We start from the raw sequence: 72,089 nt of genomic DNA on the forward strand, positions 1-72,089 counted from the left end.
TGAAGGAGACTCTGTTAATATACCTTTTCAACAGTTAAAGAAACACCCAAATAGAAGTCAATGAATTTACTCAATATTATTCAGCAAGGAAGTATCTAAGATAAATTTGAAGACTCAATTCCTCATGGAATTAATCCCAGCATTCTATCCACTGCACAGCCTAGATCCCATTTAACAGCTACTTCATTTATAAGTACAAATTGATTCTCAAAATGTGTGTACCTACTCATAAGTCCACTAACAATAAATTAAGATAGTTTCCCATATTTCTACTGCAATTTATCATTCCACCTTTATGTTTTAATTACTAAAACTGAGAATTGCTTCAATTTTCATTTAACTAATGAGTGGTGATGTGGAGCATATTTTTAAAAATGGCTAAAGTTGTCACCTAAGAGTCTTGAATATTAATGATAACTATTATATTTGTGGAAGAAGAAATGTATTAACACTCAAATTATAATTCTGCTAAAGGATTTGATTCTATATTTAAAATGCATTGTTCTTAAATAAAATAATCTGATTCTTTTAAAACAAAATGCAGTACAAAATTCAGTCAGAACTTTGATATATTTTCATTATGAACTGCTAATTCAGCAGAAAACAAATAGACAATCAAATAGAGAAAAGAACTAGGGGGAAGTAGAACTAGAACTGAGCTGAGATAGTGCAAGATTATACACAGAGAATCATAACATTGAATGTGAATGGGATGAACTCTCCCTTAAAACATAAGCAAATAGCAGAGTGGATTAAAAACCAGAATCCTACAATATGCTGCTTACAAGAAACTCATTTGAAGTAGAGAGATACATATAGAGTAAAGGTAAAAGTTGGAGCAAAATATAATTGCTTCAGCTGAAGTAAAAAAAAAAAAAGTAGGGGTAGCAATCCTTATCTCAGACAAAGCAGCAGCAAAAATAGATAGAGTTAAAAGAGATAAGGAAGGAAACTGTAACCTCCTAAAAGGTACCACAGATGATAAAGTCATTTAAATATTGAATATATATGCACCCAGTGGGATAGCATCCAAATTCTTAGAGGAGAAGCTAAAAAAATTACAGCAAGACATAGACAGCAAAACTCTACTAGTGGGAGATCTCAAACTGCCACTATCAGATCTAGATAAATCGAATCATAAAACAAACAAGAAAGAAATTAGGGAGGTAAATAGATTGTTAGAAAAATTAGATATGGTAGATATATGGAGGAAACTGAATGGGGATAGAAAGGAATATACCTTTTTCTCTGCAGTACATAAATTATAGAAAAATTGACCATGTACTAGGACATATAAACCTAATGATCAAATGCAGAAAGGCACAAATAGTGAATACATCTTTCTCAGAACACAATGGAATACAAGTCATATGATACTGAGCCAAGGAGATATAGACCAAGAACAAATTGGAAACTGAATAACCACATTTTAAAAAATGAGTGGACCAAAAAACAAATTATAGAAAAAAATTAACCATTTTATCCTAGAAAATGATAATAATGAAACAACATACCAAAACCTATGGGATTCATTCAAAGCAACTCTCAGGTGATATATCATAGCTCTAAATGATTATATGAATAAATTGGAGAAAGAGGAAATCAATGCACTAAACATGCAACTAAAAGAATTAGAGAAATAACAAATCAAAAATCCCCAATTAAGTACCCAATTAGAAATTCTAAAAATTAAATGAGAAATTAATTAAATTGAAAGCAAAAAACCCATTGAATTAATAAATAAAAACAAAGTTGGTATTATGAAAAAAACCAATAAAATTGATAAACCTCTGGTCAATTTGATTAAAAAAGAAAGAAGAAAATCAAATTGCTAGTATCATAAATGAAAAAGATGAACTCACCACCAATGTGGAGGAAATTAAAGTTATAATTTGAAATTATTTTGCCCAACTCTTTGCCAATAAATATGATAATAAAAGTGAAATGGATGAATATTTACAAAAATATAAGTTGCCCAGGTTAAATGAAGAAGAGATTAAATACCTAAAAAACCCCATCTCAGAAAAAGAAATTCAACAAGCTATTACTGAACTCCCTAAAAAAATCTCCAGGGCCTGATGGATTCACAAGTGAATTCTACCAAACATTTAAGGAATAATTGGTTCCAATTCCTATATAAACTCTTTGGAAAAATAGGGAAAGATGGAACTCTGCCTAACTCTTTCTATGAAATCAATCTGGTTCTGTTACCTAAACAAGGAAGAGTTAAACAGAGAAAGAAAATTATAGACCTATCTCCCTGATGAATATAGATGCAAAAATCCTAAAGAAAATCTTAGCAAAATGATGACAACAAGTCATCACAAGGATAATACATTATGATCAAGTAGGATTTATTCCAGGAATGCAGGGTTGGTTCAATATTAGGAAAACTATTAGTATACTCAATTATATCAACAACAAAGCTATCAGAATTCATATGATCATGTCAATAGATGCTGAAAAAGCTTTTGACAAAATACAGCATCCATTCCAATAAAAAACACCAGAGAGTGTAGGAATAAATGGACTGTTCCTTAAAATAATTAGCAATATCTATCTGAAACCATCAACAAGCATTATACTAAATGGGGAGTGGCTAGAGGCATTCCAAATAAGATCAGGTGTGAAACAAGGGTGCCCATTATCACCACTACTATTCAATATTGTATTAGAAATGTTAGCATCAGCAATTAGAGAAGAAAAAGAAATTAAAGGAATTAGAATTGGGAAGGAAGAGACAAAACTCTCACTCTTTGCAGATGACATGATGATCAACCTAGAGAATACCAAGAAATCATTTAAAAAACTACTAGAACGAATTAGCAATTATAGCAAAGTTGCAGGTTATAAAATAAACCCTCATAAATCCTCAACTTTTCTATATATTTTTAGCAAGAAACAGCAGGAAGAGCTAGAAAGAGAAATCCCACTCAAAGTAACCTCAGACAATATGCAATATTTGGGAGCCTATTTGCCAAGACAGACTCAGAATCTTTTTGAAAACAATTATAAAACACTTCTCATACAAATTAAATTAGATTTAAATAACTGGGCAAATATCAACTGCTCATGGATAGGTAGAGCTAATATAATAAAAATGTCAATTCTACCAAAAGCAAACTATCTGTTTAGTGCCCTACCAAACAAAACTCTAAAAAATTACTTTAACAAGTTAGAAAAAATTGTAAGTAATGTCATATGGAGAAATAAAAAGTCAATAATTGTCAGGAGTTAAATGAAAAAATGTGCAAAAGAAGGTGGCTTAACGCTACCCGATCTAAAATTATATTATAAAGCATCAGTCTTGACAACTGTTTGGTATTGGCTAAGAAATAGAGTGGTGGAGCAGTGGAATAGACTAGGTGTAAAAGCAGGAGATGATTATAGTTATCTGCTGTTTGATAAACCCAAAGAGTGTGGCCATTTGGATAAAAACTCCCTCTTTGATAAAAATTGCTGGGAAAATTGGAAGTTAGTAGGGAAGAAACTTAGATTAGACCAACACCTCACACCCTTTACTAAGATGAGATCCAAATAGTTACAGGACATAGACATAAAAAAAATATTATAAGCAAATTAGAAGATCAAGGGCTAGTCTACCTGTCAGATCTATGGAAAGGGGAACAGTTTATGAGTAAGGAAGAGTTTGAGAACATCACCAAAAACAATTAAAAAGCTTTTGCACAGATAAAACCAATGTAACCAAGATCAAAAGAAATGTAGTAAATTGGGAAACAATCTTTACAACTAATGATTCTGACAAAGGACTCATTTCTAAAATATACAGAGAACTGAGTCATATTTTTAAAACAAAATCCATTCCCCCAATTAACAAATGGTCAAAATAAATGCAAAGGCAATTTACAGATGAGGAAATCATAGTAATCCATAACCATATGAAAAAATGCTCTAAATCATTAATTGTTAGAGAAATTTAAATTAAAGTTTTGCTGAGGTACCACCTCACACCTCTCAGATTGGCCAGTATGACCATGAAGGATAATGATCATTGTTGGAAGGGATGTGGTAAATCTGCGACACTATTACACTCTTGGTGGAGCTGTGAACTCATCCAACCCTTCTGGAGAACTATTTGGAACTATGCCCAAAAGGCAACAAAAAGTGCATACCCTTTGACCCAGCAATACTACTACTGGGTCTATATCCTGAAGAGATGATGAAAAAGTGTAAAAATATTACTTGTACAAAAATATTTATAGCAGCCCTATTTGTGGTTTCAAAGAATTGGAAATCCAGTAAATGTCCTTCAATTGGGGAAAGGCTTAGCAAACTGTGGTGTATGTATGTCATGAAACAGTATTGTTTTATTAGAAACCAGGAGGGACGGGATTTCAGGGAAACCTGGAGGTTTTTGCATGAACTGATGCTGAGTGAGATGAGCAGAACCAGAAAAGCACTGTACACCCTAACAGCAACATTTCATTGATGTTCAACCTTGAAGGACTTGCTCATTCCATCAGTGCAACAATTGGGAACAATTTTGGGCTGTCTGCAAAGGAGAGTCCCAACTGTATCCACATCAGGAGCTGTGGAGTTTGAACAAAGTGCAAGGTCTATTCCCTTTAATTTAGAAAAAAAAACAGATAGCTTATTGTCTGATCTTGTTACCTCTTAGACTTCTCTTCTCTTTAAGGATATGAGTTCTCTCTCATCACACCCAAATTGGAACAAGGTACAACATGCAAACAAAGTAAAGACTGACAGAGTGCTTTCTGTGGGGGTGACGGGGCAGGGAAGCAAGATTGGGGAAAATGTAAAACTTAAATAATATCTTTAATAAAAATAAATAAAAAACAATAAACATAATTGAGCAACCATTGATCCATTTAAATTGGAAGACAATATATTTTTCCCCAAACTAATTCCACTAATCTTTTTTATCAAGGACCTAGGGCAACCATCTCAGAAGGAAGTTTCCAGTTCATCACAATGTGGTACACATATTTTATGGGCAATCACAATCTTATTTTTTTATAAGGTTGCTCCCTCATTGAATGCCCAATTAGTTTTGACAGGGTTAAAGAAAAGATCAATAACTTCTTGAAAACTAAAAATAGATTTTAACTCAGGGTATTTCTCTAAGTTAAAAGAAGTAATTAGGTGGACAGAAAATGATAATATTTTGAATGCTTGGAATAAAGTTAAAAGATGATTTTAAAAGTAATTATCTCATACAAACATGCCCTAGTAGTTAAAGAATGAACAGAGCTGGGACTGCTAGGTTGCACAGGTGATAGAGCACTGGCCCTGGAGTCTGGATGACCTGATTTCAAATATGCTCTCGGACACTTAATAATTACCTAGCTGTGTGACCATGGGCAAGTCACTTAACCTCTTTGTCTTGTAAAAACCAAAACAAAATGAGCAGAACCTAAACTAGGGTGGGAAACCTTCTGTATTGCTCCATGGTGCCAACATTTAAAATTTGTATTCAGCAACAGTCTTATAAAAATTATATAAAATCAGAATCTATCAGACAATGTACTAGCAAGTGTTTGTCAAGTGAGTTTTGCTCTTCTCTTCCTATTTCATATTCCTTCCCAAATAGATTTTGAGAGTATAATTAATACTTTTCCTCCATATATGCTGAAAGGTACTTGTCTTAAGCATAGAAATTGTATGTTTGATAAATCTTGATAAAACAAAAAGGTAGCTTTTTAGTTCCTTTTATAGTTTGTTCCATTTCTATACCATTTAATAATGCTTTCCATAACCTAATAGATCCACCAACACACTGAATTATTTCATATTATAGTTTTTTGTGAGTTGCATCACTTTTTCTGCACTTGTTTTTGCTATTTCTGAACTCACATCTTTGTCCAACCCTCCTCTATAGATATACTTTTCATGGTTTCCATAGAAAAATGATGTATAAATAACTTAAATCCTTTCATTCACAATGATATGACCCATGAGAAAAGGAGAGATTTTCTCTAACAGTTGTGCCTGTATATCAGCACAACTATACAATTAATTTACCTATATAAAAAACATACCATTTTGATCTCCCATATGAAATCATGGCTATAGAATTTTCCCTGTGATAGCAGACTTATAAAAAGAGAAATATCCTAGAGGATATAATGCATTAACTGGTGTAAAGACCTCAAAATATGACTTAGATCATTGATACCTGGAGAAATTCAAGGGAAGTTATTCATTGTACTTAGAAAGATCATGATGTCTGTAGTTAGAGAATTTTGCTACAAATATGGTCCTATGCTTACTATTTTTTGATTTTTGTTTTAGTGTTTAACCTCCATGGCCCTCAATATTTTTACCTGCAAAATGAGGAGATTAGACTTGGAATCTGATTCTTACTATTTTGTAAACTTTTGGAATTAAATCAAATAAAATGTTGTTTGTAAATTATTTTGTGAACCCCCAAATAATATGTAAACACAAATGTATGCATGCATGTATGTATACAGATATACATGTGGCCATGTGCATATATACACATTTACATAGATATGCATCGATATACATTCACATATATATATGCCACCTTAATATAAACATATTGTATATTTCAGCTATTTCATCTATCATGAGTTCTTAATTAAGACATAAAGAAAAAAATCTGTAGTAATAACCTGTAACTGCATATGCTAGAAGCAAATCACACACAGATATTCTCAAACACTTATTTAACAGATGAGAAGTCAAGGACTTCTAGTACATCTTTTCACCTACAGAAAAATTAATCATTATAAATATCATCAAAAAAATGTGAAAAAGAAAAACAATGACTTTCTAGGTTTCAGGCTAAACTCTATTATGAAGGCTGTTAAATCATAATATAATACAGTCTTCTCAGCTAACAATAAAATATTTTTTCAATTATTGCTTTATGTTTAATACAGAATCTTTTCATACTTTCATTAGCAGAAAATGAACAATATAATAATAATAATAATAATAATAATATAACAATTTATATATCAGTTATTATTTGCCAGACATTATGCTAAAAGCTTTTTTTATTTATTATGACATTCATTCCTCACAATTCCCTAAAATGGATGGAATGACTTTGCTGTTTTCAGCAATACAAAGATCTAAGACATTTCTAAAGGATTTGTTATTAATTAATTAATTTATTTTTGCAAGGCAATGGGGCTAAGTGGCTTGCCCAAGGTCACACGCAAACATGAATATCTGAGGTCAGATTTGAATTCTGGTCCTCCTGACTCCACTGAGGAAGCTGCCCTCATTTTAAAATTTTATTTTATTGTTTGATTTATTAATTTCTGAAGGATACATGATGAAATGAGAAAAAAAAGTCCAGAGGAAAAAATACTTATAAAGATTGAACAAAGCTTTCTATTTTTTACTTTTCTTTTCATTCTTTGGTATTTATTTTCTTTCCAACATAAATAATATGGAAAGATGGCTACACATGTAAAATTCATATCCTATTTTCTGCTGTCCTAGGTCAGGCTTAGGGGGTTAGGGGAGGAATGAACAAAATAATTTAAAACTCAAAAAAAAAATAAAATTTAAAGTAAAATATTATTTTTAGATGTAATTATAAAATCATAAAGTATATAAAAATGATTAGATATAGAGATAGAGATAGAGAGATATATAGATAGATATAGACACAGACACAGACACAGACACAGACACAGATACAGACACAGATACAGATACAGATATGGATACAGATACAGATACAGATATAGATATAGATATAGATGTAGATGGCACTGACTTTTAGAGTACACAAATCCTGAGTGTGCATGAAATTGATTTAAAGCATTATTGCTTATGTTTTGTCAGCACTATTTAATAACAAATATGTTTCATGAGATATCTTCCCAAATATGGATAAATAGTTCATACTGTTTCTGACTATAGAACCCTTCGTTCCAGTGCACACAACAACACATTTAAGGATAATTGAAAATAATCATTTAATACAACTAAAATCAAGAGATTAATTAAAAATTTGAAGATGCTAATATCTTCAAAAATATTCACTAAAAAATAAAAAAGTACTGTAACACTTAAAAGACTAAAACTTTTTCCTCAAAATTAGGGATATGTTAAAAACAAAGGTGATATCTCAAAATTTTTAAAGAGGTAGATATATGTCAATAGACATTTCATAAATCTAGTTTATTTTTGGTTTGATGGTATAAATCCAACTAGAGTATCAACCAAATTGAAAAGATTTTAAGTACAATATTTGATATAATAATAATGAATGCTTTGTTCTACAATATTTGAATCATAAAATAAATATTAGTTTCATATCACCTTTGAAATATTCAAAATATAGACTCAAAATTGCATGAAAAGTTTTCACAATTAGAAATAAGAGAATTTAAGTAGTGAAGATTGATGCTTTCTGCATCATCTTCCTTGATGCTTGAATCATCCTGAAAAACTCCAGTTCTGAGTCTCTTTTATTTACTTAGAATTTAAATACATAATGAACTAAAGAACAAAATATTTTTAACATGGATAGAATCTTGTTAGAGATGATATAAAAGATTAATATAAGTATATCCTAATTATTTTCTAATGATATTAAAATCCCAGGATTTTACTGTTCCAAATATAAATTTCATTGAAAGATCACAAAGTTGCGTTTACTCCTCTGGATTTGAATCTTGAAGGACTATGGCTTCTTCCTTGCTAGCATCTGAAATCCTCATTCCTCATTCATCACCAAGATTTATTGTATTATTTGTCAGTAGATACATTGCTGATTTAGTTGATACTCAATTAGAATAAATTAGAGTTTATGTGTTACAGGAAGAATAAAACTAGAATGGCATTCCCCAAAAACAGGGCACATTTTTTCCTCTGCATCTTAGTCCCTGTGCAGACTGTGTTCAAACTTAAAACACATACAACAAAGCAATTACTTCCACCAAAATCACTCCTAATGTGGCATAGTTGCTGAATAAAACTTCTTCCTTGAGGCATTGCAAAAACATATTAGATGTCTGATCCATTTACTTTTCTTTTAGCCTGGATCAAGTAGACTGTTCTTTATGGCTTCATCACTCACTAACTAGGTTCAGCATCACCTGGTAAGGACTCCAGCTTCTGGACCTTCTGATTACTCTAATGTTTTTAGACCACAACACTCATTTACCTAAGGATAGTAAAAGATTAAAACACAACAGAGACATAAAAAGAGTAACCCTATGTGCTAATATTTTTATGTCTGCCAGGGTAGGGAGAATGGTTACAGATACTACATCTCTCTCCAATCCAGAAGCTTATAACAGTTTTAACATGATCACTATCAGTGAAGAGAGATGAATTTCTCCCTTTGGACTTTGTTTTCTTGCAGACTCAATTTTGACTGAAGCAAATTGAAATACTTTCCCATTAGAGGAGTTAAGAGGCAGGAAAAAGACACAGCTCAGTCACTTTTTGATTGAATGAACATGGGCAAGTTTCTTAATTTCACTCTGAGCCTTAGTTTCCTCAAGAATGAAGAGGAGTTGTAGTAGATGATTTTTAAGAGCTTTGTCAACTTTTTTTAGCCAACTTCATGCAGTTAGCAAATGTCAGAGACAAGATTTGAAATCAAGTCTTTCCAGAATCCAAGGTTAGTCTTTCTTTCAAAAATAAATTATAATTTGACTGAGTAGTGCACCATATTAAGAGAATACCTATGGCCTTTCTGGAGTATTTTTATTTTCTATCCACCATACTTGTCCTACCAAAACATTTGTTCTACTCTATAATTTTATGATATATTAGGAATAATTAAGTTGATGGACATGACACACTCTTCTACTGAATTTTCTTCTCTTTATGGTCAATCCTATTTACTGTTAGCCAATTTTGTAACATTCTTCCTATTTCTATTCATTGGCACTTAAAAACATTCACTCTATTCATTTTGGAGTTAATTCCCTGAACCAGTTTTGATAGCAGAGGGGGCCAAACTCCTTTGCAGATAAAAAATTCCTCTCTGACCACCACTTCATATATTGTTCCTCCCTTCCATCCCAAATTTTACTATTCTCTCATGCATAAGGAAGGTTTAAAAAGAAATATTTAAGTGATTGCTGTTAGTCTGAGGTCTCAAGCATTGTTTGTGATTTCAACACCCCATGAAATATTTTTCCCTAGAAGAATATTGACAGAAAAAAGAAATGCTCTTTTCATTTTTTCTATTTTTCCAATATGTAGTAGGCACAGGAATAATGCTTGAATTATATCCCTTAGGTAACTGCTTCTAAATGAGTTTAAATGCTAAGATTCTATAAGGGTGTTGGACTAGGCTGACCCATTGTGAATGTCAGAGGGCAAATAATCAAAGTAAAACAGCAAGATGTGTGATCCTTTACACCAAGTACTTGGTGTGAAGATAAAATCTCCTAGCCCTCCACAGTGCCTCCTGGGGAATGTTTTGAAACCTCCATTTGGAGCTGTCCAGACTAGTGTGGGCCTCACCCCAAATGATCCCTCAGATATACAGACCATGAAAGAACCTATCTCTCTTTTTCCTCTCTTATCTCAGAGACCTCATTGGTCTCCACAGAATCCCCCAGTAAGCTCCTTGTAGAAGAGGAGTTGCTAGGAGTCAAAACAGAATCACCAGCCCCTCAACTTTACCTTCTAGGAGATCTCCAGATTTCCCCATTTGGACCAGTTCAGATTAATGTGGGTCCATCCCTTGATGGTTCCACAGGAAAGACCCCCCACTCCACTGGAAGCCACCACTGCAACCAAAACCTTTTATGGTGACAAATATCCCACTGCTTAGCCGAAATTCACCTCCCAGACCCACAGTCCTATTGAAGCTGCTAGGTCAGCCCCTACTTGTTCTGTCTGGGTCTTCCCTAGTCCTTTTACAGGGTCCTGTTCAAGTACAGCCACCCATGGGGGGAGGGGTAAGTTCATTCCACCCATCCCTTGAAGAGGAAAAACATTGTTCCAGCTCCTATGCCTGGGACTCCATGCCCTCCAGACATGGATGCAAAGCTGCTGAAGCATCAGCAATGAATGATCAAGAACTGTGAGTCAACCTGTCATTCTGGGCCAAAGAAGAAAGAATATCTCCAAGGACTGGACACCTGGCTCCAAGTGGTACTCGAAAACAACCAGCAATTCTGCCTTGAGAATGCACCTCTCCAAAGAAGGCTGGAGGGGTTGTTGGCAGAGAACAGTGAATTAAAGTTTGGATATGGAAACGGGAAGATCATCTGTGTCATGGTCTTCCTCCTCTTCATTGCCTTCAACTTTGGACCTGTCAACATCAATGAATCATTTCCAGTCCCAGCCTTACCTCATGTGGGCAAGGAAGAGTCTTGGCTCCAGAGGCACCTCCTGGAATTCTCAGAGCAAGGAGTAGTTCCTGTGGAGGACACCCAGAGAACACCACTTGACCATAAGAAATCACAGTCCAACCACATTTCCAAAAACCACAACTTTTCCCAAAGGACCCAAAGAGCTGTTGCTGAGAGACTTAGACTAGTTCTTCATTTCCTCTGATTGTCATCACTTCAACCAAACTGAGTCTCTCTCTGGCTTGCAGATGAACTTAATGGCTGGGTCCAGTGACACCAGTGTGGAAGAAAAAAGAGTCCTCGGTCTGGGAAGGTTAGAGAAAAACAGAAGTCTCACCAATGGAAGAAACCACCTTGAGTCTGGTCAGTCCCTCCTCGGCCCTCTGGCCCTCCTGAAAAAAACTGTGAGTCAGTTGTAGCTGTATCACCATCCCAGATGTCTACAGCTAGAATTACCAGATGACATTGACTGCTGGGAAGGCATATTGTATGCTGTCTCCTTCTGAACGGATCACTTGTTGCTCCTAGCAATCAGCCACAAGACTTTGCGCCCAAAAATGTCTTTGGTGATGCCAGCCATGACTTCCAATGAGATCCTATCAGGATGGGGCAGTACAGGGATATGAGGTGATGGTGCAGATCAAATATGAGGTCATGGACACCAGATTCATCCACATCAAGAGCTCCACAGTGCTCACTTCGCTTCGAAAGCAGCCCCCTCCTCCTGCTGGCAATGTTTCAAGCAACCTCTTACCTTCTCCAGCACCCAGCTTTTCTAGGCAATCTCCTCATCATCCCTTCTACCTCAGTCACCCCTAACAACTTTGACTTGAACTTACTTTAAGCTGAGAATGTAGTGGAATGTGTCTTCTCTTTGTCTAATCCAGCATTTGGCATGAATAAGGCACGTATTTAGGGGAGGGACTATTCCCTCTACCTAGTTCCCTTTTTTGTACAGAAGATTCTGCTCTTCCCTGATCCCCCAGTCTCTGCTTCTTTTTTGGAGGGAGAGATATGGGTAAACTCCATTTTTTTGAGGGATCATGCACATATCCCTTATTCTGCTATTTCTTTAATATTAGAGGTTAAGGGGTAGTTGGGAAACTAGTCCCCAAGTGGGAAGAAATTTTTTACATTTTGTGGGGAGCTTTTTGGGGGGAAAAGGGGAGAGGGGATAAATGGGATGTGACTAAAGTTTGTGTGTTTTTTTAAATATTGAATAAATGAGTGAGAGGGAGTGGAGAAAAAAAGGTGTGTGATCCTGAATAATTCTCCTAACCCTGCTTTCCTTAGTTTCCTCAACTGTGAAAGGGGGTTATAATAGCTTTTTACATCCAGGGTTTTAGTGTGGGCAAAATGGGTGCTTAATAACTTTTCATTCCACTCCCATCACACCATTTCTTCACTTATAGTTCTCTGTATTTATTAAGAATATAAATTCTTTCTGAATTTATTGTATAATTAAGTAATGATATAAAGCTTATTAATTTTACTTTAGAAATTCCTAATAGATAATTAATAATCTAAGATAGTAAGTTATAAACTTGATAGATTGTTAGATTTGGAAGATGAGTTCAAATTCAGTCTCAATTATTTATTGTTGTGTGACACTGAGCAAATCTCTCTGCTTCTTTTTTTTTAAATGGAGATAATAATGGTACCACCCTAAGTATGGTTATAGATTGATGAAATATAATATGAAAGTGATTTGAAAGCTTTATAACACTATACAAATTTTAGCCAATATTAAAAATTGTCCTAGCATTGTTTTGTGTATATATACAGTAATAACTAAAAATTCTTATGCTTATGGTTTAGATAGCAGTTTGTACTTACAGTTTGTAAGATGAGTGTTTGATAGTATGTTTATTAAGGCCATTGATGGGACTTTGAGAAAGAGAACTACAACTCAAGATTCAAATAACAGATACTGTATTTCCCCAATTTTGAGGCCCAAGATTTAAAAAAAATATGTTACATAAAATTATTGAACTCAAGTTTTCTTCATCATAAAATTCATATAACTCCTCATCACTGTCCAAAACTCACATCCATTAGCTCATGCTCATCTGTGTTGGACACTGAACCCCTGTCTTAGCATAGTCTCTGCCTGCTGTCACGCCTGTGCCCTAGTCTGTGGCTGACTACAAGCTTTCCCTGGGAAAGTCTGGTGCATCAGCAGTTCTTATGGCCTTATGCTAACCTATCTTTATGGACACAGGAATTCCAATTGCTGTTTGTGCTTCAACCCATCTCTTAGTTACCTCTCCAAATCAGGTCATTTAGTTAATTTACCCCTCTTGGTGTTTTCAGTCAGGTTGGATTATTGCATTATTCTCTCAGTTGGAGGACCAAACTGACTTCAGTAGTATGATTTCTACTCACTTTTGCAAGCTGGATCACTTTGAACTTGAATTCAGCATTGTATGAAAATCTTTGCTGACCCATTTCTGGGCAGAATGTGGCAAAATGTAACAATATATGGGTAACAAATGTGAAACAATGAGTGTAAAGACAAGCATGAATAAATGTGAAATGCAATTTAAAAAATAATCGATAACCACAGTATAAGACACTCTCAGTTTATAAACACCAAATTTAAAAAAAATGGTGTGACTTACACATGGGGTAATACAGTGCATTTGCAAAATCCTAAACAGGATATTTGATCTAGGAACTGATTCATTTTTCTCCTTTATGAAAAAGGAGGGCACTAACATTTTACCAACCTTTTATACACAATTTCTGGGTGAAACACTGTAAATTGTTTATGAGATTATTGGACCTAAATAAATAAATAAATAAAAAGTATCTGGGGTGGCTAGGTGGCACAGTGGATAAAGCACTGACCCTGGAGTCAGGAGTTCCTAGGTTCAAATCCAGTCTCTAACACTTAATAATTACCTAGCTGTGTGGCCTTGGACAAGCCACTTAACCCCATTTGCCTTACAAAAACCTAAAAAAATAAAAAAAGAGATTATTGGAATTTTTGCTATTATGAATTCTCAGAAGCAATTCAATTTGGGCATCATCATTCAACTACAAGATAGAATGACAGAAGTAAATAGATTTATTATTTTTCTCTAAATGTGTCCATAATTCATAGAAATATAAAAAGTTGATTTTTTCCCCTTGAATAGTCATCTATATAACAAATTTAATTGAATGTTGGACTTGGAGTTAGGCAAAGCTAAATTCAAATGCAGCATCAGACATTTAAGAGTTAGGTGAAGTTCAGGAAAACAGAGAAGTCAATCATGTCTTTCAGTCACCTTAACTGTAAAATAAAGATAATAGCTTCTAAGTCCTATACCATAGAAGTAATAATATTAGTACTAGTACTGGTATTCATAGTCATAATAGTAGTTAGTGATAGTCAAAATATGTTAAATTAAAGTTACTGATGGGACTTTGAGAAACAGAACTACAACTCAACCTTCAAAGAACAACTGAACAAAAGGAATATATAAATATACATATATATGTGTGTATATATATATATATATATATATATATATATATATATATATATATACTTAGAAAGCCAGAGAGAGAGAGAGAGAGAGAGAGAGAGAGAGAGAGAGAGAGATCGTGTCTTGAACTTAAATACAAGTAGTAAATACATTCTCAATAGGATGCAACATGAGTTTCTGTGACAATGGGTTACCCATTTATTCTTTTCCAATCTGATCTTCACTAAAGTAAAAAGATATCCCACCATAATGAAATTATGTACTCTTACAACCAGTAAACCTTGGATTCCAGTTCTGCCCATGAATTCTGAGACTGACACACCACCCCAATATTTGTTGATTGTATAACACTCTGTAGTTCACTTAAAATTTCTCAGTCTTAATTTCATCCTAAGTATAATAGAGCTCCTCTGTTCAAGGAGTCCAGTGATATAAGAAATGTATTTTCAAATTGTTAAAAATGTCAGTAATGATTTCTGGATTTTTATTAAATTGACTTTATAATTTTTATCATTTAAATTATAAAGATTCCTAAAGCTTGAAGAAGGAAAATGTTTTCAAAGCATACTTCATTTCACAAATTTAGGACACCAAAATTGCCTTAGGCAGTTAAAGGATGTGTCTGAATAAAGAAACAGTATTCTCCAATTTGTCCAGCGTGTAAAAATGTACTGTCATCTGTTTCTGTTTTACTTTTCTTCGTTTTTGAAACTGACATTGATGATTAATTTTCAAATGACATTTTAACATTAATTATTAATAGACAAAAGGCAGTATAATATGATACAGATGCCAGTTTATTCTCCAAAAGGAATGATGTTGACATCAATCTAGTAGAGCAAATAGGTTTTGAATAATGCTAAGATTTTATAACCATTTTATCTCTTCTAATCTATAAGAAATAGGGAAGAAAGCAAAGTATTTAGATCACATTGCTAATTTATCCTAATGAATTACATTTCAGTTCATATCTGAACTGCAAGACCTTGAGTAAATTTCTTAACCATTTTCCTTCAGTTGCTTCATCTATAAAATAGGGTTGATAGCAAGTGCATCCAAAACTATTGTGAGCATCAAATGAGATACTGGTAGCTGAAAAAAAATTCCCATATTTGACACAATTGATGGTACTCTGCTTCCTATACTTTCCCACCTATCTGCCAAAATGAAAAAAAAAATCCTTATCTTTTCTTCACAGACAAACTTACTTCAGTTAATCTGATATGTTATATGATTATGGTATTCTTGTGTATAAACTGCAATGTTGCCTCTGCTACTTTTAATTTTAGAAATTAGACCCTTATAAGAACTCTTAACTGTGAAAATTGTTTCCTAGTTTTCAGTTTTCCTTCTAATCTTGCCAGCAATGGTTTTGGTAATGCAAACCCTTTTTAATTGAATGTAGTCAAAATCATCTATTTTACACTTTATAATGTACTCTATTTCTTGTTTGATCATGAATTTGTTACCTTTCCATAGATCCGATGGATAAAATATTTCTTGATCTATTAATTCTGGGCCATCCCACCTTAAGTTATCTTAGGGCCTTCTTCAAGGATTTTAGCTAGAATTTTAAACAAATTCAATACTCAAATAAAATAGTCAATTTTTTATCTTAGTTATGTTTAGTAAATGTTACAAAAAGCCATGGTACTTTAAACTTCTTAGAACCAACATCATCAAATTGACAGGTGACAGCACGAAGCAAGAAAGCAAAAACAAACTAACAAAACTACAGCATAACAAGCTAAATGTAAGTGCATATTGACTAGTCTACATCATACAGATGGAATGTATCCCATAGAAAGATTGAAATTCCATGGTCCTGTACTTTGTTAATGGTGTCACCCTTTCTGTTTAAATTTATTTTGATCTTAAGTTGGTATATGGCATAACATAATATAGGCAAAAATTTTCACAGTTTCTGATAAAGAACTCATTTTTATACTTTATAGTAAACTGAGTTGAATTTATAAGAATACAAGTTATTACCCCAACTCATAAATGGTCAAAGGATATGAAAAAATAGTTATCAGATGAAGAAATTCTAGTTATCAATAGTCATATAAAATGCTCCAAATAATTACTGATTAGAGAAATATAAATTAAGGCTATTCTGAGGTACTCACATTTATCAGATTGGCTAAAATGAGAAAAATGAATATTATTGATTTAGAGAAAGTGTGGAAATAGTATGGGCAAGTAATATAGTGTTCTGAAGTTTTGAACTCATCAAGCCATTCTGGGGAGCAATTTGTAAATATGTCCAAAGGGTAACAATGCTTTCCATAACCTATGAATACTAATATAAGATCTATATCCCAAGGAGATCAAAAAAAAAAAAAGGAAAGATTCACACGTTCAAGAACATTTGTAGCCACTACTTCTCTAGACCAAAAAAAAAGTGGAAAAGGAGGGAAAATTCATTCTGTGTGGGTGATTCTTGGTTGTAATTCTACTTATTTTTTTGCACTGTAGAATACCATAACCCAAGTTCTATGATCCTTTACTATTTAAGTTAATAAATCTTATGTCATGCTGATAGTGACTCCAGAATAATTGTATTCTTTCTCATACTTGTAATTTTTTCTCCTCAACTTGGAAGGTCTGAAATTTGTTCAAAATAGTTCTAAGTGATTTCATTTTAGGAGCTCATTCAAGAGGTTTTTTTTTTTTTTTGGAGGTACCAGAATAACATGATTTCATAAAATATTTAATTAATACCCTAAGATAAGCAAATGTAATTGGAGATAATCACATGTGATGGAAATACAAATTCTTCCTTATCTTACTTTCACACATGGCTCTGAGATAGAGCCAGTCCCTGCAACCAGTTCAAAATATTTCAGTTCTGGAGACATCACGAAGAGTGTGCCAAATGGCAACCCATTATGAGAGAAGAATGATGCCTATAAAGGGATTCAGTAATTGATGGGACACAAAGTTCAGTGCTTCTTTGGTTTTAAAAAAAAGTAGCATCTCCAAAAGTACCAGAATATGTACAAATGATCAGGTCCTCTGCTCATTTTCCATAATATTCTCAAGTGTGGGGAATTTTCAAAATTCAACTCAGATTTATAGCTACGCTTGCTGGGGCTTATCCAGCATCTTTAGTCCAAGTCTTCCAACCATCAGGAGACTGGCACCGGAAATTAAGCCTGCTGGCATGAATTTTCCAGAGTTGTAGAATCTCATTCCCATGATGCCAGACCAAGTTCCCGATGCAGCTAGGGAAACCCAAATGTTCTTGGGATCCTGAGATATCTGATAAGCACTCAGGCTTGCCAAACCACCAAAAAGAAGACCAGCAGCCGGGGATGGAACACTTCCTGCTTTTGCATAGACAATTATTCCACCAGAAGCGACCAATGCTGCATAACCAAAGCCAATCCAATCTAGAGCCATCCTGGGCCGGGCGCGGGCCGAGCTGGGGGTCTGCTACGGAACGCTTCTGGGGGAGCGGGCATTCCCGGCGGGTCCTGGGAGGGTGCAGGCAGGTCTGGGGGGCCGGGGGGAGCGCCTGCTGCAAAGCCGTTCCCACGGTGCCAGCGCGGGAAGGGGCACGGGAAATTGCGTGGTCACATCTCAAGAGGTTTTTAATGAATGTTTTCAATTTCTATTTTATTTCTAGATTTTAGGAGATTGGGACAACATTCCTTGTTAATAACTTGAAATATGATGTTTAGTCTCCTTTTTGACTATGATTTACAGGCAGTCTAATGATTTTTAAATTATCTTTCTTTTATCATTTTCAGGTCATCTTCCAATGAGATCATTGGCATTTTCTTCTTTTTTTAAAATTTTTTTCCCTTGATATTTAATGGTTTTCTTTCATTGCACTTTTGTAATTCTAATATTGTATTTAAGGAATTCTTCTCTTCATTGGATATTTGAGTCTCTCTTATCTTTTAAGCAAATTCTTTTACCTTTAAAATATTTTCCTTAATATTTTGGGACTCTCCCTATTGTTTCTTTCTTACATCATTTTCATTTTTGCTCATTTTTTCCATCTAAATCATTTATTTTATTTTTAAAATTCTTTTTGTTCTTCCAAGGTCTTAGATTAATTCACCTTTTTTGAGGCTTTGCATGAAGCTTCTTTGATTTCATTATATTTTTCTGAGCTTTTGTTTTGATCTTCCCTGTCACCATAGTTAAATTCAGGGGTTAAGGATTTGTTTTTGTTTTATCATTTCCATCCAAAGAGACTTAAATGAACAATGTAAAAGACAGTTGCATTCAGTGCCAGCAAAGAGTCTCCTAAGATTTCCTTTTTGTAAGTTTTCTAGCCTCTGCCAAATTCTCTGGAGTGAGCTACTGATACTGCTTATACAGTTCACCCATGTTTTGCTGTTGATTTCCCACATTGACTTCAGTGAGACAAATCTTTCTTGCCAACATTCTAAATCATTTCACCTAATTTTAAGGTATTATTTTAACACTGTTAGGAGGAGAATTAAAAAGAGTTCAGACAAATCCCTGCTTTTATTCCACTATTTTAGTTCTTCTGCCCAATTTAGTAACTTTTCATTTGTTATATTTGTATACCCAGAGTTTAATGCAGAGTTTACCATACAGTATAACATAAAATTTCCAATAATGAATCAATGCACAGTGCTTATCCAGTAGCATATATTTATTCAAAATGTATAGATTAAGTACAACATTAATAAGTTGAAAGAATGAGAAGCATAATCCATAAATTTGTTTTCCAAAAATTTCCACCTCATATTTATAAAAAATAGGGAAGGGAAGCTAGGTGGTGGAGTGGATAGAGCACTGGTCCTAGAGTCAGGAGTACCTGAGTTCAAATGTGACATCAGACACTTAATAATTAACTATCTGTGTGGCATTGGGCAAGCCACTTAACCACATTTGTCTTGGAAAAAAAGAATAGGGAGAACTTTAGTGTTTAAATCCCAACATACATCATTTCATTTAGCTGTGCCATAATTTCTTTGACGTAAGCTCAAAAGTCATTATCACTTTTCCCATTTTCTTTTTTAAAAAAAATTCAAGTGGGGGCAGCTAGGTGGCACAGTGGATAGAGCACCGGCCCTGAAGTCAGGAGTACCTGAGTTCAAATGTGGCCTCAGACACTTAATAATTACCTACCTGTGTGGGCTTGGGCAAGCCACTTAACTCCATTTGCCTTGCAAAAACCTAAAAAAAAGAAATCAAATGATAAATGAAGGAATGAAGTCCAAAAGTTTCTGACGTACTTAAGTAATAATTTTAACGATTAGTGGATTCCAGAGAAGAACCAAGGTCTTTGGATTCTTAGGCAGACTATATGTAGTTGCCATTTTTCATAAATGGTATATTTCAATCACTCTTTAATTAGAAGTTATAATTCAAGTGCCAACTTGAATACTTGAAACTTCTAAGATGACTGGATTTTTCATGCACTAAAATTCTCATTTGTATAAAAAGAAAATAGTGATATTGCTACTTGTTATAACATGCATCATTTACTACTAGACATAGTTTACATAAACATATGTTTCATACATATATACATAAATTTATATATACATATGTATGTAAATACATATGTATATATATAAACTTAAACAGGTCTGGAAATGAAAATGTAAGAACTGTGAAGAATGACTTTGCCTTATCAATGCAAAAAAAAAACATATTTATTGCCAATCTTGACATGAATAAATTTGAAGCAAATTTTCTAATAAATGTAGCCAAAGAACTTTTCTATCTTGCCAGTAAAATAATGCTACTTTTAAGTTCTAAATAGCCTCTAACTTGTTTGACTTAACCATGTCATAATATAATATGGAACTGAATTTTACTAAAGAGAATTTAAGAGATCCTTTTTTTAGTGGATTCAGCAAAAACACATTCTACAGTTAATAGTCTATAGTTCTTTATTTTGAAAATTAATTTGATTCTTTTAGCAAACTTAAAAATCACTGACTCCATGTTCCTATTCTTGTCTTAAATACTAGGAAATCAAATATGAAAATCAAAAGTTCCTGCTTCAAAAAGGATTATTTCATTTAAGAACTTGAGACATGTCTGTATTCATATACATAAGTACATACCCATATACATAAATACATATGATACATATTTACTCCCCCCCCACACACACACACCTATACAGACTCAATAACTTGAGGAGGGGAAGAGCAATAACATGTAATGAGATTATGTAATGGAAGTGTAAGAGCTAGCGTACAACTGAGATTTGTATGAGAGACAGATTGAGCAAAAATATGTGAGGAAGAAAAGATGGAATATTGAGTTTATGAAAGATCAAGTTTGGTCAGTAAGAAAGAAGGAAAAAAAAGTAAATGAAATGAAATGGTATTTATTTGCTTGTTTGATTTTGAGGGGCAGTGCCTCTTATGCAAACTTCCATTTCTCTGAATTTCATTTCATGCTATTCTAGAAGATTCAAATTAGTATTAAGTATATTTATTTTTTAGATAACTTACAAGGACAGTTGATCTTTTACTTCCATCTGGTATGAAAGAGAAATGTAATGACAGTGAGCTGCTAAGGAACTGGTGGCAGCTGGCACATAAAGCATCAGATGTCAACTGCTACAAATGGCAACTGTCAGGCAGACCACAACCAGACATATGAACAACTCAAAATGCTGGCTCATTAATTCAAAATTAAGTGAAGAGTGGTAACACTGATGGAATCCCATATGCTATTGTGTTTATGAGATAGAAACTCAAAAGGAGAGAAGGAAAAAATGAACCTAACCCCTATGATATCTGCTTCTTTCTTTTGAACTTGATCACTGGGACCAGTCCTCTCTTAAATATGGCTTCCTTCTCCTTTCTTATGCAATTTATGTCACCAAAATGTTGATAATTATTTAATGCTTTTACCATTACCAAATCTCTCAAATTTCTCCTTTTTTCTAACTAAAACTGTATTTTTAACCTTTCATTGGTTTGTTCCTTCTTTTTTTTTCTGTTTTCCATCCTTTTAAATGAGACATCATACATATTTATCTCTCTCTAACTCAGGGTTTCTCAATTCTGCATGCGTGCATGTGTGCGTGCATGAGAGAGAGAGAGAGAGAGAGAGAGAGAGAGAGTTAACTGATAATTTGGTGAATTTCATGAAAAATATCTCAGAATAATAATTTCAGGAAGATACTCTCATGGCAGCGACTACAAAGAGCACAAGTCAAGCTACCCTTCTCTCCCAAACAGCATTCCATGATGCTGTGAGCCCAAGATACTTCCCTGACTTTGATCCCCACTGGAAGGATGGAGCATTTCCTGGAGCAGAGGGGTTTTGGGGGTTCTTGGTATAAAGTGTTCTCTGCCTTCTGACAAAATTACCCCAAATCCCTATAGTAAACATATGCTGATGAAAGTTATCAATTACTGGGAGGTAACTTCTAACCAGAAGCTGCTGTCCAGATGACTTCTAACAAGGACCATGAGGATGCTCCCTTAGGGGGAGTGTTTCTTTCCCACTGGTCAGAGTACTTTTTTTTGCTATAAATGGAACTCACTTGGTGTATGTCCTCGAGTATTCTGTCCTGGACCCACAGAACCAGACCATGATCACTTTCACCTGGAACATAAACCATACAAGGATGATGTGTTGTAGAGGAAATATGCGTTTACTGTATGAAGCCTGTAAAAAGTGACTGGATGAAATCAGATGGGAAATCTAGTCTCAGCCAGTGCTGTACAAGACTCTTTTGTAGCTAGATTCAAGACTAATGTTATCAAGATCATCAAATGCTTTGTGTATATATTGACCCAAATTCAAGGTGAAACTCCTTCAAAGACACTTCCTGAATCAGCAAAGGAAGCAAAAGAGAAAATGATAGAAATTGTCCTGACAACTACTGGGAAAGTCAAAGTCCTGGTCAACAAGGCAGTCACCAAGAAAGAGTAGTAACAACAGTAATACATTGTTTAAAGGAATCACCTTACTACTTCTGATGCAAAGGAAGGTCCTATTGCCCTCTCAGAATTAGACTCAGTATTAGACTGGACCATATTATCCCCAACCAGAGTAAGGCTGTCAGCCTCTTGGCATGGTCTGGCATTGATATGGGAGTACCAGCCCCTGATCTAGCTATGAGGTCAATATAAACCCACATAAAATTCTGATCTTGTCTCCTTTCTCACCAATTGTCCAAGTTGTAATGTATCAGTAAAAATAAATTTTCAATCCTGTCAATGTTTATGTTTATATTTTTATGTAAACATATAAAATATGTTTTGAAATAGAAAAGAAGGCAGATAGACATATAGATAGATGATAGATAGATATAGCTAAATAGAGAGATAGATAAATTAAAAAAAATAAATCCTTAGACCCTAAGAGAAAAAAAAAATGCTAGGATTTAGGTGGTGGAAAATCAAAACAGTTGAAACTTTCCACTTTTAGTCTGTTACTTTTACCTAACTGTGTGACCATTAAAAAGGTAGATGGAATGGTATAGAGAATGGACTTAGTATTAAGGATAAATGGGTTTAAATCATGTCTCAGAGATTTATTACCTCAGTTATCCTAAAAATGGCATATAAACTTTCTTCCTCATTTTTGTCAAATAAAAAGATTAATTATAGCATCCTCAAGTCAAGATCACATGAGGTAGAAAAAACATAACTTTAAACTTTAATCCAATAAAACTTAAAGTGTTCTATAAATATTATAAATTATGTAATTTTCTATAACATAAGTGATTTGGTGAAAGATATGTTTGATGACAATTATTAAAATCTTGTCATAGCATAGGTTTTGTTTTAATCCGAGATTCATAATGATCAGGAAATAGATAACAGGAAATCTAAGTGTGTGTGTGTGTGTGTGTGTGTGTGTGTGTGTGTGTGTGTGTGTGTTGCATGATTCTATATGTGTCATAAAATTAGAAATGGTGGAGGAAATTAGGTGACATATTTTTTCAAGTTCCTCCAATTTAAAGATAAGGAAATTGAGGTTCAAAGTTGTTAAATTACTTATCCAAATTTATACAGGAGCATACATGTCTTTTGTCAGGACAAAAATTCATATTTAGCTTCTTAAATATGAAATCTAAGACTTAAATATATAATCTAAAGCTAATAATTAGAAGTTATTTCAATTATGTTTTAGAGATTCTAAAAATATCTGAAGGGAAGTTAGGACAGAAAATTTATACTTTTGCCAAATTGACACATTTCTATAAATGAGTGATATGTTATAAAACACCAGAATCTTAATAAAATATTAACTTTCCTAAATAATAATTTGTTTTATATTGTGTTAAGTAAATAATTTGAAAGTCAACAGATTTCTACTTATCCACATTATCCACAAAACTTCCTTTTATCTTTCATGTCTTTTAGGATCCAGGAATAATGTGTTTTCCCTTCCTGATATTTATTCAGCAGAATATGAAAAGACTAATGCTTTCAACCATAACTTAAATCATAATTCATTTTGGGTATACATTCTTTTTAACATTCTCTTTTCATTTACACCTAGGAGACTCCATTGCTTCCACTGAAATTTAATTCTTGTCACTCTGGTTTCAAATGTCATTTGTTACCCATTAGACTATGGAGTATATGAGGTATTCTTTGCCTTGCCTGTCAGACATACAGTGCTGCGAATTTATTGCACATTGTACGTGCCTTTCCAGGATTTTATAGTTTAGTTCTGTGGGATTACATTCATCAAAGATCTTACAGAAATAGGCAAATCACTGCTCCATTCGAGTTTTTTTGACCTTGTGCACCTAAATTTATAAATCTTTCACAAGGGATGAATTACTTGAGTTCACTGAGTTAAAATTGTTCTTTTCCAGTTTCCTTTCCTCTTGCAATAGTTATTTTAGTATTGACATTCAAGAAATCAAGGACTGCTTGTAGTTGTAATTCTCACATGGGCTTCCTAGTATGCTATTTGATCAGGAGGACTTTGTCAAGTCAAAGAAAAAGAGACTGATTCTAGAGACTCACAACCTGTAAAGTACTGAATTAGTTATAAAACAACTAGACTGCAACATATCAGAACTTGACAGTACAGTTCTCTGCACCCACCATATAAAATCTGTCCAGATAAACAGTGGTTGAATCTTAATTGTAGTAAAGAATGTCGTGCAATGGAAAATCCTCTGGACTTGAAGTTAGGAGATAAACTTCTGTGCTATCAGATTGATGCCTCAAGTCTTAAAATTCTGTGGACTACTCACTTTTTCCAGGCAAACCCTAAAGCAAAAGAGGCAGGTGAAATTGGCCAAAAGATTCCAAGACAAAAGAATTAAATTAAAAGCCCAAGGTAGAAATGAGAGACCAACAAAATAAGTTGAGAATTATTGCTGAAGATCTCAAATCCTTCCAAAAGCCTCTCACAATACCACCCTACAATATGCTTCCATGCTCCTAACAGGAATATAAGTAGAATTATTGGATTCAAGTTTACTCTTTAGAGAGAAATTATGATTATAAAGATTCTCTCATCAAATCACAATTCCCAAATTTCCTCTACTCCAAAACAAGAAGTTGTTATTGATACTTCCTAGCAACTTAAAAATTAAGAATATATGTAGGCTGAAAGTTTACTTAAAATCCTTAGATTTAAGTGTTAGGTTACAAAAGCTCCAGACAGGGTAGCTTGGTGGTGCAATGGATAGAGCACTAGCCCTGGAGTCAGTAGGGACTGAGTTCCAATCCAGTTTCAGACACTAAAAATTACATAGCTATGTGATCTTGGGCAAGTCACTAAAGCCAACTGACTTGCCAAAACAAAAAAAATTCATGTCAACAGATCCAACCTTCCTGGAGAGTAATATGGCATTATGCCCAAAGAACAATAAGTACACTTTGACTCAGAAATTACCATTCTAGATCTATGTCCAGAAGAAATTATAAAAAAGGGAAAAGTCCTGCATATTACAAAATATTCCTTGCCATTCTGTTTTTAGTGGAAAGAACTGGAACTTAAGGGGATACTTATCAATTGGGGAATGACTAAACAAGTCATGGTGCATGAATACTATAGAATGCTATTGTTTTATAAGAAACCATGAATGGTTGGACTCTAGAGAAGCATGGAATGACTTACAGGATCTGATGCTGAGCAAAGGGAGTAGAACCAAAAGAACAATGTACAATCTTATGTACAATCAATAATAACATTGTGAGATGAACAATCTTGATGGAAGCAGGTTCTCTCAGCAGTCCACAGAGCTAGGATAATTGTATTAGACTGGACCATATTATTCCCAACCAGAGTAAGAAAAAGAAAACAAAACACACACACACACACACACACACACACACACACACACACACAAACAACCTTCAGAATCTGATGAATACTGTATAAAAAGTATCTCTTCTGTATCTCTTTCCTGTATTCCTTATTACTCTTAGAGAAAGTTACTAATATGTAAATATATTTAGAAAAATATGTATGTACAATATTAACTTGACTTTTTACCACTGAGGAAATGGGGGTGGAAAGGGATGTTTGAAGGTAATTTTGTAACTTAAAATATATATGTGCATATGGATGAAAATAAATAATTCTAAAAAAAATTTAAAATAGCAAAAAAGAAAAGCAAAAGGCTACAAAGACTGTAACAACCTAAGTGTGCTCCATGATTCCTATCCAAGAAACATTTAACAGATTCAGTCTAGCAAAGAGAAATAAATAAGTGTGTCAAGAGAGGAATGTGGACAAAGACCATTGTGGACAAGTGAACAAAGACTGAAGGAAACGAAAGTGTAACCCATCAGAATCAGTCCTGTCTCTCAAAGTATTCATCACAGGGACCTAGATCAATACTCCATAAGAGGTAGTCACATGGTTCCAATGTCATTAAAAATAACAGGTCACATGTTTTCAGCTGCACTTAAAGAAAACAGTTTGAAAGTGATGTGAGGGAAAAAATGAAGAACAAGAAGTAGTAGAAGTATAGTAGTAGTAGTAGTAGTAGTAGTAGTAGTAGTAGGAGGAGGAGGAGGAGGAGGAGGAGGAGGAGGAGGAGGAGGAGGAGAAGAAGGAGAAGAAGAAGACCAAAAAGAAGAAGTAGGAGGAGGAGAAGGAAGAGGGGAGGAAGAAGAAGAAGGAGAATGACAAGGATAAGGAGGAAATGGAGAATGAGGAGAAGGAAAGAAGAGAAGGAGAAGGAGAAGGAGAAAGAGGAGAAGGAGGAGAGGGAGGAGAAGAAGAAGGAGAAGGAGGAGAAGGTGAAGGAGATGTCTCAAGTCAATTCAAGGAATTCTTAGGGAATTAGTTTCTGCATATTTGAAAAAAATGAATTCTACCTAGGTTCAAATTATTCATTTGAACATTCAATATATTAGTTTTAATGTAAAAAATCACTTCCCAACTCTAGAAAGACTGATTTTATATATATATATATATATATATATATATATATATATTTGCTATTAGCTTTGGAATTTTTAAACATTCATTTATTCACGTGTGTGATGGTGGTCAAGGACTAAACAATTTAAAAGAGATTGAGAGGACTATGGAAACTCTTAACAATGTACTCAATAGTATTTAAAATATATTTTCAAAAGTATTTTCAAAAGAAATCAAAATATTATTGGAAGAGTATTTTTGTATATCTAATCTTTTCACATAGCCTGCTAAGGATATTTGAGTGCTCTTCAGAAAGTTTCAGGAGTTCCATAAAGACAAAATATTTTTTATTATTTGTATTATAGTTATTTTTTATTATTATTAAAATACACATTTAAAAATCAATAATTATTTCTAGATATATCCTATATACACAAAACTCATTATATAGAATAATTGTAAAAACATAAAGCAATCCTGAAATTAGAAAGTATCAAAATTTGATGATCTGCTCATTTATATGTTACTTGAGAGACTGTATGTTTATTACTTTAAAAAAACGTTAAACATATCTGCTTGCAGTGCAAAATTTGTAAAAGTTATATGTTGATACGTATCACCTTGTAATTCATGTCACTTAAATTAATACCCATGTTTCATTTTTTATATTAAATTTGTATTATTTGAATATGTTGTAAAAGATGTATGTCTGTTGTCACCTCACTATATCTCTATATAATATTTCATGTTTATGAGTATACATGATTATCATAAAATTCAAGTTCGAATTGTATGCGTCAATGAAATACTTTTCATTCCTGTACTCACCAACTTAATTTAAACCTCTCTTGCTGGGATTATTGAAATACGATGCCAAAGGATCTTTCTAATTCAAATCTCTTTATTATTTTTTCTTGTTATTTTATTTTAGTTTATTGGTCTTTGCAAGGCAATAGGTTTAAGTGACTCGCCTAAGGTCATGCAGCTAGGAAAACATTAAGTTTCTGAGCTCAGATTTGAACTCATTTCCTCTTGATGCCAGGACTGGTGCACTATGCACTATGCGACCCCGCTACCCCAAATCTCTATATTCTTCTGGATATCCTTCATACATTAAACATTTTATTTGTAAAACATATATTTGGTAATGTCATTAATGGCATTTCCCTGTACAATAAATTACAATTATTATCTAAGATCCCCTCCAAAAAAAACCTCAAAACATTAATTTACCATTTAAAGATTGTCAAAAACTGACTGCTATACCTTGCTAAATTTATTATGCATTATTTCCTTAAAGTCACTTATAGTGTAATGTAAGAAGCAATCTTATTCCCCACTAACAAATTCATTGTCTCTCTATACAATTTGCAGGGGCTTGATGCCCATGCAACCATCTTCATCACAGTGAACCCTTAAAATTCCTATGGAGCTTTAAAGTTCCATTCATGGGTCAACTCATACTTGAGACTTTTCTTGATTCCCCTAGCTTTACGCAATTTTCTGCTAAATTATTATTGTTGAGTTATTTCACTTGTGTCCAATTCTTTGGAACCCCATTTGGGCTTTTCTTTCCTAAGGTGCTAAAAGAGTTTGTCATTTCCTTCTCAAGATCATATTAGAAATGTGGCACCATGATCACAAAGCTCAAAAGTATCTGAGGCCAGATACTAACTAAAGAAGATGAACTTTCCTAACTCCTGGACCTACACACTATCCATTGCACCACTTACTTGTCTTATGTAATACATGTATGTATATAGGTAATATACATACATATATATATATATATTTGTTGATGTACATATATATGTGGTTTCATTTTCTTAAATTGCTTCACTTTAATTTTGAAATAAAACAGCTTTATAACAGTAAAATTTAAAACTGCAAATCTACTATGCAAATTTGTTAATCCTTTCAAATATATGAAATATTTTAAAATAATTTTCCATTTTTTATAATACATATGTATATATTTTTACATTCTTTTATTTTTATATTTGTATTTACAAATTATTTCCCTGACTATAGATAAGGCAAAAGAAAACTGAATGAAAAATATGCTTCAATCTGACACCAGAGTTTCTCAGTTCTCTCTCTAGTAGGGGATAATGTTATTCCTCATGGATTCTTCACAGTTGACTTTGATCATTGTACTGCTTATTGTACCTTTGTTATTCTCAATTGATTATTCTTACTTTTATAGTGTGAAGAGTTCTCCCATTTTAACTCACTTTATTTTGCATCAGTTTTTATGTCTACCCAAGAGTTCCTGAAATCAATTATGCATATCATGTAATAGAATCACAATCATATCCCACAAACGATTTAATCATTCCCTAATTGATTGCTGTCCCTTCAAATTCAAATTCTTTGCTAACACAAAACGAGCTGCTATGCATGGGTTTGTACATATAGGTCCTTTATTCTTTCTCTTGAGCTCTTTGGAAGAAAGATCTAGTAAGCTAAATACAAAGTAAAAGAGAATGCAAAGATTTAGAGGCCTATATATGTAGAATTCCAAATTATTCTCTTTAAATAATTGAATAACTTTACAATTTCACCAAAAGAGAATAAGTGAACATAGTTTTCCACATTCAGTCAAGCATTTGTAATATTAGTCAATCTGTTCAGTGGAAAACTCCACCTCAGAGATTTTATTTAGATTTAGTGTGGCTATATTTAAAATTTTGAAATATCCTGCTCTCCCTCCCTCCATATTCATTCTGCATTATGTATAGTCACTATTTCTTGTGCATTCATTTCTGTGCCACATCTGACTATTTGAGACATATTTTAGAGTGTTCTTGAAAAGATACTAAAGAAGTTTGCTATTTTGTTATCCAATTGATTTTACAAATAAGGAAATTGAGACACAGTTAAATGATTTCCCTAGGCTCATGCACTATGTGTTAGGGACAAGATGATATTTTAGAAAGGGTGGTCTACTTCACTAATCCATATATTCTGCAACCTAATTTCCTCAATTTAAAGAAGAAAATTTAAAAAGAAACTACTTAATCATTTTAAGAACACTCGACTTATTAGTATGCATTCTAAATATTCCAGATGAATGGATATGATTCATATTATTTTGCTACTTTTTGTTTTTGAGATGATTATTAATGGTTAGAGTATTACTAGCCCCATATTTGGCAAAATATCATCAAGATCATGTGCTATTGCTATTCCATCTAGTCATAACACATGATCTTGATGATATTTTGCCAAAATTCCCTTGCTAATATTTTAAGTTTTGCATCAGTATTCTTAAGGAAAATTAGTTTGTATCTTTCTTTCTCTAGTTTTGCTCTCCTTTGTATATGTATTGAAATCATAAAGGAAATTTGTTAGAACTCATCTTTACTATCTTTTCAAATAATTTACATAGAATCTGAATTGCTATTCAAATGTTTCCTAGAATTTACTTGAAAAATTTTTGTTGAAGATTTTTTTCCTTAGGATATTTATATTTTTTAAACTTTTGTTATATCCCACAAGTTTTTTATAAAGATAAACAATGGAGGCATCCTAAATTATTACATTTTTCTAAGATAAGGCTGTTTAAGATTACTATGTCCTTGGGACAGTTAGGTGGTGCAGAGGATATAACAGTGACTCTGGAGTCAGGAGGACATGAGTTCAAATCCAACCTCAGACACCTAACAATTGCCTAAATGTGTGACAATGTGAAAGTTACTTAATCCCACTGACTTAAATTTAAAAAAAATTACTGTGATATTTTATGTTAATTTGGGCAGTTTTTCTTTGCATTTATACATTTTTGTTACTTAATCACTTTTATTGGCATATAATTGTGCAAAATAGCACATAAGAATTACTTTATTTTCATCTTCATTATTCATATATTCATGCTTTTCAATTTTTTAACTGGTAATTTTTTTCAATCTTTTAAATGAAAGTAATGCATGTGTTATCTATTTCCTTGCTTTACAAATAAAAGCAGATATTTTTTCTTTATTATTTCAAAATTTCAAATTTTCACTTTTAATTCAACATTGGTTTTCTTGATTTTCATTTTGGTATTTACTTAAGGATTTTTATTTATTTTCTTATCTTTTTTTAAATTTACTATGAAATCAATTTATCTACTTTTTACTTTTCTCATTGATGCATGTGTTTAGAGAGAAATAGTATATCCTTAATAATACTTTGCTTATATCCCACAAGTTTTGAAATGTTGTTTCATTGTTATCATCTCTTTAATGAAATTATTTCTTATTTATATGATTTCCTAATTGATTCAACCATACATTAGCTTTTGCTTAATTACTTTATAATTTTTTTTTAATTTTTGTGTTCATATGATCTGAAATATTTCTGTTTTCCTGCATTTGTCTTAGAGTTTCATGCACCAATACATAGTCAATACTGGTAAAGAAGTAACCAATACCTGAGTGGTGGGAAACAAAATCATCTTTTCTATTCTCATTTAATTTTATCCAGAGGTTGGTAGTTTGATTGCTATCTTTGATAACAAATAAGAAGAAAATAGCAGAGAATAGTTACTGTGCATCTAACCGTGGGTGATCAGATCAATATGATCTCTCAATTATCAGTTACAGGTCAGGCACAATTAATCCATGTGAACAGCTAATGTGGTTACTCTAAACTTAGTTACTTAATACTAAACTTGATGTTTCCTTTCAGCTGCATCAATTCCACCTTGCTCATAGAGTACAGCAACCTCTCTGATGAGGCACACCATGATTTCTTGTGCTCTTAAGAACAATCAGTTCCACAGTTCTTAAGAGAAACCTTGATGGTATACCTTTCTCATTTCCTCTGATCCTTCCGTGAAAACTTGTCCTATGTGAGTTCTTTATAAAAATAGTTTTGTTCTTTTTTTTTTTGGCTAACATTTGGCTGGCATTAAAAAACAAGGCCAGTCCATCAGAGTTATCCTCTCTGTAGTAAATTTTGTACCATAGTTCTAGAAAGGACCTCAGTGTCTGGTAATTTTTCTGCCCAAGTGATCCTCAGTATTTTCCTAAGACAATTTAATTGGATGTAATTCATTTTCCTGGCATAGTGCTGGTAGACTGTTCAGGTTTCACAGTTTTACAGAAAAGAAATCAACACAATGATTCTGTATACCTTCAGTCTAGTAGTCAATCCATTGCTTCTTTTCTCCCACACTTTCTATTGTAGTCTTCCATAAACTGAGCTAGCTCTGGAAATACATGTGACTACTTCATTTTCAAAGTGAATGTCCCTGCCAAGTTGAGTGAACATATTTACTGTATTCAAAACTTCTCCATTTGCTGCAATCAATAGTTCCACATATTGATGCTGAGGTATTGACTGATGGAGCATATTATTTTCTTGTTGATTGTGAGAACAAAGTTAACCTAAGCAGCAGAGAATCAATCTCTATTTCATTGCATCTCAGTTTTGAAAGCTACTTTGACTACACATTAATCTGTGAACAGAAAATCATGAACCAACCTTCCCTATTTTGATGTTGGCATTGCAGTCTTTTCAAACTGGAGAATTTAAGGACATTATAGTAGCAAAAGAGATGGAGGATGGAGTATTCATCCTCAGTGAAGGTGGTTGATATCATACTTGAAAACATCATGCTAAAAATCATGAAACCTAGGACACAGCCCTGTTTCACTCTACTGGTGAACAGAAAATCTTGAGAATAACATCCAGGATCCAGAACCTGGGCAAGCATGCCATCATGAAATTGATGTAAAGTACTAATGGGTACTAAAATTTTGGGTAACTAAAATTTTACATAATTTTTCATAAAACTTCAAAGGCCTTGGTGAGTTCCACAGAGGTTTTTTTTTTGTTTTGTTTGTTTTTTTTTTACAGAGGCTTGTTCTGTTCTTGGCATTTTTTGAGAATTATTGGGCAGAAAAAATCATATTGCCTTTTCTATGATCCTATCTGAAGTCACACTGGCTCTCAGGGAGATAACCATCTTCCAGAAGAAGTATCAGCCTAAAGAGAAATACTCTGGCAAGAGTCTTACCAGCCATGACTAAAAGAGAAACATCCTCATGATTGTCATATGACAATCAATTCTTTTATGATTATAAAGATAAACAATGTAGGCATTCTTGAATTCCTGGGGAATAATCTCTTCATGCTGCATGACTTGAAAAATTTCAGTCAGATTTTGTATGTGAATTACATGCCTCCATCTTGTAAATCTGAAACAGAATAATATCAGCACTAGGTGCTTTGCCTCATGAAAAGGAACTAATGGCATTCAAAACCTCTTCTTCACTTGGAATTACAGCTAAGGTCAATGACTTCAGCTTGAGTTAAATAAATGATCAAGGGATTCAGCACTGATTGATGATACTTTGTTTAGAACACTATGTAAGTATTCAGGTCATCTAACTAGGAACTATTCCCTTTTGCTATCCAATGTGACTCCATTAGATCTGAGTAGTTGAGGTGCACCATAGGTCTTTGATCTATAAATAGCCTTCAGGGTATTATAAAAGAACTTTGCATTCTTTCTATCTGCATAAAACTTAATTTTAACTGCCTTCTTACTGAAGCAAGAATCCTAAGTCTCTCTAAGCTACAGTTATACTTTAATTTTGATGTAATGAAATGCTGTCTTCTTTGAAATGGATTAACTTTCTTGCTGGTGCAACCTGTGGAGTTCTCAATTTTCATTTTTCAGCTTCTGTATTTTCCCCTTATTTTCATCGAACCAGTCTTATTGCTTGTGAGTGTTCTGACCCAAAGTAGAAAATGCAGGATTGTACACCAAACTCAGTAAATTGCTCATTTCATTGCTGCTCCAATGTTGCCCATGTTGTGTGTGACTCAACTTTCTCTCCAAATTAAAAATAAACCATTTCTTCTTAGAGAAATACTTGTGTTGTATCATTATTTCTTCTTGTAGTAACTTTGCCTTGGGACTACTGCCTTGGTAGAATGTAAATATTTATCTTGGAGAGGATGAGTCTGTGATCACTACATATTTCCTTTATCACTCTCACATCTTGTCTGTTTCATTTCCTTATAATTAAAGTCTATTAGATGCCAAAGTTTGTGTGTGGATGAATTCAGGACATTTTAATTTGCTTAGGTAAAGTGAAGATAGTGCTTGTGATGAGAAGGTCATGAAATGTGTAAATCTTGAGGAGTAGGTGAAGATTGCTGCTTATTTTCTCATCTCTGTTCCTCTCTAGGACTCTCTGTCATGTCAGATTTACTCAGCCTACTCCAGCAGTAAAGTCATCCACAATTAGAAGTTTGTCCTCTTGTGGTTCAATGATGATAAGAGTTTCTAGGGCTTCATGGAATTTCTCTTTCACTTCATCATGGTTCATCATAGGGAGAGCATATGATGATGGCATGGTATTTTCATGCAACTGTTGTCATGAGCCTCTCATTTACAGTTTTTTTTTTGGCATTTAGGCATTGTTAAGCATTGATTGCTGATTTGGCCAAATTGCCTCAATCACATATTTCCTAATTATTATTGCCTTTATACCAATAGCAGGACTGTTTGAAAACTACATACTAAAACCTAAATGAAGGATCTAAGTAATTTAATTAAAATACTGGCCTTGTAAGCCAGCAACGAAGGAAAAATCCTTCCTCAGACATTCAAGAAGAAGGCCTAATGCCCTACCATCAATACCCAAAGCTGATATTCTAATTAAACTACTTCCGGATAATTATTATCAATTTATATACTATGTCAGTATTAAAATAATTAAAAAATTTTAACTTTTTAAAAAACATACATTATTATGTATAATATTACATTTATTATGTATTTATTTACATATTATGTTATATTATACATAATATATTATGTATTATACACATAAATATTAATATAGTACATTATAAATTTATATAATATACATACATAAATTAGTTATTAGTCCATAAATTCTATAAAATAAATTTAAATGTACATAGTACATTAATTTACTTTACACTAGCATATAAACATGTATATTAATAGCATATATTACTAAATACATAAAATTAAAAATTACTATCAATTTATCAAATAACATTCATATCTCTAATTACTATTTAACTAAAACAGTACATATAACATAAAATGTATAATATTACATAATACATTAAACCCTTAATATTACATAGTACATTTGGTCGTTGGAGTACAACTAACATACATTCAATGAAAGATAGATCATATACCTTTATCCACTAGCATATCATAACCTTTAAGAATACCTTAATAACCATCTCACGAGAGATCACCATCCCGCCATCGTAAGATACAACATCCTTCAGAGCAAGCCCATGAATTGTGGTCGAACCTAACTATGACTTTTCTGGCTATTGGTTGCTACTTCAGGCCCATTCATTCCTAAATCAGCTAGAACTCCTTTTCGTAGAGACATATGTGATGGTATCGGTGCTAATCACCTCATAATAGCGGCATTTTAATGGTCACTGCGGGCATTTAGGGGATTTTATTTGGGGGTGGTTTATCAACTGGGCGGGAGCCTGGAAATTCACCAATGAAATTGTTGACTGACGCGTTTAATGTTAGCGAGCATTTAATGTATACCTCATTTAATGAATCCTTATAAGACTTCTATGAACTATAATTAAGGTTAAGTACAATTAACTATTAGATATATAAAAGATATATTTATTTGATTATTTCTAAAGGAAAATAAATCAATGATTGTAAGACATAATATTTATTTATTTATATATATATTTATATTTATTATTCCACCCCCGTGCAGAAACACACGCTTACACGCGGAATTTATAATAATTTATAATAATTTATAATAATTTGACAAATATTAAACTAATGGTTTATATTCATTAAACCCCCTACCCCCTTACTAAATAAAATTAATTCCGTCAAACCCCAAAACCGGACAATTTAACTTAGCAGAGCCTATTACAGCCCAAAGGAACTAGAGAAAAACTTTATTAGTATATTAGTATATTAGTATATTAGTATATTAGTATATTAGTACATTAGTATATTAGTATATTAGTGTATTATATTATATTATATTATATTATATTATATTATATTAATTGAATTTTTGAATTTTTGAATTTTAGAATTTAAAAAAAATAAATTAATTTAATACTGACATAATATATTAATTAATATTTGCCATAATTTGCCTTCATAAAATTATATAGTTGATGTAGCTTAAACAAAGCAAAGCACTGAAAATGCTTGGATGGATTATAATTAATCCCATAAACACAAAGGTTTGGTCCTAACCTTTCTATTAATTTTAATTAGACCTACACATGCAAGTTTACACCCACCTATGAGAATGCCCTCAAAACTAACTCAGTTTAAGTTAAAAGGAGCTGGTATCAGGCACACTTTAAGTAGCCCATTACACCTTGCTTTACCACACCCCCACGGGAAACAGCAGTGACTAACATTAAGCCATGAACGAAAGTTTGACTAAGTCATAATTAACTTAGGGTTGGTAAATTTCGTGCCAGCCACCGCAGTCATACAATTAACCAAAATTAATAGATTTACGGCGTAAAGCGTGTTTAGACAATTTTATACAATAAAGTTAATATCTAACCAACTGTAATACATTATAGTTAGTACTAAAATAAACCACTAAAGTGACTTTAATAATGTTGAACACATGAAAGCTAAGACACAAACTGGGATTAGATACCCCACTATGCTTAGCCATAAACCTAAGTTAATTAAATAAACAAAATAACTCGCCAGAGAACTACTAGCCAATGCTTAAAACTCAAAGGACTTGGTGGTGCCCTAAACCCATCTAGAGGAGCCTGTTCTATAATCGATAAACCCCGATACACCTAACCCCTTTTTGCCAATTCAGTCTATATACTGCCATTGTCAGCCTACCCCAACAGGGATAAAAAGTAAGCAAAGTTATTAACCATAAAAATGTTAGGTCAAGGTGTAGCAAATGAAGGGGGAAGTAATGGGCTACATTCTCTAACTTAGAGAATAAACGAATCATCTGATGAAATAAAGATGCCTGAAGGAGGATTTAGTAGTAAATTAAGAATAGAGTGCTTAATTGAAATAGGCAATAGGGCGCGCACACACCGCCCGTCACCCTCCTCAACCATCATAATATTATAATTAAATAACAACAATATGACAAAGAGGAGAAAAGTCGTAACATGGTAAGTGTACTGGAAAGTGCACTTGGATTATCAAAATGTAGCTTAACCAAAAGCATTTAGCTTACACCTAAAAGATTTCAGCTAACACTGACCATTTTGAGCCAATCCAAGCCCATATCAACTAAATTAAAAATATTAATAATTAATAACAAATCATTACTCATCAATTTAGTATAGGTGATAGAAAAATTAATATAGGAGCAATAACGATAGTACTGTAAGGGAAAACTGAAAGAAATAATTTAAAGCACAAATAAGCAAAGATTTAATCTTGTACCTTTTGCATAATGATTTAGCTAGTAAATATTGGACAAAAAGAATTAAGCCCACCTTCCCGAAATTAAGTGAGCTACTATAAAACAGCATAATAGAGCCAACTCGTCTATGTAGCAAAATAGTGAGAAGATTTTATAGTAGAGGTGAAAAGCCAACCGAACTTAAAGATAGCTGGTTATCCAAAATATGAATTTAAGTTCAACTTTAAATTTAATTAACGTATTAATAAACCAAACTTAGATTTAAAAGCTAATCAAAAGGGGGACAACTCTTTTGATAATGTAAACAAACTTACTTAGAGGATAATGATAAAAATAAATACATAGTTGGCTTAAAAGCAGCCACCAATTAAGAAAGCGTTAAAGCTCAAATATTAAATTAATTTAATACCATAAAAAAACCAAAATCCCTAATTTTATATTGGATGATTCTATTTATGTATAGAAGACATAATGCTAATATTAGTAACATGAAATAATTCTCCTTGCACTAGCTTAAATTAGAAACGGAAGATCCACTAATAATTAACAAATTTATTGACACAATCATACTACTAGCTATCACTAAATATTATTGTTAATCCAACACAAGAGTGCATATAAGGAAAGATTAAAAGGAATAAAAGGAACTCGGCAAACTAAAACCCTGCCTGTTTACCAAAAACATCACCTCTAACATAATAAGTATTAGAGGCAATGCCTGCCCAGTGAGTAATACTTTAACGGCCACGTTATCCTGACTGTGCAAAGGTAGCATAATCACTTGTCTCTTAAATAGAGACTTGTATGAATGGCATAACGAGGGTTTAACTGTCTTTTATTCTCAATCAGTGAAATTGACCTCCCCGTGCAGAGGCGGGGATTAAAATACAAGCTCTACAGTGCTCCCTTTCAGTTCCACTCCAGAAAAAAAGTATATATATAAAACTATGACTTCAATAAACTGAACCTTCTTTCATTCAGGGTTGCTCATCAGAGATATTTAAAACATTCTTCTAAATGCTACTCTTCTTTACTTCTTTCTTATAAATTTTATTTTGTTATTTAACTCTGATATATCAAGTTGAGGAGAGAAAATTGAGGAATCCCCACCAGGATAGTTCTACCATTTATTTCTTCTAGTATCTTTTCACTTTACTTCAAGAATTTGGATGCTTTGTCATTTTGCATACAAATATGTCATATTTATAATATTTTAATTCATAGGCTACATTTAGCATAAAATGGTCAATATTATTTCTTTTAATTAGGTTATTATAATTTATGTTGTTCTGACATTCTAATTGACTTTTTAATTCAACTAAATTATAATAAATTCTGATATATCTATATATATATCTATATCTATTTATCTATCTATCTATCTATCTATCTATCTATACCCTTTTAAAACTTTGTGTATATGTATGTTTTCAAGTATGTTTCTTGTAAAGTAATTATTATTGTAACCAAATGGCAAAGTAATGTCAGGGAAATTCCTGAGTTATCCCCAAGTCTACTCCAAATAACTTTATATTAGGCTATAAAAACATTCTAGAGTGGCAGAAACAAAAAATAAATCAAAGCACTGAAAAAATTTTCCCGTCCAAGACAAGCTGGAAGATAAGTGAGAAGGATTTATTGCATCAAGGTGAGAGAGCAGTATAGTTTAGCATGGACTTTGCTAATGAAAAATTCCCAACAGCTATAAACAGGAAATGGGGTGTCTAGATCAGTGGCAAGAGTGGTAGTTTCCAGATCTCTCAGTTCAGAAACTGCCAAGGAAACTTGGAGTATCAGCAGGAAATATGTGTCACACTGGGGTGTACATGAAGCATAGTCCACTGCAGGTCTCAGTAGTGTAGATCTGATCCTACTGCACCAGGAGCAGTATTAGAAAGTCATTGAATCAGAACTTCTTCCAGAATTCTAGGTCTACAGAAGCTAAAGAATTTCCAAGGACATAATAGGGGTTTCTTTACTAATGCTGAGGCTCACTTGCTATGACCCTATACCAATCTAGGTCAGAGTCCCATGTAAACATGGGAAGAAAAGGAGCAGTAACGAAACAGAATTCGGTGGCCTCAGCAAAGCAAGGTACCATTAGAATTACAGGGCAGGAAAAAAGTGCTTGTGGTTACCCACAGAACAGAATTCAGGTGCAGAGAATAAGGAAAACCTCTTGTTAGAAAATATGTCTTTTAAAAATTGAAAACTTGCATGTCCATGTCTGAAAAAAAACTATAAAAAAACCTAAAAGCTTGGGGAAAATGGCCCTTAATCGCTGGAGTAAAGCATTATCTTAACAAAAAGCTAAAATTAACTCACAGGCTAGAAAAATGAGAAATTATTAGAAGGAAAAATTATCTGATCATACACAGTTATTATGCCTATAAATTAAGGTCATAACACACACTCAGAAGAAGACAAAGACAAAATTTCTCCATCCAGAATTTGCAAGAAAAATACAAATTGGTCTTAGACTGTAGAAAAGTTCAAAAATGACTTTGAAAACTGAGGGAGTAGACCTCAAATCAAGGTCACAGACACTCCAGAGAAAGTAACCAGTGTCCCCTACTGTCAGGCCCACTTGAAAGTTTCTAAACCCAGTGAGCAATGTCACTAGGATTTTCAAAAATAAAGATGTGTGAACCAGCTCCCTCTCCCCAAAACACAAACTTAGGAAAATGAAAAAAGCTCAACAGAAAGAAGAATCCATAGAAAACTACCTTGAAGGAAAGATACAAACTCAGAGAGATGTAGAATTTCTGAGAAGAATATGAATTGGTCTCCAGACCTGGGAAGATGTCCAAGAAGAAATCAGGAAGGAGTTTAAAAATAAATTTTAAAAAATTGAGAAAAGAAACTTAAGAGAAAACTAGCACCTTGCAATAAGAAAAGAGATAATTGGAAAATAAAATCAGACAAATACAAAAAGAAAACAATTCTCTCAAAACCTTAACTGAGCAGATGGAAACTCCTTCAAAAATAGAAGTGACCAATTGGAAGAGGAGTTGGAAAAGGTAAATGAAGAACATTCTTCTCTATAAAAAAAGATTAGAATCTGTGGAAACTAATGACTTTTTGAGGCATCAAGAATCAGTTAAATGAAAATAAAAATCAAAAAAATAAATAGAATTAAATGAAAAATACCTCAATTTGCAAAATCGCTGACCTTGACAATAGACCCAGAAGAGACAACCTAAGAATCCTTGGACTTCCTGAAAATATAGAAGAGGAAAAAAAGCCCCGATTTAATGTTACAGAATATAGTGATGGAAAATTTCCCTAATATCAATGGAAACAGCAGCTAAGTGGTGCAGTGGATAGAGTACTGGCCCTGGAGTCAGGAGTACCTGAGGTCAATGTCAGCCTCAGACACTTAATAATTGTCTACCTGTGCGACCTTTGGCAGGTCACTTAACCCCATTTCCTTAAAGAAATAAAATTTTTAAAATAGAATGTAACTATACACTCAGAAAGAGATTCCAAAATGAAAACTCCATGTAATTTTTTAACCAAATTCCCTAACTACCAGAAAAGAGAGAGAAAATCCTGCACGTAGCCAAAAGAAGAAAATTTACACACCAAGGAGCCACATGAGGATGACACAGGACCTGTTTGCATTAACATTAAGAGATCAAACGGCCTGGAATCAGATATTCTGAAGAGCAAAAGAACTTGGAATATAATGAAGAATTCACTATCAAGCAAACCTGAGCCTTCTGTTACAGGAGAAAAGATGGATATTTAACAAAATAGGAAACTTCCAACTTCCAACTAAATAGAACATTTGAACTTCAAACAGGAGACTCAAGAGACACATGAAGAGGTAAAATAAGGGTAAAGAAAAAATACTGCTATCCAATAAAATGAAAATGGCTATAACCCCACCTGGAAGAAAGATTCTCATAACTCCTGAGAATTGTAACTCCATTAAAGAGAATATACCCAGAAGTAATGGGCTTTCATAACATATACATGACTGATAGAATAATTTTAAAATAATATATCCTTAAATGGGAGGCATAAAAGGAATGAGAGGATGGAAGAGTTTGAATGTGGTAAATGAAATTACATAAAGAGCTATAAAGGACCTATTACAATAGAGGGGAAGAAGGGAGGAGTTAAGAACCACCTAAATCTTATTGTCATCAGATTTGGCTTAAAGTTAACATTCATTTAGGTTAGAAACTTATCTTACCTTTCAACTGTTAAAAATAGAAAGTGGAAGAAAAGAGGGAATAGCAAAAGTAAGAGAAGAAAGAATGGCAAAGGGAAATGGGAAAGAAAGAAGAGGATATTGGATATAAGGAGGAAAACATACTGAAGGTGGTGGTATTCAGAAGCAAAATGCTGAGGAATATGGATAAAATGAAAAAGGATGGAAATGCAAACAGAGGGAAGATAACATGGAAGGCTATAAAGAATTTGCAAATATAACTTTGAAAGTTAATAGGATGAACTCTCCCATAAAACATAAACAAATAGCAAAGTGAATTAAAAACCTGAATCCTACAATATGCTGCTTACAAGAAACTCATTTGGAGCAAGCAGAGAGATACATATTGAGATTGAGTAAAGCTAAAAGATTGGAGCAAAATATATTTTGTTTCAGCTGAAGTGAAAAAAAAAGCAGGGGTAGCAAACCTTATCTCAGACAAAACAACTGCAAAAATAGATTGTGTTAAAATAGATATGGAAGGAAACTATATCCTCCTAAAAGTTACTATAGACAGTAAAGTAATTTCAGTACTTAATATATATGCACCCAATGGGATAGCATCTAAATTCTTAGAGGAGAAGTTGAAGGAGTTACAGGAACACATAGTCAATAAAACTTTACTCACGGGAGACCTCAACCTACTGCTATCAGACTTAGATAAATCTAACCATAAAATAAACAATAAGGAAGTTGAGGTAAATAGAATGTTAGAAAATTTAGACATGATAAGACTTTTGGAGAAAATTAAATGGGGATAGAAGGAAAATATTTTTTTTCCTGAAGTACATAGCACTTTCAAAAAAAATTTTCCATGTACAAGGGCATAAAAACATTACAATCAAATGTAGAAATACAGAAATAGTGAATACATGCTTCTCAGATTATAATATGTTAAAAATTATATGCAGCAATGGGCCATGGAGAGATATACCTCAAACTAATTGGAAACTAGGTAACTGCATTTTAAAAAATGAGTGGCTCAAGGAACAAATTATAGAAACAATTAATGATTTCATCCTAGACAATGACAGTAATGAGACAATATAGCAAAACTGATGGGATACAGCCAAGGAAGTTATACAAAGATTATTATATCTTTAAATGTTTACATAAACAAAGTAGAGCAAGAGGAAATCAATGAACCAAACTTATAACTAAAAAATTAGAGAAAGAACTAATTACAAACACCCAATTAAATATAAAATTAAAAATTCTAAAAATTATAGGAGAAATCAATAAAATCAAAAGCAAGACAACTATTTTACTAATAAAACTAAGGAATTTTTTAATAAAAACTATAAAATCTATAAACCTCTGGTTAATCTGATTAAAAAAAGAAAGAAGAAAAAGAAATTGCTGGTATTATAAATGAAAAAGCTGAATTCACCACCAATGAGGAGGAAATTAACTAATAATTCAGAATTACTTTATCAAATGATATGCCTATAAATTTGACGATCTAAGTGGGCTGGATGAATACTTAAAAAAATATAAGTTACTCAGGTTAAATGAAGAGGAAGTTAAATACCTGAATAAACCTATCTCTGAAAAAGAAATCCAACAATCCATTATTGAATTCCCTAAAAAAATCTTCAGGGCCCAATGGATTCACAAATTAATTCTATTACTATTAAGGAACAACTGGTTCCACTTCTATATAATCTTTTTGGAAAAAGAGGTGAAGACAGAACTCTGCCTAACTCTTTCTATGACCCCCATATGGTGCTGATACCTATACCAGGAAGAGTCAAAACAGAGAAAGAATGAATATAGACATAAAGAATCTAAAATAACATCTTAGCAAAGTGATGATAGCAAGTTATCACTGGGAAAATATACTATTGATTTAACATAGATTTAACAAGATTTAACATAGGAATGCAGGGTTGGTTCAATTATATGAAAGCTCTTAGTAAAATTAACTATATCAATAACAAACCTATCAGAAATCATATGATTATGTAAATCGATGATGAAAATGCTTTTGACAAACTACAGCACCCATTGCTCATAATAAACACTACAGAGTGTAGCAGTATATTGAATTTTACTTAGAATATTTAGCAGTATCTATCTGAAACTATCAACAAGTTTTATATGCAATCGAGATAAGTTACAGGCCTTCCCAATAACATCAGGGTTGAAACAAAGATGCCTTTTATCACCACTGCTCTTCACTATTGTTTTAGAAATGTTAATTTCACCAATATGAAAATGAAATTGGAATAATTAGGACTGGGAAGGAAGAAACAAAACTCTCACTCTTTACAGATGTCATGATGGTATACCTAGAGAAACCTAAGAAATCATCCAAAAAACTACTGGAAACAATTAGCAACTTTAGCAAAGTAACAAGATATAAAATAAACCCTCAAAAATCCTCAGCATTTCTATTTATTACTATCAAGACACAGCACCAAGAGTTAGAAGGATAAATTCCATTACAAGTAACTTCAGACAATATAAAATACTTAGGAGTCTATTTGCCAAGGCAGACTCAGAAACTCTACAAAAACAACTACAAAACACTTCTCATACAAATAAAGTAAGATTTAAATAACTAGGCCAATAACAACTGCCCATGGATAGGCTAAATTAATATAATAAAAGTGACAATTCTACCTAAATTATACTATGTATTTAGTACCCTACCAATCAAAATTCCAAAAAACAACATTTTAATGAACTATAAGAAATTGTAAGTAAATTCCTATAGAGAAACAAAAAGTCAAGAATTTCCAGAGATTTAATGAAAAAATAAAGTGCAAAAAAGATGTCTTCACCCTAGAAGATCTAACATGATATTATAAAGCATCAGTCATTAAAACTGTCTGGTACTGGATAGGAAATAGAGTGGTAGATCACTGGAATAGGATAGGTGCAAAAGAGACAGTAAGAAATGCTTATAGTAATCTTCTGTTTGATAAACCCAAAGAGCCTAGCATCTGGGATAAAAATTCTGTCCCATAAAAATGGGAAAATTGGAAATTAGTATGGGAGAAACACTGATTAGACCAATACCTCACACCCTACACCAAGATAAGATCAAATTGGGTACAGGATTTAGACTTAAAAGACAACATTACAAGCAAACTAGGAGATCAAGGAATAATTACTTGTCAGATCTATGAAGAGGGAAGCAGTTTATGACCAATGAATAGACAGAGGACATCATTAAAATCAAACTAGATAATTTTGATTACATTAAATTTAAAAACTTTTGCACAAACAATACCACTGTAACCAAGAGCAAAAGAAATATAATAAATTGAGAAGCACTTTTTTACAACTAGTATTCCTGACAAAGGACTAGTTTCTAAAATACATAGAGTTAAATCAAATTTATGTAAAAAACCAATCCATTGCCCAATTGACAAATAGTCATATATATGCAGAGGCAATTTACAGATGAGGAAATCAATGTGATCCATAGTCATATGAAAATTTTTTCTAATTTTTACTGATTAGGGAAATTCATATGAAAACATCTCTGAGGTACCAACTCACACCTTTCAGATTGACCAATATGAACAGAAAGAACAATGATCAGTGTTGGAAGGGATTTCCCAGTCTGGGACACTGATACTGTATTGGTGGAGCATTGAACTCATCCAACCTTTCTGGAGATCAATTTGGAATTATACCCAAAGTGCAATAAAAATGTGCATATCCTTTGATCCAACAATAACACTACAGTGTCTATACTCTGAAAGAAATAATGAACAAAAAGGTAAAAACATCACATGTACAAAAATATTCATAACAGCTCTGTTTGTGGTGGCAATGAAATGGAAATTGATGGAATGTCCATCAGTTGAGGAATGGCTGGACAAATTGTGGTATATGTACATTATGGAACTATTGTTCTATGAGAAACCTGGAGGAATTGGACAGGAAAACCTTAAAGTATTTGCATGAACTGATACTAATTGAGATGGGCAGAACCAGAAGAACATTGTACACCATAATAACAACATGGAGTTGATGAATAATCTTAATTGATTAGTTCATTTCTTCTGTGCAACCATCAGGGATCATCTGTGATGGAGGATGCCATGTGTAGCCAAAGAAAGAATTTTGGAGTTTAAACAAAACCCAAAGATTATTATGTTTCATAAATAGTTATCTTATTATGCAATTTTGCTATCTCTTATATTTTATTTTTTCCTTAAGGATATGATTTCTTCCTCAACACATTCAATTTTGATCAATGTATAACTTGGAAACAATGTTAAGACCATCACACTCCCTTCTGTTGGGAGTGGGGGGTGAAGAGAGATTGGGGAAAAATTGCAAAATTAAAAAATTAAATATCCTTTAAAAATAATAAAATAAATGTAGCCTACAAAATGAAATAAAATTTGGTACTGGTTATAAAATTGAGTAGAACATCAACAGAAAGACAATAGTAAATGAATAGTATAATGCAGTCTTTGATAAACCCAAAGATTCCAGTTTGTGGGATAAGAACAAATTCTGATAAAAAAGGTGCTGGAAAAAGTGGAAGATGATATGATAGAAAATGTGCAAAATTAGCATCTAACACTCAATATGATGATAAAATCAAAATGCACACAGGATTTAGCCATAAAAGAGGATATCAACACAATTACGAGACCAAACAATTTGTTAATCTATCCAATCTATAAAAAGGTAGACATTTATGACCAAAGAAGCAATAAAAACATTACAAATTTAAAATGGCTAATTTGTTTCAGTAAATTGCAAAGGTTTTGCTTAAATAAAACCAAAATTAAAAGGAATGCAGCAAATTGTGAAACAAGTTTTACAGTAATTGTTTTTTGTAAATTACTCAATTCTTTTTTCCTCCAGTATTTGACATTTTATTATCCATAGCCTCAGCACTTACAGGCATACATATACAAACTGGAATTGGATTCAATCAGTCATCTCATCAGGGACTGCTATGGGCTAAGGCCTGCTTCTATATACGGGCGATTTGAGACAAAACAATAAAATGATCACTACTCTCAATGAGTTTGTATTCTTTTTTCTTTTATTATTTTTACCCCAGTTACATGCAAAAGCAAATCTCAACATTTACTTCAAAAAGCTTGAAATACAAATTTTCTTCCTTCCTCCCACCCAACTCATCCCATTGAGAAAGCAAGTTAGTTGGTGTAGGCTAAAAATGTGTAGGCATGAAATACATTAATACATAAGTCATATTGTAAAAGTGAACATAATCACCACCACAAAGAAAGAGAAACTTCAAGAAAAACAAAATGGGGATAAAAAGAGTTTTCTTCAGTCATTATTCTGACATTATCACCTCTTTCAATGGGATGGATAGCATTCTTTATCATGAATTCATTAGAGAAATTTTTGCAATATTTTTCCCACAGTTGCTATTGCTTCATCTGATACCCTTTTCTTTCTATAGTTTCATTTATTCTATTCTCTCCTTCTTTTCACTGTGTTCCTCATGAAATTTGTATTGCATGTGTCAACCCTCTCTCATGATTTTCCCTGTCTTCTATCAGCTCCACTTCACTTTTTTCCCCTTCTCCCCTTTCTTGCATCCCCTCCTTCTTGGATTTTCCTCTAGAGAAAGATGGATTTCTAAGTCCAATTGAATGTGTCAGTTACTTCCTTTCTGAGCCCCTTCTAATAAGAGTAAAGGCATACTTATTGTCCCTTTTACATTCCTTTTCAAAAACGTTTTCATGTCCCTTTTATGAGAAGTAATTTATCCCAATTGTATCTCTCCTTTACCTATTTCCAAGTACATTCCTTTCTCATTCATTAACTTCATCTTTTTAATATATTATACCTTCAAATTCAACTCCATCCTGTGTTTTGTATACATATATATTTACTCCTTCTAACTGCCCTAATGAATAAAAAGTTTCAAATGAGTTATCAGTATCATCTTCCCATGCAGGAATAAAAGCAATTCAGCATCTTTAAGTCCCACATCATTTGCCCTTCTCATCTGCCCACTCTATGATTCCCCTGAGTCCTGTACTTAAAGATTAAACTTTCTGTTCAGCTTTGGTCATTTCATCAGGAAAGTTTGAATGTCCCCTTTATCATTGAAAGTCCATCCTTTCCAGGGGAGCCTATGTGCTGCAGTGGATAAAGCACCGGCCCTGGAGTCAGGAGTAACTGGGTTCAAATACGGTCTCAGACAATTAATAATTACCTAGCTGTGTGGCCTTGGGCAAGCCACTTTACCCCATATGCCTTGCAAAAAATACCTAAAATAATGTCCATCCTTTCCCCTGAAAGTTTTGCTGGGTAGGTGATTATTAATTATAATACAAGTTCTTTTACTTACCAGAATATCACATTCTAATACCTATGAGATCTTAATTTAGAAGCTGTTAAATCCTATGTTATCCTCATTGTAACTCCATGATATTTTAATTGTTTCTTTCTGAATGCTTGTGATATTCTCCATTATTAGAAATTTGGCTAAAATATATCCTGGCAGTTTTCATTAGGGGAAGTATTTCATGTGGTGATCAGTGTATTCTTTTAATTTATATTTTATAATCTGTTTCCAGTATATCAGGGCAATTTTCCTCTATTACCTATTGAAAAAATTAAGTCTAGACTTTTTATTTTGCTTTTTTTTAAGAGTGATTTTCCGGTAGTTAAATAATTTTTAAATTATCTCTTCTGTAACTCTTTATCTAGGTCAGCTGTTTTCCAATTAGTTAGTTTATATTTTCTCCTAGTTTTTCATTCTTTTGGATTTTTTTCAATTTTTTCTTGATTTCTCACAAAAGTCATCAATTTCCTTTAGCTTGATTCTACATCTGAAGAAATTATTTTCTTCAAAACGGTTTTATATTACTTTTTCAGGCAATCTTCTTCTCATTGATCTCTTTAACTGCTTTTTCTATATGACCCAAATTGGTTTTTAAGATGTTATTTTCTCAGGTATTTGGTTTTCATAATTTACCAACAACACTTTCATTTCTCTTTCCAATTTTTTCTTCTACCTCCCCTACTTGATTTTCAATTTTTTTGAGTTCTTCCATAGCCTGAGACAAACACACACACACACACACACACACACACACACACACACACACACACACAAACATAATATATTTGGCAACTTTGGATACAGAAACTTAGACTTTGTTATCTTCTTCTGAGTGTAAATTGTAAATAGGACTAAACTGATTATCCAAGTTCAGATACTTTTCCTTCTTTTCATTTCCCAAACCTATGACTTTATTTTAACTCTTTGTTAAGATAGGAATCTACTTCTAGAGTAGAGGATACACTCTCCCATACTTTTCAATGTTTTGCAACTATTTTAGAGACACACAGCCCCAGGGTCCTCAATTCATCCAAGATCTTCTGAGAGACTATGATTGCTTTCCTGGCCTGTGCTCTGCTCTATGAGTAATCACAAGCTCCAGGCAATCTTGGATGTCCTGAAATCATGAGGAGAGTCTTTACTCTGCTAGGGCAGTAAAGATTCTTTTCCTGAAACTAGGACCTCAGACTGTGACCTGGATCTGAGTTTGGGCAAAGCAACAGAATCCTGCCTCAGGGATAAAGAGAGACCTCAAATCTCTGAACCCCTTACCTTCCATGGGCTGAGCATGCAGTCTAGTTACTTCCCAGACCTGCACCTGGTTCCCAGGGCTGGGGCTCTGTTGAAGTACATAGAGCAAATTACCACTAGGATATTACATTTTGATTAGGTAGAAATTATACAAGATATGCAGCAGTGTTCAAAACTCCAAATAATAAAAGATAAATCAAATCTCAAGAGTTATAAGTATCATCACATATTAATCAATTTATAATTGATAATCACTCTAAGTTCAAGAATGCTTCTTTCACCCATCCTTACAGAAAACTAATTTGTCACTTTGAGTTCATACAACTTTCAGTTGTCCCATTAGTATCACAATTCTCAAGAGTAATAAGTATCATAACATCATAATTATTTTATCCCCCTCCCACCCTCTAAGTATGGTAATTTCAGCTATCCTAAAAGAAATATACTTCTCAAGAACGAATATAAAATATGAATATAAACAGTTTAGTCCTATTGTCTAATGTGTTTTTCTTTTCCTTTACCTTTTCATGAGGTATTCTTGAGTCTGATATTTAAAGATCAAAGTTTATGTTCACATTTGGTTTTTAGCATGAGATTATACCATATGAACATATGATACAATGGATACTGTAAATTACCTCCCATGGATCTATTTTCCAGGTTGGGTATTTTCTCTAAAATATTTTTTTAATTTTCTTTTATTTTTCTATATTTTAATGGAATCTTCTTGTTGAATAGAATCATTATTTTCAGCTTGTTCATTTTTTAATTTAAAAAGTACATATTTAATACATTATTTTTAAAATTAATTTCCAAAGTCTCTCTCAGTCAAATTATATATCAGTTATACAAGTGAAATCATTTCTCTATTAGCCATTTTGAAAAAATTAAGTAAATTAAAAAGTGAAAAAAAATATACTTTAAGAATTTTTCAGTTCTCTCTTTGGATGTGGAAGTATTTTTAATCATGAGTCCTCTGGAATTGTTTTAGAACATTTATTGATCAGAGTACCTAAGTCATTCACAATCATCATGTGATCATCATATAAATATCACTGTTACTGTGTACAAAGACTTAATGAATCTGTTGACTTCACTCTGCATCTATTCATATAGATCTTCCCAGGTTTTGCTGAAACCATGCCACCTCCATTTTATAGCACAATAACATTCCATCACAACTGCATATAAGCCTTTCCTTAGTAGTTCAGCAATGCTCAAGCAACCTCAATTTCCAAATCACTGCCACTGAAAAAAGATCTGTGATTAATTTTGTACAGATAGGGCCTTTTCCTTTTTCTTTGATACAGACGCCATAGTGATATTGCTATGTCGACATGTATATATAGTTTTATAGCCTTTTGGGCACAGTTTCAAACTGGTATCCATAATGCTTAGTCCAGTTCTGAATCATGACTCTTTTATTTCCACATCACCTCTAGAATGTATCATTTTGCTTTTCTCTTATGTTGACCAAGCTGAAGTAATGAGTTGTTACTTCAGTTATTTTCATTTGCATTACTCAATAGAATAGTGATTTTGAGAACTTTAAAATTGCCATTGACTACTTTGATTTCTTCATTGAAAACTCACTGTTTATATTCCTAAAAAATAAGGGATTCTTATGTACCTTTCCATGTATGTTGCTAATTAGATGACAAGGCAATATGCTTAAATCAGAAGACAACTAGAAGACAAGATATATGTCATTAAGAAAATAAACTTGCTCCTGACTTTACCTGTATTTAAATGAATGTCTTCCCTTTGTAATTCAGAGTATTAGGAACAAATCATACTCCTTGTGATGCTTTATTATAATAAAGGTGATTCCAAATTTTTAGCATTTACAGGGGTTACATAAAGTAATGTGAGCAGAAGCATCATCAACAACTTCAGGGACAAAGCTCAGAATATGATATCTTCCTAAAGTACCATCCGCAATTATTCATCACACACTTGACTCAGACTCAACTGAAGGAAAAAAGGTCATCTGTAAGTGACATGCATGCCATACTCCCAGGGATCAGATTTAATACTAGGGCTCTCCTAATGCAGTTGTCTACTCAGCAATCTCAGACTTAGCCAGCATAAACTTTCCCTCCCTAAAGTCCTATAGGATGGAAACAGTAAATCTTTGAACCTTTATAAGTCTTTTGCCAGATAAGGGGTATCTTCTTCTTCTGTGGAAATAAATAAAGACTCTAAATTGTATTTTGTAACTCAGAATCACAATCTAGTCAACTGGAGAGGGTTTGCTCACATACTTTACACTCAAAATTTCCTGATGGACATAATGTAGTGTCCTTTATCTAAAGGAATTACCAAACTCAACAGCTTTCCCTCCAGAATAAATTCTTTGAAGTTGAGGAAGCTGTGTCTTTTGACTAAAGGGATTCCAAATATTCTTTGCATTCATAATATCTCTCTCTCCATTAAAAATGCTCTGATTTTGAATAAGATCTTTACGCAGGCATAAGGACTCTTCTTGAACCTCACATTCAAAAATATGGATTATTTGAAATTAATCCATATTTGATAGTACTTATATTCATAAAGAATTTTTTTTTAAAGTGAATTCTCTGATGCCCAATAAGATGTGTTTTCTTCTAAAAGCCTTCCCAATTCACTTCATACAAAAGGTTTTTCTCCAGTATGAATTTTTGATATTTCTTAAGGTTTGAATTTCAATGGAAGGTCTGCCAAAATTCTTTACATTCATGAGAAATTTCACCAGGCTGAATTCTCTTAGAGACCTAAAGTTGTGTGCTCATTCTAAAGACCTTAATGCATAAATTTCTCTGTTGAATGAATTATTCAGAATTGAGTAAGCTGTATCCTCACTGAATCTCTTCCCACATTTTTTACATTCATAAGGTTTCTCTTCAGAAAGAATTTTCTGATACACAGCAAGTTATACCTTCAACTGAAGACCTTCCCACTTAAACTTCATTTACAGGGTATCTCTCTGGGATGAATGTTCTGAGGCACAAGCTGTCCTTGCTTCTGAAGGCCTTTTCACATTCAATACATTAAAAATATTTAATTCCAGTAAATTTTCTGCTCTCTGGATAGTTGCTTTTTGGAATATATGCCTCAGGCATCCAAGATGTTTTCTTTCCAACTGATATATTACATCTGTTTTGGAAACTGCTCATCCCAAAGAAATTAAAGCCCTATAGTTGTACTACACCTTACTTTGTACATTTTTCTGAGATGGGTTCAAACATGTCCATTCCTCCTGGGTAAAATTACACACCCACATCCATGAATGTCACTAATTCTCTTATTTCTGCACCACTAAGGCAGTCATACAATTGTACTTCTTAAAATATAGTTTTTCAAAGTGAATATGATTCTATTCAATTCTTACTTTCAGTGCTGGCTGTCAGGAGAACAAAATCCCTCTTTCTCAATGTTTCCAACTACTCAGGCAGAGTAGAGGCAAAAAGAGGCAGAAGTACAGGTCAGTGTGGCTCCAGACAGAATAGGGTAGCCTGTTACCATTAAACATGGAAAAGACAGATAGCATGAGAGCCATAAGTGTTGTAGAAAGAGGGACATGCAATCTTCCTGCCCTTGGACTTGGAAAATGCCCCTGAGTTGAGGATGGATTTTTGTGAATCCCAGTCTGTAGAGTGAGGCATTGTCTGGGCTTGCCCAATTATAATTTTTAGAATTTTTATCAACAAGCATTTTTTGTTTTCTTTTCCAGTTGGTCAAATTTACTTTAAGAGGAATTTATTTTTTCTATTCCAATTAATCTTTTTTTTTATTTTTAAAGGAGTTGTTTTCCTTTTTCAGGTGATCAATTTCTCTTTTAAAGGCATTTTTGTTCTTTTTTTATTTGACCAATTTTATATTTTTTAGTTTTTGCAAGGCAATGGGTTTAAGTGGTTTGCCCAAGGCCACACAGCTAGGTAATTAAGTGTCTGAGACCAGATTTGAACTTAGGTACTCCTGACACCAAGACCAGTGCTCTATCCACTGTGCCACCTAGCCACCCCTGACCAATTTTATTTTTAAAGGTCATAATCTTCAGTCAATTTTTTCATAATTTTCCTGCATGATTCTCATTTTTTTCTATATTTTTATATATCTTCTTCTCTTTAATCTTTAAAATTCTTTTTGAGATCCTCTATGAAATCCTTTTGTATTCGAGTACATCATATTTTCCTCCATATGTAGGTATTTTTTCAGTCCTTTCTTCTTCTGAGATGGTATTCTTTATCTTCCCTATGAGAGTAATGACTTTTATGCTTATCACCTCTGTTTTTGCTTTTTTGATCATTTTGAAAATTGAGCTTTGCTAATGGGAAACAGAGTACACAGTCCTAAGTTTTTTGTGTAGGGGCCAGGGATCTGGCTTTCCATACTGGCATCTCAAGCTTTTATACTTTGTTGCCTATATTAAGATAATTATGTTAATTCTGTTTCATCATTGAGCTTATAGTCTCAAAGAAATGATAATTTCTTCACTTGAATTTCTATTATTGAGGAGATTGGAGTGATATTGGGAACTCTTATTCTGATATTATTCCCTGTATTAACATGTTTGTTTTACCTTGATGCTCTGTAAGCAAGTTCTTCAGTTGTGATCCTTACTCTTATTCCTTGCTACACTTCAACTCATCTTGCTTAATACATTGCTGGATTCAAAGTAGTCTGATAAATTCTTATCAAAATTATCTGAAAATATGTGTACATGATAGTCTTTCAAGTTAAATGAGAACTGCTTATATTTCCTCCATCATTTTCTTTAGTCTAGGTAGTCAAGAAAGCAGGCTATCAAACCCTGGTTTGCAGCATTTGCCTGTTTCTAGGGTATAAATGAAAATTCAACGATCATTTAAAGTTGGTTCCAGCCCAAGCTTAACTGGACTTCACTGCACTTAATGCTGTCATAGATGTAGGAAAGAGAAAGAAATATGTGACTTCTTTGATTTCTCAAGAATTTCTCCTAATAAGGGCTTGCTTTAATTAACTCCAGAGCTATCATATCTGCATTTTAAAGACAACCAGGAAGTTAAAAGAGGATTTGGGCAGTTAATGGCAAGTGGCTCAATAATTCTACTTCTTTCTATTTTTAGAATTTAGGAATATGCTAATACCAAGAAAAAAAATTGGGCCTTTGGATAGTCTGTCCTAACTTGTAAAAGACAATAGAGTTTTCAGTGCACTTTTGTGAAAATTTCTGGACTAGTCCATAAAAACAGTCGGTCCCTAGTCCTTAATCCAAGATGGATTAGAATGAAGTTTTTCATCAGTTTTCTCATTCAGGATATTGAGAGTCCATATGTTTCATTGTAAGTAACATCTGCTAAGTCATTTTAATACTAAACATCAGACATCTCTTTCTAGTCACCTTCATCCCCTAATCCATTCCAAATAATGCTTATTTATAAGTCTACAAAATAAAATAAAATAAGGGGTTAATATTCAAAGTAGTAATTTTTTGGAGATTTTTACTGAAATAATGTATAAATTCCAGAGTTAACCATATTGGTAACAATATTTTTATCATTGTGTTCATGGTTAAAATCAAGTATAATTTTGATTCCATGTTATTATTGGTGGTACTTTGTTTTGATGTTAAAACAGTATATAAAATTATTTTTAGAAACTCAATTTATCAGTATTTCCAATGGGATGAATGTGTAAAATCTCTTGATAAAATGATAAGAATTTAAACTCCTAAGGTCCACAATAGCAAACAGGACTTTTTGATGATTTTTTAGGAGACAATGCTAATATAATTTTCATACAGAGATACTTAATTGTATTTTGATTATAAAATTATTACATGCTACATATTTTACTTAGTAAATGTCTGAGAGCTTATTCTAATTTATTTCTCTTCTTCCTTAACCTTTCAATTTCAGAATTAGAATCAGTATTACATTTTAAAAGATTATCTCAATTAACAAAATAAAATTTCATCATGAGTTTAAAAATTGATAATATTTTTCAAAAATGTCTAAGAAGCCATGTCGTATCCTTAGAGACAGAGACAGAAAATCGAGATCACCCAATGGATAGATTTTTGTAGAATTGATATGACTGAAACCATTGAAAAATGTTGCATGAAATATTGGCTCTATTCATTTTCAAAATTTTTAGATGAAATTTAAATATTTAAGATAATAGTTCAAATGAAAATTCTGAAAAACCTTTTTCCAGTAATGTTATTCAGACAAACAATAGCATCTATAATGGCCAATATGTTTGTTCTTTGGAAAAAGACAAAAGGTGATATTGCTTTCACCCCACCAGTCAGGATAGATGATTCTGAAACATCACACTAAAGGCAGTGGTGATACAATGTGCTGACAGACAGTAATCTGAAAATTTAAGTGTTAAAAATGCACATTTCAGGGGCAGCTAGGGAGCACAGTGGCTAGAGCACTGGCCCTAGGGTCAGGAGGAACTGAGTTCAAATCTGTTCTCAGAAAATTAATAATTGCCTAGCTGTGTGACCTTCAGTAAGTCACTCTTAACCCCACTGTCTTAAAAAATACATTTTTAAAAAAGTTTATTGTTAAAAATGCACATTTCAGGGAAAACTTTAAACAACCTTTGCACAATTGATGAGTCATGTAGTTGTACCTCTCCAGACAACAAACACAATTATGAATAATTCGATAATGATGCAAAAGAGCAACCAAAATATCACCTAGAAATTGGGTTATATAGTTATTTTGGATGTGCTGTAGATTAATGGTTAAACGTTATAATGACAATATGTAAGTTTACAGTAATCCAGTTTTATGAATACATAATTTCATTTGATTTCCCTCTGTAAGTAAAGAGCATCAAAAACCAAAAAAAAAATTGGAATTTCTAACTTGGATTAAATTGGGGGGATTTAATTCATTCTTTCTATAATTTTTAGTTGTATGTTAAGTTTATTGATTTCCTCTTTATTTTATTCATGTAAGCATTTAGAGATATAATATGACCTGTAATAATTGCTTTGGCTGTATCCCTTAAAGTTTGGTATGTTGTCTCATTATTGTCATTGTCTAGGATGAAATCATTAATTCTATCTACAATTTGTTGTTTGATCCATTCATTCTTTAAAATGAGGTTATTTAGTTTCCAATAAGTTTGAGGTATATCTCTCCATGGCCCATTATTGCCCATCATTTTAATTTCATTCTGGTCTGGGTCTGAAATTGAAGTATTCACTATTTATGCCTTTTTGCATTTGCATTTGAGTTTTTTATGCCCTAGTACATGGTCAGTTTTTGTATAGGTTCCATGTACTGCAGAAAAAGAAAAACAAAAGGTATATTCTTTTCTATCCCTGTTCACATTTCTCCAAAGGTCTACCATGCTTAAGTTTCTTTCTTTTTTTATTTCATAAATATTTTATTTGTTTTATAATTATATATTAATAGTATCTACCTATCATTTTGGTAAGGTTTTGTATTTAAAAAAATATCTCCCTTTGCTTCCCTTCCCCACCCACAGAAGGCAATCTGATAATCTTTTCCTTGTCTCCATGATATGTATTGCTCAAAATTGAATGTTTTGAGAGAAAAAAATATAACATTAAGGAAGAAATAAAATATTAGACATGGCAAAATTATGTAGTACATAAGAGAATTAAAAAAAATAAAAGTGTGATCTTTGGTCTTTGTTTAGACTCCACAGTTCTTTTTTCTGGATGAAAAATGTTATTCTCCATCACAGATACCCTAAAATTGTCCCTGATTATTGCACTGATGGAATGAGCAAGTCCATTAAGTTTGATCATCCCCCATATGTTACTATTATGCTGTACAATGTTCTTCTGACTCTGCTTATGTTACTTAGCATCATTAAAGTTTTTCCAACTTTCTTAGAAATCCAATCCTGTCTGATTTCTAATAGAATAGTGTTTCACCACATACATATATAACAATATGTTTAGCCATTTCCCCAATTGATGGAAGTCCCCTTGATTTCCAATTCTTTGTGAACATAGAGCTACTATGAGTATTTTTGTATGTATAGAAGACTGAAGCATTGTTTTGTCTGTGGTCTGGGCCTGGCATTAGCCAAGATTTGTATTTGTGGTGCATGCTCTAACATTGTTTGCTTACAGTTTTCCATAAACTCTGAAGATTTGTGCAATGCTAGATAAGGTCCCTGAGAATGGAGGGATTATCCAATTTGGGAAGAAGATATGCCTGAATGTACTATACACAGTTATGCAGGTTCAGAGACCAATACTGAGTTATACAAACTAAATCCTGTACCCAGGACTTGGAAAAATATCACACAGATGTCTGTGACCAGATCCAAGGGTACAATTTCATGATCTTACATTTGTAATTACATACCTTTTGAAATTTTTAACTTTAAATATTCCAACTCTCTGGACAATAAACAGATTGCTCTTTTGTGTTGTCCACCAGCTTGTGTCTTTTCTCTATTGAGGATATTGCTGAGGCCAGTGGGGGCACAGGTTGCCCCCCACAGGTACAAGTGATGTTTTTTACTTTATTCATAATTTCTTTAGGGTGTAGACCCAGTAGTAGTATTGCTCACTCAAAATGTATGCACATTTTTATTGCCCTTTGAGCATAATTTCACATTGCTCTCCAGAAAGGTTTGGATTAGTCCACAGCTACACCAACAATGCATTAGTGCCCCAGATTTCTCACATTCCTTTGAATATTAATCATTGCCTTTCTGGTAATATTGGTCATTCTGATAGGTATGAGTTAGTACCTCAGAAATGCTTTAATTTGCATTTCTCTAATCAGTAATGATTTAGAGGAAATTTTCATATTCCTATTTACAGATATGCTTTCATTATCTGCAAAATGGCTTTGCGTATTCTTGACCATTTGTTAATTAGGGAAAGGCTTGCTTGTTTTTTTTTTACAAATTTGACTCAGTTCTCTATATATTTTAGAAATGAGCCTTTTGTCAGAAAAACTAGTTGCAAAAATTGTTTCCCTGTTTACTACATTTCTTTTGATCTGGTACAGTGGTTCTGTTTGTGCAAAAGCTTTTTAATTTAACAATCAAAATTATCCAGTTTATTTTTTTAGGATGTTCTCGAACTCTTCCTTAGTCATAAACTGCTTGCACTTCCAAGGATCTCACAGCAAAATTATTCTTTTTCCCCTAGTTTGCTCATAATATTCTCTTTTATGTCAAAATCCTACAACCATACTGATCTTATCCTGATATATGGTGTGAGATGTTGGTCTAATACAAGTATACACCATAATATCTTCCTGTTTTCCCAGTAATTTTGACCAGAGTGCATTCTTATCCCAGAAGTTGTACTCTTTGGGTTTATCAAACAATGGATTATTATAATAATTTCCTGCTGTCTCTCTTGCACTAGTATATTCCATTGATCCACCATTCTATTTCTTCACCCATACCAAAGAGTTTTGTGACTGATGCTTTATAAAATAATTTTATATCTGGTAAGACTAAGCCACCTCATTTTGCATTTTTTTCATTAAATCTATAGATATTCATGACTTTCTATTTCTTGATATGAATTTAATTAAAATTTTTTTCTAAGTCATTAAAGGAAATTTTTGGAAATTTGATTTGTATTAAACTAAAAAAGTAGTTTAATTTAGATAGAATTGTCATTTTCATTATACTAATTCAGCCCATCCATGAGCAGTTGATAGTTGCCCAATTATTTAGATCTGATTTTATATACATGAAAAGTGTTTTATAGCTGTTGTCATAGAGATTCTGAGTCTGCCTTGGCAGGTAAACTCCCATGTATTTTAGGTTGTCTGAAGTTATTTTAAATGAGATTTCGCTACTTAGCTCTTGCTGCTATATCTTCCCAGTAATATATAGAAATGCTAAGTATTGATGTGGGTATATTTTATATCCTGCAACATTTCCAAATTTGTTAATTGTTTCCAGTATATTTTAGATGATTTTTTCAGATTCTCTAGGTATACCATCAAGTCATCTGCAAAGAGTGAGTTTTGTTTCTTCCTTCCCAATTCTAGTTCCTTCAATTAATTTTTCTTCTCATTGTTGAAGCTAACATTTTTAATGCAATATTGAATAGCAGTGGTGATAACTACATCCTTGTTTGAAGTCTGATCTTATTGGGAATACCTCTTGCTTGTCAGCATTACATATCATACTTACTGATGATTTCAGATAGATATTCGTTATCATTCTTTGGGACAACATTTACTCCTATGTTCTCTGTTTTAAGTGGAAAAGGGTGCTGTATGTTGTCAAAGGGTTTTTCAGCATATATTGAGATGAGATATTTGTATTATTTATGTTAGGTTTGTTATTGATATAGACAATTATACAGTTTTCTTAATGTTGAACCAACCCTGCATTCCTGGAATAAATTCTGCTTGGTCATAATGTTTTATCCTATTGATAACTTGCTGTAATCTTTTGCTAAGATTTTATTTCAGATTTTTCATCCATATTCATTACAGAAATTGGTCTATAATTTTCTTTCTTTGTTTTGACTCTTCCTGGTATAGATATCAGTACCATATTGGTGTCATAGAAGGAATTAAGTACAATTGCATTTTCACCTATTTTCCCAAAGAGTTTATATAGAATTTGAAATAATTGTTCCTTAAATGTTTCATAGAATTCACTTGTGAATCCATCAGGCCTTAGAAATTTTTTTCCTAGGGAGTTCACTGATGACTTCTGGAATTCATTTTTCTGAGATTATGTCATTTATGTACTTAATTTCCTATCCATTTAACCTGGGCAACTTATATTTTGGGGCAAATATTCATCTATTTCACTTAGAATAGCAAATGTATTGGCATACATTTGGAAAAATAGTTCACAATTATTATTTTATTTTCTTCCTCATTTGTTATGAGTTCACTTTTTTCATCTTTCATACTTGTAATTTGATTTTCTTCTATATTTTTTAAAATTAAATTAACTAGTTTTTTTCTATTTTATTGATTTTATCATAAAACAATCTCTTGCTTTTATTTATTAGTTCAGCAGTTTTCTTGTTTTCAATTTTATTAATTTCTTTTTTAAAGTTTAGAAATTCTAATTTGGTTTTTAATCGAGGGGTTTTTAATTCATTTTTTCTGTATTTTTTAGTCACATGCTTAGTTCATTGATTTCCTCTTTCTCTATTTTTTCATGTACAAATTTAGAGATATAGTATATCCTCCTAATAACTGCTTTGTCCGTATCCCATGAGTTTTGGTATGTTGTATCATCATTGTCATTGTCTAGGATAAAATCATTAAGTCTATCTATAATTTGTTGTTTGATTCACTCATTCTTTAAAAATGATGTTATTTAGTTTCCAATTAGTTTGAGGTATATCTCTCCATGACCCATTGTTGCAGGCTATTTTTATTGCATTATGGTTTGAAAAGGAAGTATTCACTATTTCTTCTTTTCTTTGTTTGACTATGAGGTTTTTAATGCCTTAGTCCATGGTCAATTTTTGTTTTGGTGCCTTGTACAGCAGGAAAAAAAGCTACATTTCTTTCTATCCCCATTCAATTTTCTCTAAAAGTCTATCATGTCTAGGTTTTCTAATATTCTTTATACCTCCTTAACTTTCTTGATGTTTCTTTTTTTGTTTAGTTTTTCTAATTATGAGAGAAGTAGATTTAGGTGCCCCACCGGTAGAGTTTTGTTATCTATATCTTCCTGTAACTCATTACTACCCCTGCTTTTTTCACCTCTGCTTAAGCACAATGTATTCCACTCCAGCCTTTGACCTTTACTCTATATGTATCTCTCTGCTTCAAATGAGTTTCTTGTAAGCAGCATATTGTAGAATTCTGGTTTGTAGATCACCCTGCTTTTCTTGTACTTTTTATGGGAGAGTTCATCTGATGCACTTCATGCTATCTATCCTCCATTCATATTTTTCTCCTTTTTTCAGCTCATCCTATTTCTCAATATCCTACTTCTGAATAGTGCTTCCTTCAGTGTGTTTGCCTGCTTATATCCAACCCCTCTCCTCTTTCTTTCACCTTTCCCTTTACCACTTTTTCCATCCCTTCCTTCTGTCAATTTCTCCTTTCCTCCCCACTACCTTTCCCCTCTTAATACTCGAACAGTAAGATCAGTAAGATAAATTGTCTGTGTGTGTGTGTGTGTGTGTGTGTGTGTGTGTGTGTGTGTGTGTGCGTGTGAATGTGTTTTACTTGCTCTTGGAGTCAAATCTGATGATAGTAAGATTTAGGTGGTTCCTACCTTCTCCCTTCCTTTCTATTGCAATAGGTCCTTTGCAATTCTTTATGAGAGATAATTTACCCCAGTCAATCTCCTCCTTCCAACTTTCTCTTTATTGTTCCCCCATTTTTAAGGAGATACTATTTCTAAATCATTCTATCAAAGTCATGCACAAGTCATGAATGTCTGTTTCTTCTGGCTAAACAGATTCTCTCTAATAGAATTACATTTCTCAAGAGTTGTGAGAATCTTTCTCCCAGTGGGGATGTAGCCAGTTTCATCATACTGAGTAATAGATTTTTTTTTTCTTTACCCCTTTTTACTTTTTCATGTATCACTTGAGTCTCCTGTGTGAAGTAGAAATTTTATATTTACTCTAGTCTTTTCATCAGGAAAAGTGGAAATTCTATTTTATTGAATGTCCATCTTTTCTGCTGGAAGAGGGAGTTCAGTTTTGCTGTACAATGAATTCTTTGCTGCATTCCAAGCTCCCTTATTCTTTGGAATATCATATTCTGGACCCTTTAATCCCTCAATTTTGATGCTAGTCCTGTATTATACTGACTGTTGCTCCTTGCTATATGACTTATTTCTTTCTTCCTGCTTGCAGGATTTTCGCCTTCATCTTATAGTTCTGGAGTTTTGCCAAAATATTCCTTGGTATTGTCATTTGGGATTCACTTTTAGGATAGTTATTTTTAATGATTATTTTGCCCTCTAGTTCCATGATAGCAGGGCAATTTTCCTTCACTATATCCAGATATATCCTTATATCTGACTTTTTATCTTCTTAAAGTTTTCAGTAAGTCTTATGATAATTATATAGCTTGTTTTGTGTCTATTCTCCAGGTGAATTGTTTTGCTGATGAGGTAGTTTACATTTTCTTCTTTTTTTTCATCTTTTTGCTTTTGTGTTACAGATTCTTGGTGTCTTGTGAAGCCATTACTTTCCACAGTTCCCAATCTCCTTTTAGAGAAGAAATTTCTTCATTTAACTTTTGCAACTCCTTTTCCAACTGGTCAATCCTATTTTGAAGTTTTTCACTTGCCCAATTGTGTTTTTCAGAGAATTATTTTTTCCCATTGTAATATTATATTTTTGAAGGATTTGTTTTCTTATTCCAAGATGTTAATTTTCTCTTGAATAGTATTAATTTTGTCTTACATTTCTTTTCTCAGTTTTGAAATTTGAGTTTTAAACTCCTTCATGATCTCTTTTAAGAAGTCTTTCTGGACTAGAGACCAATTCATATTCTCCTCTGAAGCTCTAGTCCTCTCTGAATTATGATCCTTTGCTTCAAGGTAATATTCAGTAGACCCTCCTTTCTCTTGACCTGCCTTCATTTTGGTCCCTTTTCCTAGGATCTTATGTGGGGAAAGGTGTTGGTTCACAGACTTTCAGTGATAAGATTCTTATGGGCTTTGCTCATTTGACTTATTAACTCCAAATGGGCTGGACAGTAGAGGATGACACCTTTAATAGTGGTTCATTTCCTAGTCCTGGAGGAGCAGGGGTTAAGGAGTGGGGGTGGCAGCATCTGACATCCACAATCAATATGGACTGGGCCCTCAGGCTCTATGGTTAATCTATTTAATCCTCAATCAGCACTGGAGGTGATCTTTCCTTCACACCTGAGCCTTGGGGTGGGGGTTGGGGGAGTTATTACTGAGTTTGTTCATGGGAGAGTCACTTTCTTCCATAGGAATGGGTGGAGGGGACTCAACTGGAAACAACAGGGCATTTCCTGAAAATATGAGGGCTTAGGGTCCTGGTCTTCCAGTTGAGCTGACTGGATAGATGTCCATCCATCATGCTTGAGCTCTCCCACTGACAGCACACGCAGCCACGTGTGCTCAGTGGTTATCCTCAGATTCATCCCCAGGACTCACCCCACTACTCCTGTGTGCATCTCTACTCTCTGAACCCAGTTTGCCCAAGTCCCCTGTGACAGATAATGATGCCCGATGTTCTGCTAAGTTCTTCTCTGGGTTCTGTGGATCTAAATTCTCTTAATAGATTTGTATCATGCTGGTTCTAAAGGAAAGTCAGTAGAGCTTAAGACAGTGTATGGCTTTTCTCCACCATCTTGGCTGGAAGTCCCCCTACACATAAATTTAAAATAAACAACACAGCTTTCCATCTGGGCTTTTTGTCTCAAATATAGTGATGTCATCTGGTTTAATGGAAAGACATGAACCAAGCATACCCATATCCTCTAAATGCAATTATCCTAAGAGAAATACAATGCTCAAGACTTATAAATATTATATCTTCCCTTATAGACTTGTATAAAATTTTATGTTCTTGAGTAGCATTTGATTATTTTTCCCCTTCTCTTTTATCTTTTAATTCATCTTGCGAGTCTTGTAAATGGAGCTTGAATTTTCTGTTCAGCTCTATTATTTTATCAGGAAATTTAGCAAGTCCTCTATTTCACTGAACATTCATCTTTCCTCTTGACAGAATATGCTGACTTTTACAGGGTAGCAAATTCTTGCTTGCAAAAGAAGGTCCTTTGCTCATGATATATAGTTTTACAATTCCTCTTGTTCTTCAGGTTTGTGTGTCATAAGTCCTGTGTAAGTCTGTTCATATTTCCTTTTATTTAAATTGTTTCTTTGTTGTTGCTTTCAGTATTATCACCTTTATTTGAGAATTATGGAATATGGCTATTTTAGCTCTTGCAGATTTTATCCTGGGAGGTCTCTATCTAGAGTAGTTTTATGTATTCTTTCAATCGCTATTTTGTTTTCTTGTTGTAGTGGATTTGGAGAGTTTTCCTTCACAATTTCCTGAAAGATGTTTCTAGGTTCTTATCAATAATTCATAAATTTTCTCTCCTAGATATATTTTCCAGAACACTTATTTCTAAAAGGTACTTTCAATTTTCTTCAGTTTTGTTAGTATTTTTAATTTGTTTGATGGAATATTATAATCTCTTAGATTCATTGATTTCTACTTGTTCACTTCTATCAGGGTTTTATTTTCTTTAGTTAAATTTTATGTTTCCATTTCTATTTTTTAGGTTTTTGCAAGGCAATGGGGTTAAGTGGCTTTCCGAAGGCCACACAGCTAGGCAATTATTAAGTGTCTGAGACTGGATTTGAACCCAGGTACTCCTGACTCCAAGGCTGGTGCTTTATACACTACGCCACCTAACCGCCCCTATGTTTCCATTTCTAATTGGTTAATTTCCTCTTTGCACAGTTGCATTCTGATTCCAGTTGAATACTTTTACTTTTAATGGAATTGAATTTTTGATCAATTTTTAATAATCTTTCTGTATTATTCTCATTTCTGTTTCTCTATTTTTCTTCTTCCTCACTTCTTTGGTTTTTAAATTTCCTTTTAAGCTATTCTATGAGCTTTTGAATTTGAGTCCAATTCATTAACTCTATTGAGATTTCTCCTGTAGGAAAATTTTTACTATTTTCTTCTTCTGAGGTATTATTTTTTAACATCATTATCTTCATTGTAACATTCTATAGTGAACATTCTTTCAGATTTTTTTTGTACATCTTTATTACTTGATTGATGCTCCTGCTGTCTAGGGACGATAGATACAAGTTTTTTATGCTAGAACTGGTATCTAATCCCTGACTTGTCATTAACCAAGATGTTGCCTTTGCAGTGCAGGTCTTCTTTTGAAGAGATTTGTTTCCTCCTTTATATCCAGGTTCTGACTTAGCAGTGGTTTTTATGAATCCAGACTTGTCATTTGCTCCAGTATGCCCAGAGTTCAGAAATTTTTCTTCAAAGGGGGATTGGAACCTTCCATGCTGAATTGCTATCCAGCTACAGGGACATATAATGTTGTCAACCTGTTGGGAATTGAACTACCCTGTGGCAAATAGCAACCCACTGACTTTTTTAAATTAAATTTTATTAAAGATATTATTTGAGTTTTACAATTTTTGTTGCCCTTTGGGCATAGTTCCAAATAGCTCTCCAGAAGGGTTGGATGAGTTCACAGCTCCACCAACAGTGTAATATTGTCCCAGATTTCCCACATCCCTTCCAACAATGATCATTATCCTTCGTGGTCATACTGGCCAATCTGAGAGGTGTGAGGTGGTACCTCAGAGAAGCTTTAATTTGCATTTATCTAATAATTAATGATTTAGAGCATTTTTTTCTTATGGCTATGGATTGCTTTGATTTCCTCATCTGTAAATTGCCTTTGCATATCCGTTGCCCATTTGTCAATTGGGGAATGGCTTGTTGTTTGAAAAATATGACTCAGTTCTCTGTATATTTTAGAAATGAGTCCTTTGTCAGAATCATTAGTTGTAAAGATTGTTTTCCAATTTACTACTTTTCTTTTGATCTTCATTACATTGGTTTTATCTGTGCAAAAGCTTATTAATTTAATGTAACCAAAATCATCTATTTGGTTTTTAGTGATGTTCTCCAACTCTTCCTTAGTCATAAACTGTTCCCCTTTCCATAGATATGACAGGTAGACTAGTATAGTATAGTTATAGTATTGTTTTTTATGTCTAAGTCCTATAACAATTTGGAACTTATCTTGGTAAAGGGTGTGAGGTGTTGGTCTAATCTAAGTTTCTTCCATACTAACTTCCAATTATCCCAGCATTTTTTATCAAAGAGGGAGTTTTTATCCCAGTGGCAGGAATCTTTGGGTTTATCAAACAGCAGATTACTATAATCCTCTCCTGCTTTTAGACCTAGTCTATTCCACTAGTCCACGACTCTATTTCTTAGCCAATACCAAACAGTTTTGATGACTGATGCTTTATAATATAAGTTGAGATCGGGTAGTGCTAAGCCACCTTCTCTTGACCTTTTTCATTAACCTCCCGGCAATTCTAAATTTTTTTTCTCCATATACATTTTTTTCTAACTCATTACAGTAATTTCTTGGAATTTTTATTGGTAGGGCACTACTAAACAGATAGTTTAGTTTTGGTAGAATTGTCATTTTTATTATATTAGCTCTACCTATCCATGAGCAGTTGATATTTGCCCAGTTATTTAAATCAGATTTTGTGACAATTTTTTATAATGGTTTTCAAAATGATTCTGAGTCTGTCTTGGCAAATAGACTCCCAAGTATTTTACACTGTCTGAGGTTACTTTGGATGGGATTTCTCTTTCTAGCTCTTCCTGCTGTTTCTTGCTAGACATATATAGGAAAGTTGAGTATTTATGGGCATTTATTTTATAACCTGCAACTTTGCTCAAATTGCTAATTGATTCCAATAGTTTTTTAGATGATTTCTTGGGATTCTCTAGGTAGACCATCATGTCATCTGTGAATAGTGAGAGTTTTGTCTCTTCCCTCCAAATTCTAATTCCTTTAATTTCTTTTTCTTCTCTAATTGCTGATGCTAATATTTCTAATACAATATTGAATAGTAGTGGTGATAATGGGCACCCTTGTTTAATCTCTGATCTTATTGGGAATGCCTCTAGCCTCTCCCCATTGAGTATAATGCTTGTTGATGGTTTCAGATAGATACTGCTAATTATTTTAAGGAACAGTTCATTTATTCCTACACTCTCTAGTGTTTGTAATAGGAATGGATGCTGTATTTTGTCAAAAGCTTTTTCAGCATCTATTGATATGATTATATGGTTTCTGATAGATTTGTTATTGATATAATTGAGTATACTAACAGTTTTCCTAATATTGAACCAACCCTGCATTCCTGGAATAAATCCTACTTGATCATAATGTATTATCCTAGTGATGACTTGTAGTCATTTTGCTAAGGTTTTATTTAGGATTTTTGCATCTATATTCATCAGGGAAATAGGTCTATAATTTTCTTTCTCTGTTTTAACTCTTCCTGGTTTAGGTAACAGTACCATATTGGTTTCATAGAAAGAGTTAAGCAGAGTAACATCTTTCCCTGTTTTTCCAAAGAGTTTATATAGGATTGAAACCAATTGTTCCTTAAATGTTTGGTAGAATTCACTTGTGAATCCATCAGGCCCTGGAGATTTTTTAGGGAGTTCAATAATGGCTTATTGAATTTCTTTTTCTGCGATAGGGTTGTTCAGGTATTTAATCTCTCCTTCGTTTAACCTGGGCAACTTATATTTTTGTAAATATTCATCAATTTCACTTATATTATCAAATTTATTTGCATGAATTTGGGCAAAATAATTTTGAATTATTACTTTTATCTCCTTGTCATTGATGGTGAGTTCACCTTTTTCATATATAATACTAGCAATTTGGTTTTCTTGTTCCTTTTTTAAAATAAAATTGACCAGATGTTCATCAATTTTGTTGGTTTTTTCATAATACCAACTTTTGGTTTTATTTATTAATTCAATAGGTTTTTTGCTTTTTGCTTTTGATTTTATTAATTTCTCCTTTAATTTTTAGAATTTCTAATTTGGTATTTGATTGGGTATTTTGGATTTGTTCTTTCTCTAATTTTTTTTCATTGCATGTTTAGTTCATTGATTTCCTCTTTCTCCAATTTATTCATATAAGCATTTAGATCTATAATATATCCCCTGAGAGTTGTTTTGAATGAATCCCATAGGTTTTGGTATGTTGTTTCATCATTATCATTATCTAGGATAAAATGGTTAATTCTTTCTATAATTTGTTTTTTGTCCACTCATTTTTAAAAATGAGGTTGTGCAGTTTCCAATTTGTTCTGGGTCTACATCTCCTTGGCCCAGTATTGCATATGACTTTTATTGCATTGTGATCTGAGAAAGATGTATTCACTATTTTTACCTTTCTGCAGTTGATCATTAGGTTTTTATGTCCTAGTACATGCTCAATTTTTGTATAAGTTCCATGTACTGCAGAGCAAAAGGTATATTCCTTTCCATCCCCATTCAGTTTCCTCCATAAGTCTACCATATCTAATTTTTCTAACAATCTATTTACCTCCTTAACTTCTTTCTTGTTTATTTTATGATTCAATTTATCTAGATCTGAGAGTGGGATGTTGAAGTCACCCACTAGTGGAGTTTTGCTTTCTATGTCTTCCTGTAGTTCTTTCAGTTTCTCTTCTAATAATTTGGGTGCTGTCCCACTGAGTACATATATATTCAGTATTGAAATGACTTTATTGTCTATGGTACATTTATAAAGATAAAATTTCATTGCTTATCTGTTTTAATGCTATGTATTTTTGCTGCTGCTTTGTCTGAGATAAGGATTGCTACCCCTGCTTTTTTTACTTCAGCTGAAGCAAAATATATTTTGCTCCAACCTTTTACCTTTACTCTATATGTATCTCTCTGCTTTAAATAAGTTTCTTGTAAGCAGCATATTGTAGGATTCTGGTTTTTAATCCACTCTTCTATTTGCTTATGTTTTAAGGGAGAGTTCATCCCATTCTCATTCAAGGTTATGATTATTAATTCTTTATTGCCTTCCATGCTATCTTCCCTCTATTTGTAGTTTCCCCTTTTCCTCCCCTATGTCCATATTCCCCAGTATTTTGTTTCTGAATACCACCCTTTTCAGTGTGTTTACCCTCCTATATCACCTCCTCCCCTTTCTGTCCCCTTTCCCTTTTTCCCTTTTCCCTTCCCTTCCTTTTGCTATTTTCCCCCCTTCCCCCACTCCCCTTCCCTTTCTCCATCCCACCTCCACGTTTGCCCTTTTAATACTTGAAAGGTTGGATGTTTTATAAGTTAAGTGAGTAGGTATAGGTTTGAATTTAAGCCAAGTGTGATAAGAAGAAGATTCAGATTTTTCTCATCTGCTCCCTTCTTCTCCTCTATTACCATAGGATTTTTGTACCTCTTAGTGTAATGAAATTAATCCCATTCAATCCCATCCCTCCTCCTGTCTCTTTCCTGTCCCCCTTTTTAAGGAGGTACTGTTTTTTATATCATTCTGTCTAAGTCATAGAAAATTCTAAGTGTCTGTTCCTTCTATTTCAGTATATTCTGTGGAATAGAGTCCAAATTCCGGAGAGTTATTAGAGTTACATCCCATTAGATAGCAGTCTCATGGATAGGTCATGGATATCCATCATTTCTTCATTTCTGTCTAGGTATAACTTCTCTGTTAGAATTACAATTCTGAATATTAATGACAATCTTTTCCCCTCATGCTGGGATATAGCCAGTTTCAACTTCCTGGATAGCATTTTTTTTTCCTTTTATCGCCCCCCCTCCTTTTTGTTACCTTTTCATGTGTCTCTTGAACCTCCTGTTTGATGTGCAAATTTTCTGTTTAGCTCTGGTCTTTTCATCAGAAATTTTTTGAATTCTTCCATTTCATTAAATGTTCATCTTTTTCCCTGGAAGAGTAGACTCAGCTTTGTGGGATAGTGGATTCTTGGCTGCATTCCAAGCTCCCTTGCTCTTTGAAATATCTCATTCCTGGCCCTTCGATTCCTTAATGTTGATACAGCCAGGTCCTGCATGATCCTTACTTTATGTCCTTGATATTTAAATTGTTTCTTTCTGGCTGCTTGCAGGATTTTCTCTTTTATCTGATAGTTCTGGAATTTGGCCACAACATTCCTTGGTGTTTTCATTTTAGGAATTATTTCTGGTGGGGATCGATTTACTCTTTCAATAACTACTTTGCCCTCCAATTCCATGATATCAGGGCAGTTTTCCATCACTAGATCCTGTAATATTAAGTCCAGGCTTTTATTCTCTTCAATGTTCTCAGGAAGTCCTGTAATTTTCAGGTTGCCGCTCCTCGATCTATTCTCGAGGTCAGTGGTTTTGTTGATGAGGTATTTTACATTTTCTTCTATATTTTCTATTTTTTGATTTTGTTTAACTGACTCTTACTGTCTCATGGAGTAATTAGTTTCTGTTGACTCCATTCTTTGCCTGGGGGAGGAGATTTCTTCATTAACCTTTTGCATCTCCTTTTCCAATTGGTCAATTCTACTTTTGAAAGAGCTTTCTATTTGACCAATTGAGGTTTTGAGAGAATTATTTTCTTTTTGCATTTACCCAATTGAGGATCTGAGAAAATTATTCTCATTTTGTATTTGTCCATTTGTACTTTCTAAAGTGTTAGTTTTCCTGTTGCAAGGTATTAATTGTCTCTCCCAAATTTTTAAGCTCCTTCCTTATTTCTTCAAGGAAGTCTTTCTGTGCTGAAGACCAGATCATATTCTCCTCAGAGGTTCCAGGTCTTTTTGAGTTAGGGTCTTTCCCTTCCAAGAATTTTTCTGTGGATCCACCTTTCCACTGAAACTTCTTCATTTTGCTAAGACCTGAGTTGGGGAGGTGCTGTTTCACAGTAGCTTGGGATTGCTGAAGGCTTTACTCACTGAGTGCAATTTCTCTGGCTGGCCTGTAAGAGGTGTTGGTTGCTTTCTCTGGAGTGTCTTTGACATTGATTGAGGCCTTTTCCCTTTGCTTGAAGGGAGGAGTTGGAGTTATTTAATTCTTCTGCCTTCAATCAATGGTGGGCTTTACCCTGGCTTGGGGTCATTCCTCAACTGGGCTCCTTCTTCTGCTCACACAACTGGGCCTGAGGGAGAGGTCTTTTGAATTTGTTTGTTTGGGAGGAGGTCTGAGTTATAAAGGGACCAGGGGAGCCCAGGGATGGTGTCTAAACCTCTCCTGCTCTGGAACTCTCCCCCCCAGCCCTGTCCGCAAGCTCCCAGGGGACAGCACCAACACCAGTGTCTCTACTCCCTAATTGACTTAAGCCCCTGCCATCTAGCCCCACCACTGATCCAGTAGGTCTGGCTCTCTGGCCTTCAGACTTCTGGTTCCTATTCAGCTGCTAATCTAGCTGATTGGGGCTGATCCTCCCTCTGAGTCCAGACTCACCCTCCCGAATTCGGCCAAAGCTGCTGCCAGAGAGGAATCCTGAGGTAGATGTTCTTTTTCCTGGCTTTTCTTTCTGGGTTTTGTGTGTCAGTTTTCTTTTAAGAGGTCTGCTTCATGTGATAGATGGGGAAGAGATTAGGAGACTTTAGAACTGTGGCTGTCTACTTTCTGCCATCTTGGCCAGAAGATCCCCACTGGCTTTCTTGTTTTCCCATCAAGCTAGTCTTTACTTCCTCTTTTCCCTCAAAGAGATATACTTTCTCTGAAGATCTTCCATGATGTCCACCATTGAAAACTTCTTTGGATATTGTCTACTTTGATGGAATCTTTAACTTTAATATCTATGTAGAAGTTTCATTTATTGTTGTGTAGGGAAAAGCTCTGTTTCTAAAATATTCATAGCAGCTCTTTTTGTAGCTTCAAAGAACTGGAAATTGAGGTGATGTCCATAAATTGGGGAATGGTTGAGAAAGTTGTGGTATATGAATACTATGCAATACCATTTTTCTATAAGAAACTATTAAGGTCAGACTCTAGCGAAGCATAGAATGAATTACAGGATCTGATGTTCAGTAATGGGAGCAGAACCAAGTAAACACTATACATGTTAACAACAATGTGAGTTGATCAACTCTGATGGATGCATCTCTTCTCAGAATTTTAGAATGCTAAAAACACCCTATTAGATTGGATGAGAACAATGATATCCCCATTCAGAGTATGAAAAACACAACAAAGAAACAAAAAAAAATATCCTTCAGAATCTGATAATCAATTCACTTAAAAAATCGTTATACTTCTTTCACTTACATGCATAAGGATGAATTTTAAAAATCTTTCAGAAAAATAAAATACCAATTAAAAGTGAAGAATAACTCTCAGAGCATCATAGCTGATTGATATCATCTTGGCTTCACTCTGGTATTTCA

The 72,089-nt window shown here is 33.3% G+C and overlaps 1 non-coding gene and 2 pseudogenes across 1 annotated transcript; all 3 read left to right on the plus strand.

Moving 5' to 3' along the window:
• Positions 1-10,330: 10,330 nt before the first annotated feature.
• Positions 10,331-12,107, plus strand: LOC141519218 (cyclic AMP-dependent transcription factor ATF-6 beta pseudogene; annotated as a pseudogene).
• A 9,904-nt stretch (positions 12,108-22,011) lies between these two features.
• On the plus strand, positions 22,012-22,654 carry LOC141519219 (PRELI domain-containing protein 1, mitochondrial pseudogene; annotated as a pseudogene).
• Positions 22,655-36,287: 13,633 nt separating this feature from the next.
• Positions 36,288-37,246, plus strand: LOC141519810 (18S ribosomal RNA). The gene has a single exon (XR_012477445.1). It is a non-coding gene; the product is annotated as an 18S ribosomal RNA (ribosomal RNA).
• Positions 37,247-72,089: the final 34,843 nt, after the last annotated feature.

The sequence above is a fragment of the Macrotis lagotis genome, chromosome 3, assembly GCF_037893015.1.
Source record: "Macrotis lagotis isolate mMagLag1 chromosome 3, bilby.v1.9.chrom.fasta, whole genome shotgun sequence".
In the NCBI taxonomy this organism is placed as follows: Eukaryota; Metazoa; Chordata; class Mammalia; order Peramelemorphia; family Peramelidae; genus Macrotis; species Macrotis lagotis.